Source organism: Polyodon spathula, chromosome 20, assembly GCF_017654505.1.
Source record: "Polyodon spathula isolate WHYD16114869_AA chromosome 20, ASM1765450v1, whole genome shotgun sequence".
NCBI lineage: Eukaryota > Metazoa > Chordata > Actinopteri > Acipenseriformes > Polyodontidae > Polyodon > Polyodon spathula.
The window spans coordinates 12,330,226-12,391,173 of record NC_054553.1 but is presented as its reverse complement, the minus strand read 5'-3'; the positions used below and the strand labels follow the sequence as shown (position 1 = coordinate 12,391,173).

Here is a 60,948-nt window from a genome sequence, read left to right as displayed (position 1 = left end):
ACAAGAAGGGGCTAGATTTGAAGAAGCAGTGTTTATCTAAAGGGGACCAGGGATGAAAATGCAAATGATTTATATTTTAAACATTCCTCGGAAATATGGGGATTCCAATTTTTACTTGCTAAAAAATTAGTCTATGTATTGAAATGATAAAAATATTGTGTGTTATTGTTATGAAGTGGATTCAGTCATGTTTGGGACAGCTCCTTTACATGTTTAATTGCAGGGGTTTGTAATATTTTTGTCCAAGACTTTTACAGAAAAGTATAATAATCAAAAACAAAAGCAGCAACGGGTACATTAGCACATTTTATTGCAAGTAGCTCTATGGAAAGCAAAAAAAGTCAGATTTTTAAATAAACACTATACAGAGCTCCAAAGCCAGTCTCCCAAAAGAAAACAACAATGCCAACAAGGGCGCAATTATCATGAAACATTGCAGCAATATGTACAGTGGAAGACACAGCCAGATACACAGCTTACGTTTCATCTCTTTAACACTGACCCTTGTGGCAGAAATAGCAAATCTAATGAACAGCTATCATCCGTGTACACTTCCATCTGTACAGTGTAAATAACAATGTGTCCATTTATCAAACAAAATCTACTGTACAAGAAACATAAAGTCTTCCATTCATCATTCGTTATTTATACTATACAGCAGCAAATAAAATAATAAAAAAAAAACAACATCCGAAGAATTATAAACCTGCAAAATTGTTTTTTTTTTTTTTTGTAACATGTGTTTTTTTATTATTGTACTCTTAAATATCCAATCGGCAGAATACTGAAACAAAAAGTAGTTTTGCTCTGTAAACGAGACACAGATTAATAAAAAAAATGATTGCATATTTTTATGCCGTACCTGTAAGCCTTTGTAGTAGTAATAGTAGTAGTTTGAGGTTATTTTTCATCTAAATCAGTGCTTTATCCCACAAAATGGCAGCTTTTTTAAAAGTTTAGTTCACAAATCGACACCATAATTTAATGCAAAAAAATTCAATATATAACAAAAAAGGAAACCCCTTCACCCGATATGTGCAAGACTAATGAAGACTTTTTAAAACACAATTTGGTGTTATTAAAGTACCATAACAGAACCCACCAAAATAAAAAGCCTTTGCAACGACTAGGTTGACACATACAGATCCATCTATTGCAATGTATTATTTTACACAAAGGCTGGGCAAGGGCTGAACAAATTATATTAAACCTCGAGAGCAGCTGCTTCATTTTAAATCAATACCCTTTCCCTTTCTTTCCATATCTTCCAGTCATGTATAATAACCATTGTTTGATTTCCATTAGATCACCTACAGCTACAAAGCTAAAGTGAGAAGTTATACTAGACTTTCACTCTTCAGTAATTCAGTCCACTTAGTACTAGGCTTTGAAAATGTATAGGTCAAAGTGTGCATTTTCAGTACCACGAATTGTAAATGATTTAAAGTTGGTCTTCAAACCATTTATTGTGCGTACCATTAACCATACTCTATTGGATTTGGTGTTCAGCTGCTCGCAAACTTGTGTACCGCTGGCATGTTCACCCTCTGTCAGCCTTGACCCACATTATTTCACATCTGATTATTTCTTGATGTCAGGTTGTGGGCATACCCAAGGTAAAGCTTGTTAGTCCCTCTGTAGTCCTATCAGAAAAAAGCTAGTTCATCAAACACCATCATAGATACACTGCATTTGGGACAAGTGTCATAATCCACAAATTACAACACTACCCCGTTTTGAAATCACCCATATTGCAAAACACAATACTGTTGCCACTTGAAAAGAGCATGGCAGTTCAGATATGATGCTGTCCTCTTATACAAAACACAAGTTGATTTTGCATAGCAGTTATCACAAAATTGTTTACGCCCGCTGTGTAAATCTTTTGCTACCTATCTTGTTTGCCTTGTGTCCTTCGTTGTCGTGTTTGTAGTCTCTGTCTTGCATTAAGTGGTGCCTGGTACTTAAGAGGCAGATGTGTTCCTGTGTGTTGTTCAGTTCTCTTTACCTCTAAGGTCTTGAAAAAGTATAGAAGCCACAGTTCAGTCACCAAGAATGCGCCTGAGTGTTTGTTTTTCTGAAATGCTGGATTGGGAAGATTTATGGTGAAATAGTACTGTAGGTTATTTTATTTATTTATTGTGGGAGGTAGGTGGATAACTATTGTAGTACTCATTGTGTAGACTTTTATTTAAAAAAAAAAAAAAAACTAATTCACAGCAAAACACATCTTATTGAAATACCAAGCCAGCATTTGAGGTACCTTAACTTGCATATACCTTCCATAAATTCATAGCTGATTGTGTGCAGCCAGAATTAGTCACCCTGCAGCAATTCTCATTGTTTTGTTTTGGTTTCAAAACAGCAGTGATCCCAATCATTTTCCAGCTCAACCTGCCCCCGTCTGTGTGAGCTGTGCATGTGGGAATGTACTCCTTATAAATATGACTTTTTTTGTTGTTTCTTTTTTTTAATGATCACAAGCGCATTAACGAGAAATGACAGATTTTGCACAGGAAACCTGTCAGTTCTTTTTCTAAGAAAGAATGTGTTGGCTAGAAATCCCTGCCTCTGCCTTTTAACCGCAGTCCAAATAAAAATATGAATACCATCCACGCTGTCCTGTGGGAGCGCAGCACACATTGCTCTGTGAGTCATGCCTGCCCCTAGGGAGCGGGACTGAGACCCCCTTCCACCACACAGCTGTACAGCTGCAGCGCCACTGTTCTGGGAGTTCCAACTCACCCACACTACAAAAACAAACAGGATCTTTATGTATGAAAACAAACTTAGGAAATATCTGCCAGAGCCAGAGTTCTATCGATTTTTAAGTGATTACATTTCTAACTCTGCCTATTATTTCTTTCCATTGTGACACTTGATACTTGTTCTAATATTCTGAAGAACACAGAGAGTTGTGCAGTTATAATGCTGAAACATATATGAAGGGTTTGTTTTCTTTAACCTGGTTTCTGATCTTTTACTTCTGAATGTGTAACATATTTATAATGTTATGAATGACATTAAGCATGCACCTGAAAAAAAAAAAAAAAAACTATAGCCTTCCCTTATTCTAAATAACTCTAAACAAGGATTCACTCATCTTTGTTTTGTAATAAAGGGTAAACCCTGCTCATTTTGTTGAATGGTTTGAGCTACATTTTAAAATATACATCTTTTTCCTCTTAACAGTACTATAGTTGCTTTGTATTTTGGTAAATAAAAGTGGCTAATCCAAACTAACTTTCTAATATAGCTTGTGCAGTGTTTTGCACTAAAAAGCATGGTAAAAAATTTTGCTGTTGAGAGAACCATCAGAAAAAGTGTATGCAAGGTAACGTTTTAAAGTTTTACACAATGTTTGCTGTAGGATGCCGATTTTGCATATGCTTTCTAATATTTTTGCCAGCAGCCTGTATAAGTAGTGACATCATTAGGATGCTAGTAAATGGTGCATTCAACTGGAATTTTACTGAAAACATATTTTCCAGAATCGGTACACACAGCAACACCCCAGTTTAACTGTTGTCTTCTGCTGTTAAAGGTCCATTAACTTTGAGTCTTTCTGATAATTAGGCTATTTATATGACCAAGGCTCCTGTTAGCTACTTTGTAACACGAGGTATGGAAGTTTCCGCAGCAGCAGCTCATTTCTTCACTATACTTTTAATTAGCATTCACATACTTTGTGTAAATGCAGCTTGGTGCGTTGCTTGCCATTGTGGGAGTATGGCCCAACATCTGCCCTTTCGGAGCTCTGTTTTTGGGTAGCTCCTAGCTCAAGGTGGCACACGCTCAAAGCAGGATAGAATAACAGATATTTTGGCTGATGGTGAATTTTACAAGGCCAAGTATAGAACCCCTCTACCCAGCCCCCTTACTGGCTGCTGTCCCTTAGTCCAGAGCTTCAGGAATGTAGGGCATGCTGCACCTGAGCTTGGTAATTGGTTACAGAAGCTCCCAACGTCATCTCAGCCTCAAGCATCCTTGGACTGTAGTAATAGAACGTGCAGGAGCCATGTGTTAGACAGGGACACGGATTTAGGTGCACAGCCCTAGAATGAAAGCTGACGGAACTGTTTTAAACCTTGTCAAATCGACACACACTCAAAGTTAGTGGACTGAATTTTGATTGTGGGCAACAAAACCCACCACATTTGCATGATTAATTTCAAACCTCTTGTCAAATAAGTCAGCACACTTGCTTCAATGAATACTGTGTGTTGTGTTTTGTTTTTTTTTTTTAATATCCAGTTCAGTTTAAATAGTTAAAGTTGGTGATGATTTTGCTTCCAGGGGTATAAAAGAACCACAGAAAAAAAAGTTTTGTCCTCCCATTGCTGGGGAAGTGAGGCAACTTGTCTTGCATTAAACTGCTGCTGCATTTTGATTCTTGGCTTTTCCAGATGCTGTGAATTTCTTCTTCTCATTGATTTCAGTCTGTTGAGAAAGAAAAAACAAATGTAATTTTATTAATGCTAGGAAACGCAGTTTGTGTGTGTGTGTAATACACTTTTTTTTTTTTTTAAATACTCAATCTGCCCCCCAAAAAAACACACCCCTTTTATTGCTTCATTACATAAAACAGAAGAGGCTATGAAACTGAATGCAACATATTGCTGTTTTTTGCAGTGTGCTGTTTTGGAAGCTTCTTCCCTGAACACCAGAATCCAGTTTACTTACTAATGGAAACTAACTCACACTTTATTGGTGTCACAATGCAAAGCTGACCTTTCCCTTATCTTCTGGGTGCAGGCTCACCCCGCCTCCACCGAAGAGTAATCTGCATGCAGGTTACCTTTAGTAAGAAACAAGCACTGCCACAGATACAGTGGAGGAAGGAGAACTGCAGCTGTGTTAAAGTTCTTGGGAAGTAGGTGGGTCCTGCATTGGGAAATATTCAAATCCCTGTTCTGAGAAACTGTGTAGATAAATGCAGCTTGAATTTGCTGATAAAATTGTGAATGTGTATGTTCTTTATTTTTTTCTTGCTTGCTTATGGTCCTAGCTGATTGGAAAGGTGACAGGAGCTATATAGTCTAGATAAATTTACACCAGCACAACACTGATGTTATGAAAAAAACTGTATTTTCTAAGAAATTGTTCAGCACAGCCATTCCAGGTTTTACTTGGAGATTTGGTACTGTACATGTATATCTAATACATTTCGTGAAAACTGAAATGACTGCTCAACAAACACACTGAACTCTTGTAGCTGCTTAATACAGGTGGCCTTTATCATAAACCACAAATAAAAAATGATAGTGTGCTGGCCTGTTTAAGCTGACAGTGTTGGAGTTATGTATTTATATACTGGCCCCTTATGGGTGCCATCTAGAACATGACGACTTCTTTAATGCAATGGCTGTTAACTGTAAATCTGGGCAACTTTCTTTTTAAGTGATCAGTAATCTTAATCCGAGCAACTTTGTGAAAAATGTTCCTGTACAGCAGGTGTACTGGAGCGCTAGGGTTGTTAATCACTACTCTAATACTACTGTAACTGCCCAAAGCGCCTTAAAATTCATAGTGTGCATGGCAATAACAAGGACATTTTAATAGAACAAAATAATGGTATCGAAGGTACAGTAAGGGGCATGTCGTGTACGGTACATGCTCCCCTTCTTGTAAATCTTGCTTCTCTGAATGACCATGGTGGTATCCACTGTCACTCCCATTAGAAGCCCCTTTATTTCCTCAGCACCTGCTCCAACATGACTGCAGTGAATTTCAAACCCATAAAGCTGGATGTGGCTCCCACCCCCTCATGTTGTCAGCTCTACATTAGGCAGTGCAGGCATTGCTGTGGGATACCTGCTTCAGACATGTGCTCAGTAGGTGGGCTGAGCTGTGCGAAGTACTGCAGGGTCAATCACAGGCTGAGGGGTCTGGAAATGAAACCATCGCTTGAGACCAGACTTTACACTCTTACAGCGAGGTGTGTGTTGCAATTTAGAACGTTTAGTCTATGGAATGGTTTATCTACAATAGCAAGCAGTAATCGTATAGTTTCCACTGGCAATAATCTGAAATGGGCCAAACTTTAGGTAGTCTTGGGTTAGTGCTAATCAGGGTCTTTGAAAACAGTCGTTCATGTGACAAGAGAACACAGGCATTCCAAAACAGTAAACATGTTACAGGTCAAAGGTAGTATGTATTTTGGATATGGAATTGTTTTAAAACAGGATTTTATGAGAATGCAATCGAAATTCCAGTCAAAACCACAAATCTGTGTAGAAAAGGCTTAAAACAGATCTAGTCATTCTGAATGCCTTGTTTACAATAGACTTAAATTGAAGGCTAGCTCTACAGTAGTTGAATAAACCAGCTACATGCTGTGTGGAGGAATTTTCCTAAATACATTTCCTCAGAAGAATGTTCCCCTTGCAAGTTTGCTCAGCAATAAGTACTCCTTATTTCTGTTTTTAGTTTTAGATGACAGAGTTGTTCCAGTGTTGGATATGCAGGGCATGACAATAGCCTGATAGATATGGTTACCTCTCCCAGTCCTAAACAATAAAGAATCTGAGCAAGCCACTCTTGTGGGGAGTGCCCTCCAAATTGAGGCTATTGCTTTTCATATCCTCAGGCTGCATTCAGCGCAGATCACAGACTTCTTACAACTTAAATCATATAGGCAAGATGAATGATAATGCTAGCTGGATGCACTGTAAACAGGACCTTTCTCCTCCTGTTGTCAACCTGTTATATTGGTGTGCGGTACAGAACAAAATACTACTGAAATAAACTTTTTAAAACATCGACTGCAAGCAAAGTGAATTTACAATATGGTTTAGTGCCTCTCTAAGGGACTGACTAAAAAGGAACAAAAGTAGCACAGCAATTTTTGTATAAACTGTATTAGAGAAATACATTCCTTTTTTTAATTAAGGCTGTAAATGTAAAGCTAATACAGTAGACATTACATTTTTTGTGAACATTCTCTTCAATTGAAGAACAGCACTTCAGTGGTGTACTACTGCTGGTCAAATAACAAGTCTGATGCCAGCTCTTCATAAATGCACACTTGTATTTGTTCATTAAATAATTTACAATTCTAAACTTTGTTTAAACTTCCAGTATTAATGTAACCTATAGTTGTAAATGTTATAACAATGAATGAATGCTATGGTATTCCACGTATTTTACAGTAGCATTCTCTCAGCTTTATTATTCACTGTAACATACCAAGCACTGGCTAGGCGCATTTATGAAATGAGCTGTCACCATATGGTCACACTATTGCTTAAAGGGTTAAGATGGGTAACACCTCAAATCTCCAGGGATATGAGAATAATCTCCCATGCTGTACTGTAGGGTGCCTACACCAGGGGCTACACAAAATAAATACCCTGGAGGGGGAGAGTGAAGGATGTGGAGGGGCTGGGGCTGGCTACTTTCTGCTACCCCAATCAAAATGAAGCTTTGATTTATCTGCCAACAACTGCTCTAAAAGCAGGATGTGACTGGCTGCACACCATAAACTCAGATTTGGCTTCAGGAGCTTAGCTCATCCCAATCAACGCAAACCGCATTTTCAAATGAAAGCTGGGGCGGTGGGCGGGGGGCATGCTCTGGACCAACAGGTACAGTAGATTGAGCACATTTGTATCACTTTCATGTGCTTATTTCAGTTTTTGTTGGAATCTACTCAAGCCATGCTAAGTGCAGCTTGTGTGTTCCTATAATCTCAGTGAACGCTGCAGTTTAGTTCACTGTCCTTACTTGGCAGTCTCCTCTCTGCCCCTCCTTGCACTGTTTTAATAATCCTTTTCGTTCAATCTGAAATGATTACAGTTGACTTACTCCTCACCCATTTACTGTACTGTTCCCGATGATAACCTCCTTTTAATGACAGTGTATTCCATCACAGGGCATTAGCAAAGTCAAAGTTACAAAATTAAGAAAACTAAACACTGGGGGATAGTTTCACATTAGATCATATGGTACAGCAGTCCATTTTTAAAAGACTTACGGGTGGGACACCTTACTGTATGTTATGAGTCTGATCAGTTAATCATAGGGGATGCAGCGCAGGTCTGATTGTGTAGGTAACAAATCTCAATTTGGTACGGGTGCAAGCCACATTGATTTCTCAAGGCTCTGTCACGGCTCTGCCCTGAGACCCCAGCCCTTATTGTGTTCTTTATAACATAAAAACAAGTTTAGGTACAAAAGACAAAGCAATTCTGTTTTAATGGTTGTCGCATTTGGTTTATAACGTAGGTCCCAGCCATGATTAGATTCCCTTTCTGTGTGTGAGCGTTCCCGCACAACTCTGCAAGCAAATGCACTTCAGCTGTACTGCAAACCCCCTCGGTCGCAGTAGTCCCGACTGCCTCTCGCGTGTAGTACCGTGCAGATCTGCTCCCAACCCTGGGTGTGTTTTGTGATGTGGACCGATGTCCACAGAGGGTTGAGGGGAGATCTTTAACTCTGTTTTTCTAGTGTGTTTGAAGCATCACATTCAACCAAGTATCCACGTGTCACGATCACATTGGAATTGCTGTTTTTCAGTCATGTGATTCAAATTGTAAAGTCTAAAGATGACATCAACATATACCGTGCAGTGCGAAATCGTTGGTTTTAGAATCTCATAACTCTGCAAAGTGATGCCATCACAGCATGACACAGATAGCAGATTGGTGTAATCACATGGAGAAAGCAAAGGACAGCAAAGCGCAGCTCAGAAACTTATTTTAGCACCATGTCAGTGATGTCCTGTACTAATGAACTTGGAACACACAGGCAGTGCTTGTTTTGAATGAAGAGGGTTTACATGGTCTCAAAACATAGTCTTTCAAGGAGTTGCTTATCAAATTATTATACAATGCAGTTTAAAGGGATACAGGCACCCACACGAGTTCTGTGTCATTTTTAATGTCATTTTTGCCTGAACAGGCCTTTTGAATGGAGTGAGTGATGCAGCAGGTAGAGTTCATTCAACAAACACTCAATGACAATTCAGGGTTTGCAGTTGGCTGTAAATAAACAGTCAGTCACATTTATAATAAGCGATTGGTACAGCAGTCCATTTTTAAAATTTTTAATAAATCTAGTTTTATTATTACTTCAATGGATGCTCAGGAAATACATCATAAACTAGGCATTAATTGAACAACAAATCCAGGGCACGTCTTGAATTTTCAGATGATACCAGGTTAAGGCTTGTCTCTCCCTTGAGTAAAAACAATGTTCTCCACTTGATTTTGATTTCTTAAAGCGGGGCATCTTAATACAGTAGCTGCATGCATACTTCAAACTGTAACCCAGTCACATGGAAGGCATTATGGATAACTGAAAATACTAAATGAAACTTTACAAATTCTTGTTATAATGTAAAATGACAAATGTGAAAGCTTGCTCAATTTTATTTTAGTATGTACTTTTGATTTCATTACACTTGGTCAAGAGTTTCAAAATTAAAAAAAGCAAAACACATACAACATTATCCAAGTTTGGAAAGGAGTGGTGGCGTTGTTCTTGAGGCATCCTGTAACACTATTATTTTAAAAGAAGATAAAGACTCTGTTATTCACACAGAACAATCTCAGTCTTGGGATGGAAGAGTACAGCTAAGAAATGCCCTGTTGTGCCTCTGGCCTTGCAAAGCTATTCTGCAATGTGTCTGAATCGCAGCCAAGAAATGCTTTCTCCTCTGTTCTGGGATGAAACTGCACAAGCAGTGTTCTTAATTCCCAGGCTGTGTTTACTAAAGGGAACACTGCAGCATTCTTTAAATCCCAGCACAGGACTGGAACACACAATCTCCTTCTAGGTTAGTAATGCCACAGAAGGAATTGTGTCCTCTACTTAAATTTAAAACAGGAATTGATTATGGGGAGTACGGACTAGTGCAGTAGTTCTATGGAAAGAATTATAATGGTTTTGTAATCAATCAGAAAAGCCAACATCAGAAGCCCTTCATCACTTTTTTTTACTATATTTCTGTACAAGACTGTGTACAGCTTTTAAATTGCATATGCAAAATATAAGTGATGTGGCAAATACACTAACATTTCATCAAAGTGTCTCAGCCACTGAAAAATGATGACTATGCTCAGTTCTGAATCATACTTGCTTTGGGGAGTTACGGAAAGCTAATTTTAATGACATCACCTACTAATGTTTGTCTTTCTTTCCTGATCAAAGACAGATACTGTAGTGTGCATGCACAAGCATGTGATGAGCCTCAGGTACTGTACTATATGTTACAGCAGTGAACAAACTGTGCCAAATGTCCTCTACAAAACATCTGCACTGAAAAGCATTTCCTTGACTGACAGTTTCTTTGGAAATATTTCCACATGAAAAATATTCAGATGAAGGAGTACAGCCAGCAAATATCTTGAACTGAATAATAAGCATTTCAAAAGAATATAATTCAAAGGATGGGGTTTACTATGGTTTATGAAGAATGTAAAACAAAAAAGCACCTACAGTAATCTTATTAAGTTCAGCAAAAGTACAGAACACTTAGCTTGCTGGGCCTGATTGCCATCTAAGAGCTGGCTTTTCATTGCCCATAATCCCCCCCTCCTCACTCATGTCTTTGAACTCTGGTTCCATGCTAATGTATCCCTGCACGTGTCACAGGTTCACGTGGTGAAGTGCAATCTTGTGGGTTAGCTCCTGCATTGCCTCAACCTGCAGGCTTCTTACGGAAGAGAAGACTCACCCTGTCATGCAAGGCTAATCGTCAGACGCCCCATGAAATCTCCTAATTCACTTACTTGCTGTAAAACGGAAGCATCCTGCTCCTCACCTTTCACTGGCCTCACTCTAAACTCCCCCAGCTATTAAAAAGCCCAAGTGTAAAGCTCTTCAACTGCCAACTGCTGTCATCTTTGTTTAAAAGGAGGAAACGTTGATAAAGATGTATAACTAGCGTTTAATATTGTAACACACGTACACACGCCGACAGACCAAGCACAAGCCATAGTGTAGGGTTGCAAAACAGCTGCTCTGCCATGTTAACCCACCCCACTATAGGTGCATTTCTATTCTCAGTAGGTATGCTGGGTAAGTCTTATTCACTTCTCATCAAAAGTTCAGTAATGCAGCAACCACATTTTTCCAGTGTCTCAAACTCGATACACCATGTGCACAGCAGGTGTTCCAAAGTGTGTTTCCATGAATGTGGGCCAGATTGTGAGACAACATAAAAAAGAACCCCAGAATTCACCACTTCAGATTATTTTCGCAGTTTAAAATTGCTCCCCTCCCTCCCTCTTAGGTGGTTAGGTCTTCCTCTTTCTTTTTGTGTAACCCACTTAGAACTTTCACATTTTCTCCATTTCCTTCAGTTAAGGACAGACCTTTTTTGGAAAACAATTTTCAGCTTGCAATAATGTGAGGTCACTGCAGCCTAGTCTATTACAGAACTATGCCTTCAGACAGTTCTAGGCCTGTCTTGTTTTTTTACACTTCTTGTGTCAACATGCCTCCAGCCAAGCTCTTCAACTGACATATAATACAGTAATTCCACAACCAGAACAAAACTCCCGACGATCTCCAAACAAAATCAAATACACAATTCAGAATGCAACGAAATAGGGGCATGGAAAAAGTAATCCACAGGACCAGTTTACAGTTAAATCATAGCAGGCTGAACATACCTCCGCAAGCTTATAGAATGCTTTTAATGAATATAGTAATGCTGTACATCAGAGTGAAAAAGCAAAACCCCTGAAGGCAATGCTAAACCAATAAGGCAGTGCCGGTACAATTTGTTTCAAATAAGTTACGTACTGTATAAGCATGAGTTTGTTCCAAATGATGAGATTCACTTGACACACCCAATTTGCAAAACTTTTGATTTTGTTTAACCTATTGATTCCACAAATGATACACAAAAGATGGTCCATGACGGATCACAGTGACAGAGCAGCGATTGAAAAAACAAACATAGCACTCTGTACGTTTAAACAGTATTCTGTTTACATGACAAGTGTAATCTATGGTAATGCCAACAGTGAATTTGGGAAATGACTTTCCATGAATGAAGCTCTGCATCTCCTTATCAATGTGATTAATTGTAACCAAGCGATTTGCACAGTCATTCTGCCCCGAGTTCCGGTAAAAAAGCTGTACCATTTCAGATTTACTGTTGCGCTACATTAAATATATTTAATAGTATTAAATAATGTAACAGAAGTAGTAATTACATCTGTATTTTGAAGTGTATTGGCAATTCAATAGTAACTGTTCTCCTGTTAGCATTGGACAAACAGCTCTGCACTTGCGCTACAGTTAAAACAGTTTGCTTAGTTTAGCAAACCTGATTGAGCATCCCCCAGTGACCTACTGTCTTGCAAGGTGATCTGTGTTTACGCCGTGCTGTTTGGTTTGTCTAAACCAGAAGGTCCCTCACCTGCTCTTCATAGAGAAACTCCCTTCCTAATTGGCAAAGAACTGGTACTCCTGTAATTGTTACAGTAGCCTGATGCAAACTCTACTCTCGTTGGCAAAGGCTCTTGTTTATACAATTACCTCTTGTGCAGGCTTACTGGAAATACCCTAGCAGGTATAACTGACAGTCAGTGGGAATTAACTGCCATTTCATCCCACCATAAAACACAAAGGCTGTGCTAGATCAAAGGAAATCAATGAAGATTTCCTCTCAAATGCTTGAATATTCCAGGTATCTGCACTGAATAACCAGCATTGGAATACAAACTGTAACTTCACAGTTTACAAGGATAACGATGGGGGAATTAGTTTAAAACGGGGAAGCTAACAGTTTAATAGCACTATTATAAAAAAAATCAGGCCATGCCCTGGGTAAAACTTTACAGCCGCAGAATTTGTTTTATATCAAATACATCCTGTCAACAAGATTAGTAAGTAACTTGGGTCATGCTGTTTTTATTTTGTGCAAATACTGTACAAAATACAGATTCCATCAAGGACAGCAGCAGGAAAACATCTGCAGAAACAGGATTTTGTACAGCGCCAACGCTTAATCTGATTAAACGTAACAAGGCTCTGCACACTACAATCATGTTTTCCGTTCATCCCTCTAGCAACAGCTGTATTTCACTAACTATTTGGGTCAGAAAGTACTGTAAACCAAGTGGCACGTATGCAGGAATTGTGGGAATCCTTTGACCTCCAGCTCAATCACAGAATACCAGGACAATCTTTGTTTGATGTTCGAAGGATAAGAGCAGAACTCAGTAGAGAAGAATTCAGCTTTTGTTGCTGTGCTAGTGAACTTGGCGTCTGTTTATTTTCAAGGAAACCAGTTAAATGGGTGATGCTGTATTGTCTGTGCACGGTAACGGCTGCAGATACCCAGATGCATGATTGTGGGGTATTGAGGTATTGCACCTTTAAGTACTATATTGACGATTTGCAGTATTTAAGTTTAATGGTAATATATGGAAGCTTGTCACTCTGTGTACTGTAGTCAACAGCACAAGGCTAAGGCGGCTTATTGACGTACGTATAGTCCCAGTAGAACTGTTACATCACATGGAATTTGCAGGTTAATCTGGGGCAAAAAAAACAAAAATGCTGTTACATAAACAAATCCTAGCAGCATTATCTCCAACACTAACCACCGTAATTGCCCACTGAGTTTGTAGAACACAACACCCCTCTTACAGTAAGTCAAGGCTGTGTTTTCCCAAAGGCAAATCGACTGGAGAACACCAATTTATAGAGTGCACATTTGTGGTCAACTGTAGATGTCTATAAAATCATTAGAAAAAGTACTATAACAACTGATTTTAGTCTGCAAGAACTTCACGACTTTGTTGGAAATGGTTTGTGCCAGCAGTAGATTTTGTTTGTCTTTGTTTTTTCCATGTAAGAAGTATTGGAAAGTTTGGTGTGTGTTTTTTTTTTTTTTTTTTTTTGGCTGTGTAGGACTTTTATAATTATAAAAACAGCAACCAACTAAGAAGTTTACTTGTGGCACCGAGTCACAGTAACTACTAAATAATCTGCCACCAAAAATGAAATGCAACTCTACAGTTGTAAACCTAACACAGTATTGCTGTACTGTGTCTGTTTCCCAAACTATTTTTCATTTACTGTATCTGGTTAACGCTTAGGTTTCTAATGTTAGAATCAAAATGCATGTGTTGCTGATGGGAGTCACGAGATCTACAGCTGTATCTTCTCTAGTACCTGTGCAAACAAACTGTCCACTTACAATTGTAATCTGTCCATTCCCCTGAGCTGCTCCAACTTGGACAGCTAATCCACAATAATCACGGTGGTCAACAAGCTGTTTTGCAGTGTCGTCACTACAGACAGATATTGGAAATGTGAAATCCACCCAAATTATTAAAAACCTACTGGTATTTGTAAGGTACAATGATTATTTAATATGGGGACAGTATGACGGCAGCAGTTTAATAAGGCGCTAGACCAGGACAGCTAATTTTAATCAATAAGCCATTGAGCAAATTACAGTACACACTTCCACATCACAGGAACAAGTAAACATACACAACTGCCAACTTAAACTAAACAAAACCCTATTGTATAAATAACTAAAGCTTGATAACCAAGCCTGTCAATGATCTATCTGTAACATGAAAATATAGATCACTATGACGAGTGGGCATTATCTGATCGCTGAGAAACCCAGAAATAAGTAACTAGTTAAAAAGGTAGATGAGGAAGGGTTTTAACCATTTTATTTTTTTTAAATAAACAACAAAATAAAAAACATAGAAACTCAAACATCCATACAACCCAAGCAAATGCAAGAGAAATTTGGACAATGATCAGGAAATGACATCTGGTTTTATGGAGGAGGGACATTGACTGGTGCCAAAAAGGAATATATCCTGGGTAAGAGATCGGTTTGTTCTCCTGACCCAAACAAACTAGTGTAAAGTTCACCATATGAGGTAAGAAAGTAAGTTTTACAGATGGAATATCTTTTTCATCATAAAAAGGCAGTTCTCCAGATGTGTAAAAGTTATGACATCCAATAACAATTGCACATACGAGACCATTCTCTACTCTCCAACTGTGACCTAGAGACCCACAGGCAGGCTGACATTTTCTATTTACCCCCACGTATAGACAGTACCACATGATTCTTATTAGTAACATGTACTAGAGAATGCCATTAGCAAGTTTCATTCAATTTAGAGAAGTGATTTTCTGAAAATAGGAAAAATCAAGATAGTATCAAGCTTATGAAGATTTGTTTGTGATAATAAAATATGGTGGGGATGCCTAATGTTAAATTTATGTTGTAACTTCTAGGCCTGTACTGTGAATAAAGTTGTTCAAGAAATATCTGTAATACAGTGCATGGCCCCTAGAACAAAGGGGCAGCACAAAAACTATAAAACTATTTTACAAAGTTTATTTTAGTTCATGCTTTTGATAATTTATAATCTGAGTTTGACATATCATTGCCAAGGATACAACAAACAGCAGATGTACGCCATACAAAACCATCCAGCTCTATCGGTTTGTTTGGGTCAGTGGCTATGAATACCTACAGAGTTGTTTACAGCATCGCATTAAAACTGTCCTCCATACACCCACAGACAATTAATGCAGAGGTCACTTACAGGTCAGTATTACAGTACATTAGAACCAACATGGTTGCATCAAGCTCTCATCACACCAGACACATAGGAAGCGACGCAACAGAAAGACAAAATACTGTGATACCAATGTGACAGGCAAACTGGCTGAGACTCAATGCGAGCATGTCTGGAAACTGCTTTATTGTTTTTCTGCTCACTCGCCCCAGACGCTGTGGAGCTGATCAGTGTGTCTTTCATGTGGAAACGGCAATGGAGGAGGAGGAGGAGGAGGAGGAGGAGGAGGAGGAGGAGGAATTAACTACTGTTGCATTTGGAACTCGCAACGCAATGGTGCCGAAGGACAGTTTAACGTCAGAAAAATTCTCTGCCCCTTTAATAGATTTATCCCAGCTCATCTGCAATTACTAATGCATATTTTGCCAGGATTCCAGACACTCTCTTGAATCATCTGAATACTTGCCTGTTCATGATGATGCCTTTAGGTGAGCCAGACTTCCTTACTCTAGCAAAGCACCTCTCTTTGATAGCTATCTTTTGTATTGCATCCCTGGGGAAAAGTCTGGGGGTCACTAGATATGGCTACCTTTATTTAGCACTGTTGAAGGAATAGGAGGTAAATATCACTTAGTGGTAAAGTACATTCTTCTCATGCGTTATTTCTGCAAACACCTGTTTTCAGTTGGGGACAGTAGGAGCAGTAACAGCATGCTTACATGTACAGTAATTAACAACCTCAGTTCCCAGCAAAAAGTTGCCATTAACTGAAAGTTGCCAATAAGCGAAAAGCCTGTTTAAGTGTATTTTTATGGAACAGCGACATATAGGCCTACTGTAGTTGTACAAATATGGCACTGAAATGTTTGAAGTGTTATTGTTAAATTAAAAACGAGAAACACAAAATACCCAACCATAGAACTCTCTACTTAGAGTATGTAAAACAACGATGTACTACAACTGTCCTTACAATAAGTAAAGCAAACATAAAAAATGTGTTGTACTTAATTCTAAAGAACACACATTTAAAAAAAAAAAATTGTCCAACATTGTCTACTTTACAATGTACCACCTCCCACTGTAAAACCATCTCAATTTTGCGTGCAGTTTTCTAGTCAGTTTCAAAGCCATGATTCTGCCTCAGTCCACCAGAAATACACAGTTAAGTCAGTGTGTTATAAAAGCTGCATGAAGTATGCGCATAAATCATGCAAGTGCGCTCTGTAGCACTGGCAACTAGTAATAAAGCTGTCAATAATTGCTGTGCAGTTGCCAATATCAGAATTCCATTAACATTAAAGTCTATGGGAGGGTACTGGTTCCTGGGAAAATGTTGTCAGTAACCGAAAGCCGTCTTTAAGGGTTGCTAATAACCGGCATCTACTGTACTTGGAAAATTCAAAATAATGGACTTCTTAATAGGAAAATAATGATTCTTGGAAAGCCATTGAAAGGCTACTGGTTGGAAATCAAAAACTGCATTTAAATAGAAACCATTTACCATGCATAGTGTAAATGTAAATAGCGCTACTCTCTGCCCTCCTCGGTCCAATAAAAAGTAAAACTGCATCCATCACTTGATCAGAAGCCTCAAACACACAAAGCATGACATATCCTCGCCTCCCAAGAACTGCAAGGCTTTTGAATCAATCCCCCAAACTCAATTAGTTTCAGTATACTCTTTCTGCCCTTATTTTATTTATTTTTTATTCATCTATTCCTTTTGTATAAATTGTCAACTTTTCATAAAGGCACGGCATTATACATGTTGGTCCACAGGTGTAGTATTAACAGTCTCCCAATGCTCTCTGTGCTGGACAGTGTTCTTTTAGAAAAAATAAATAAATTGTTGTACACCAAGATTTTTGTTTTTCTCTAAAAGTTGACACAAACAGGGATGATGACCTTGTCAGAGGCAGATAATTACAGTAGGCCTTGTGCACAATCTTTGTCAAATAACTGCAGTTTTAATAAACTGAGCTGCCTTGCTTATTGTTTGGTAGTCCTGTGTCAGCCATTTTGCAAGCCTTGATCTTTTTGAAACCCAGGTCCTCAAGTACCAAACCGGCCAAGGAATAGACCAGTTCTATCAATTGTACTGCAGGCTAGCAATGGACAAACACCAGAGCAATCAATGAAGTTGCTGTTTAAAATCTGAGGCTCTAAGTGCAGTCTTGTGTACACTGGAAAACAATTCAAAACACTGGCTGAAACAAACTTACTGTGAACCATTGGAGGTAGTTGAGGGCCAGGGTTAATAACTGGGCAGATAGTAATCCTGTTTCTATATTCCTCCATTCTCCCACATCGATATGCCACAGCAGTTAAAAGTAGAGAGTTATCAATTCCTGGAATCACTGAATAACTCCAGCCTACCAGCATTGTTCTGGGAAGAACACAACAATAACAGACATATCACTGACAAAACCACCTAATGAATTCGAAGTGCGACTATAACTTCTGACTATAACTTCTGCCTGAAAAGCACGAAGCTTCCACATACCCCCAAAGCTTTCAAATAGAGATGTTTCTGAGGAAACAATGGATACCGTATACTGCAGAACAGAGCAGTTCAGGGAAACAGACTGGTTCTGAAACAGATCATTTACATTGCTTTTGTTTAAATATCAGTCAGGACACTTGGCATCAGACGCATCTCTTTCCTAAGAAGGATGTTTATTCCTAAAGCAGATGTTGACTGTGTCACATACTGCAGCACCACCTGAAACAGACCCTAGCCTCGGGACAAAAGCACTTTGAGATGATGAATGGTGCTATATAAATACAATGTATTTATTACAAGCACATCGCTAATGTTTTAAACCCTCTTACACAGTAACACTGTCCCCACAAGTATATCCAATACATGCCATACAGTAATCCACTCATTACAACAGACACTGTTGACTGTCCAGTTTGTTTTTATTCCCAACAAGGTTTTAGGTGGAGGTATTTTACATCTAAGCTGTATAATTTTGCAAACAACTACGGCATAGAGCTGACAGATGCAGCAACCTGAAAACTGAATGGGGGAACCTACTGTACAGTAGGCTAAGTGACAAATTCCTACTACACAAAGACTGTGTTTGTGGCAGAGGGTCTGCTTAGTTTACTTTTGAGTTTATCAAAAGAGAGCTCTACTCACAATGCTCCAAATAAAGTTGCAGACAATCACAACATTATTTAACCCATAAACCCAGGCTTGTTTAAGCCAAGTGAATTCGGTGGGAAGTTGTCTGTGCTTTCACCCCTCCCACGTCTGCGCAATCATAAATTCACAAAACCTTTTTTCATTTTGTCCTGAAAGGAGACACCTGATTATGAATGGTGACCTGCAGAACACACCCTGCAGGGAAGGACTTGTTCTACTTGACCAGGATTTTGATGTGGCAGAGAAAGGACTGGACAGTCAAGGGCGATTAGCACTCAGCGCCTGACTGTTTCTCTCTGTGAAGCTCCCCTGCACTCAACCCATTTCAGACCTCACACTGCTAAACAACCTGGAGGCAGTCATGCCAGTGCTGGCTGACTCTCTCCAAATAGAACAGCTATTCTCAGCGGACCTGTCCCTGTAACGCACTGACAAGCCCACATGCCCAACAGTGCCACCGTCACCCTGCCACGCTGGCAGCTCTGTGCCTCGGTGACATTCGGCTGCTTGAACAGCACAGCGGGAGCTGCTTGTTCCACCGGCACGACGGGAATCTCGTGTTCCAAGCACCACACTGCGATGCTCTGTGTTGAGCCAGTGTTTTCAGGCAGCTTCACTGAGATTCAGTACAGCCGTGCTGCTGACTAAAAGTCCTGTCCACACACATGACAACCCCCTGCTCTGATGTCACACAGCGATTCACTGGTTTACCATCACGGCGTTATTGTTTTGACAGTATCTTTATCATTCCACAGCTGAAGCACCATCCAGTACATACAGGGATGTTACAGATTACTAACTAAATATTAAGTTATTTCCTAATAGAAGTGATGCTGTACATTACTCATTGCTACTATCTGACACTACTTTTGTCAATAATAATAATAATAATAATAATAATAATACCACCACCACCACCACACACAGATAATAGGAACATCACAAAACTTTTTGCTCTTGAGTTTTACTGGCAAGTAGCTTAGTTTTAAATGAATGCTAAATCAGCATTAATTGGATTTCCAACGGAGGTAACCAAAAGTAATCTCCATTACAGATAACTTGTCAAGTAATCCGATTACAAGTAACTTGTTACTTACCAACCCTACAAACATACATCAAGCACACAGCATTGCTCCTTTCTAGGGCATGCTGAACTTTATGTGGAAGACTATTTAACCAACTGACCATACATGTATCACAGAAATAAAAAGTTTTAAAAAGTGTAACTTGTTTCCCCCCCTTCATATTCCTGGTCCGTGTTGCCCTGTAGTTTTCTACATTGCAGCACTTTTAGAAGATGTCCCATAAGAAAGTTCAAAAGCTAATACCTTATAATAAATCCACACTGAAAATATTGCAGAACTGTCAAATGTTCACAACAAAAAAATTATCTCCGTCCTCATTTATAACCTCTCCCACTGTAGCAATTTGGTACGCATACAAGTCAACAAAGCTAAACTCTGCTTAAATCTCCAAACCTAGCCCTGTGGCTACCGACTGACTGTTTCATACTGTATCAACTGCAGATGCTTCTCAGCACCTGAGACACGTAACTTGCAACATTTTCACTTTAAAAAGAAAAAAATAATGCAGCATTGTTTTGGCTGAATCCTACTGGATGGAAAGTCTAAAGGCAGATCTAGCCTATTGTTCTAGCACACACAAAGAGGCTCATTCCAACATAGTGTTGTAATGTTAACAGCACCAGGTCAGACTGACAATGGCATGTAGCCCTGGAACAAATCAAAAGGGATGCAAGGGGTGGGGCACTCCTTAGAACTCATTATACATTCCACTCCGGATAAACAAAGAATCCCATTCCCAAATTTTACGCATACAGTTCAGTATGTGAAATACTACAATATAGTTTACAGTAAAGCAGTATATAAAGAGATAAAGTACAAGTAGACGTAATACATCTCATAGTAAAACCTCGAGTGGCTTAAACTGTTAAGCAATGGGCTCTCAGCCGCATGCACTGCAGCATTAAAAATACAAAGTCTGTATTGCAACCAGTTTATGAATTACTGTATGAGCCATTGAAAAAAGAAGTTTCAGCACAGAATATACAGCTAAATGGAGATAGTGAAAATGTGTGAGGAACAGTTTAAAAAAAAAAAGTAGTTTTGGGGTCACTGTCTACATGTGGCTGACAAATTAAATATTTATGATGGAAGCTGTTTCACCTTTAATGGAACTACGAGCACCACAGTGTAGGGCTGTGTTCAAAGGTTTATTTGCTAGCCAGAAATTCAAAGGTAGTTTTATATGGAGGGAGATCACTGTCAAAAATATTCGTATGCAGAAAAAATAAAACTTACTTGTTATTGCAGGTACAAATCAAAAATACAAAGTACAACTAAAAAAAAAATATGGAGTACAAATCAAAGTCACAAGTACAAATCCAAAATATGACTATGACTCAAGAGAAGCTAGGAGTACAAATCACAAAGTTACGACTAAGACTCCAAAAGATACGAGTTGGACAGAGCTTGAAATCACTGTCAAATACATCATAGAGGTCATAGGCAGGCTAGGCTGTTGATTGGGGGAACAATCAATGAGTATTTAACAGCGCATGTGTCCAGCACCTTGCATTGCTGATAGAAGGGAAGTGGCTGCTGAAACGTGTAAGTGGAATTTTCAAAGTGGGAATATGGCACAAAGTCACCCAACAGATGAACAGTCTCAGTCACGGCAAAGATCTTCTATAAACACAAGATAGTCAAGTCCCCGGTTTTTTCCGTCCCTGCCGATGCAGTGCATCATGGGAATTAAATTCCGGTGGCAACTTTTCTCCTATCTCTAATGTAAAGTCTGCTTCATTTCCTATTCAAAGCTTTCTCTTTTGAAAACAATTGCATTTTTATCAATATTTACCTGGATTTGTTTAAAGACGCCCCTCCTTAACACATACATGTTATTTCTATGTGTTTTCACTTTGTCTGACAAGGGCTCTTTTTGCCGAAGTGCTGTCTGAAATTTACCGGCTCATGAATATTCATGAGCAGACGAGAAAGGGGCTTGGCTTGGTCTTTGGCTGGTTGTCAGGAAGGGATAGGCAGCGATCGAGAGTGAACGAGATTGGTGGAAAATCAACTTCAACTTTTTTGATAGAGGGTTAATTAGTTCTATTTACTAGGTTAAGTAGGTATATTTTATCAATTATCATCATCATTTCAGTCACTACAATTATTAGGCTTAGGTCTACTATTAATTAGGCTTATATTTATGATCCATTGTTTATGCCTTAATTACTTAATTATTTAAAACAATACATTGTATGTCTAAATTAATAACTGTTTCATTTTAAAAAGTTGCAAATTTACACCTTAAAAGAAATCTGCTTGTGTTTAGCTCAGTTCTCAGTTGCACGGTAGCGAATGATGACTGAACGTTTTTTAATACAGTAGTCAAAGTACACAAAAGCATGATTTCACTTAATTATAGCACAAAAGTAGTTATTAATGTATGTACAGATTGTGATGAACCAGGGCGGTCAGAGTCTGGGATGGAGCCTGGTGCATCGCCAAAAAAGGGACAGACAGACACGAGGCATTATCTGATTTCTTTAAGACGTAAATTTGCAACTTTTTAAAAATTGAAACAGTTGTTATTAAATTTACAGACATACAATGTACTGTTTGAAATAATTATGGCATATCATAAATATAAGCCTAATTAATAGTAGACCTAAGCCTACTAATTGTAGTGACTGAAATAATATTAATGATGATGATAATAATAAAAAATATACCCAATTAACCCGCTATTAAAGTTGAAGAATTGAGTTGCCGCCAATCTCGTTCACTCTCGATCGCTGCCTATCCTATCCCTGACAACCAAGCCAAAGATCAAACCACAATCCCGTCTTGTCTGCTGATGAATATTCATGAGCCGGTAATTTTGGACAGCACTTCGGTGAAAGGAGCCCTTGTCAGACCAAGTGAAAACATTGATCGTAAAAATAACATGCATGTGTTAAGGAGGGGTATCTCTAAACAAATCCAGGTAAATCTTGCAAAAAAAAAAAAAAAAAAAAGCAATCATTTTTGACATGTTTGACAGTGATTTCACGCTCTAACTCGTAATTTTGTACTCCTAACTGAGTCCTAGTCTCAACTGGGTTTTGTACCCGTAGCTTTTCTTAAGTTGTACTCATATTTTTAATTTGTACCTGTAATTACAAGTATAAATAATTTTTACGCATACAAATATTTGATAGTGATCTCCCTTCATAGTTTTAACCCTTTGAACGATCGTCAGGTGGCATTCACACACTTTTTTTTTTTTTTGGTTTTTTCTCTGTTAACAGAAACCATTTGACAACATATTGAATACTATAAAACCACACATTAAATGTCACTTGCATGCAAAATTCTATCTTTTGATTTGTATTAAATGCATATTACTTAAACAAAAGTTGCTGTATTAGTTGTGGGGAGTTACTTATAGCGGCTGTAGAGCTTCAGCAAAATGTGTACTTAATACCTAGTGTACAAGACAGTGTAAACTAAGTGCTATGGTAGAATATAATATGTTTGAAACACACAAAATATACGTCAACACTGAGCACCGTCCACTCCACCCTCCTATCGAGGAGGCAAACCTTTAATTTCTTCATTCTTCATCTCGACAGCAAAGCGCTGTACAGAGTAAACTGTAAGGAGAAATGTCTTGAAATCCATCTGCTGTTTGGAATTTTTTTGTGAAAGTTGAACGCAAACTGTGCAAGCGACTGTTGATTAATCATGGAGGCACAACCAATTTCTGGGGCCACTTGACAAGCGTAAGTTCCTATTATTATTATTATTATTAGTAGTAGTAGTTTTAATTTTTTTCCTTTCACAAAAACCATTACCTAAAGCGTTTACAAAGTAATGAGATCAGAATAGCGGACTTCAATAACAGAATAGTAGGGATCTTCAAAACCTCTGCCTCATTCAAACCCGCTGATCATGTGTGCGATCTCCCAGTTAGTCTCCCAAGAGAGCGGCCCCTCGATCTCCACGCCAACCTCCCTTACGACTGCAGTCTTACATCTGTTGTAGGAGCGCGCGTCTCTGTAGTACAGCACTTTGAGGCAGTGCTCGATGAGGGCCCGGGCTTCCTCTTTACTGATCGTGGGTTTGGATTCCAACACCTCCCTCATCAGGGGCTGTGCCAGGTAGGCGCCAAACCCGGTAGCAACAGTAGGAGCCTCATAAGCAACACCTAGCTTGTCAACATAGCCCAAGAAACTCTCTCCGTTGTAGAAGCCCCCGATGACGACCGTGTTCCACAGTGGGTTCATCTTACTCCTGCGGTTGTACATGACTCTGGTCAGCCAGGAGTGGATGGGTTTGGGGCTGTAGCTGTGCCCATCTCCCAGGAGCTCCTCGTCGATAACCATCTGCTCGAGGACCTGTTTGAGGTGCTGGTAGTCAGCGTAGTCTCCAGAGGCTCCCAGGATGGTGCTGCTGTTCACCTTCGTGAGGCGTGAGATGTTCCGAAATCGGGCGAGCGAGCCATATGAGCCCAGCATGTCCAACGCGATGATGACACCGCCATCGAACTTCACGCCCAGGACTGAGGTGCCTGTGATCATGGGGTTCGGCGTGCGTCTCATGGGCCCGCATCCCGGGGCTGTGCTGCTCCTGCTGCCTGGAAGCAAACAATTCGCCGGGTTTCGGTCCGTCCGCCCAGAAACTAAGCTTCACTCCTGTTGTGTCCATTTTAGTAGTAGTAGTAGTAGTAATAAAATGTGACTGTGACCGATAACCTGGTTTGCAGTGGTGACTATTAAATAAAGCTTTGTTTTGCCCAAGTCCGCTGCAGTTGGTGCTGCTGCTGCAATGCAAGCTTACTGTATACAGTATATCGCAAGCAGCATCAATTACATGTACATAAACAACGCATATTTGTATTTAAATTATAACATGATTACTGTTCTATAAAACGTACTTTTAAACTACATGTGAACATCTTAATCCATTTAACCTTCGAAGGTCAAAATGTACCACTCGTTACAGCCCTACCTTATGGTATACAGTACTTGTACAAAAAATGTCTGTTGCCACATCATTTTTTTTCCCCCATTTTTTTTCCTATGTAGGTCTGCTTTTCAATCATGACCATTTTTGGGTCATTTTTTTCTACTTTGCGTTCATTTTTTTAATGCTCGCGACCTCATTAAACAATATAATCTCTTAATATGCACCCCATCTCATAATCCTAAACGTACTGAAGTTGAATGTACTGTAAATCAAATCGCAAAAACGAATTAAATGCCAAAACAGTACAACATTCTGCATGCGTTAAAGTAACGCGCAGTGACTAGCTGGTGGAATCTCATGTACGTCAGGACTGAAACAACAACAACAACAACAACCCAGCCCGTTCTCACTGCGCAAGTGTGACTGATGAAATGAGAAACGTACTTGCCCAGCGCATTTTATCAATCAAGGCTCCCCCCCCCCCCCAACATTACATTGTACAGCATTGTTTATTTATGAAGAGAGACAAGTATAAACTACCAATACACAGACAAATAAAACAAGCCCTATCTTTACAATAAATCAATGTGAAACGGTTTTTCTAAAACCAAATCATGGCGATTGATTTTGTTTCGTCTGTGTGACCTTAGACCATGCATGTTTAAACAAACGCTGGTTGTGGACAAAAGTCTGAAGTACAACTGCCTGTCTTTTTTTTCAGGAGCTGTTGGGATTTTCCAGACAGACCCTGACTCCACAGAAAAGCGAAGACCTTGTTTTGACACAATCTTTCCCTCTCCCCTACATGCATTTCTCACAGCAAATTACAGCTCAAACAGAACAGACAGCAGACATTAGCCAGCTACAGCACATTCAACTTGAACTAAATGCATTTTACATTTAACTGTGCCCAGGTCAACCAGCATTTAAAAGTAAGAAATTAGTTAAATAAGTAGAAGAGGTGGAGGGAAAAAAAAAAGATACCCCACAGCCTATTACCAACAAATGCGTTTAATTCAGTGTTTGTCGATTATCAAATTTTTCCACTACATCTTTTTTAAAATGCTCTCAGAAAACCTAAATAAGGTGCAACTGAAATTGTTGACTACAGCATCAAGTTTTTCTAGGACAGCCGTGAAACCTTTGCCTGGTTGGAGTGTAACAATTCATTAAGGTCACAATATACAGGTTACAATACGGATCACTACACTGTACACATGGTCCTGATAGGATACATTGTATGATGTGCAATAAGATATAAATGACTTAACAGGAAAACGTATTCACACCAACAATAAATCACTTTATTCATGACAAAATAAACACACTGGATTCCATGTAGCTACAGTACATAGCCCTAGTTTTGTAATGTAACACAACACACACCTAAGAGATAAGCTGTGTGCAGAAGGATGTACAGAGCTTGTCTGCTATGTTACTGTGTGTCTGTGTGGAAATGGGTGCAGTAGCCTAATTTTGGAAAATGTTCAGAAACACCTGGGATTTACTCTTGAACCACATAGTGAATCACTGGAAATAGAGCAAACTTATTTTCAACTTGAGACAATTTAGAAGGTTGACGATAGAGGACTGAGCCAATGTAAAACATGCACAATTTGTTACTGATTTAGGCAGCAATTAAAACACTACCGTAGTTACCATACATAACATTTACTGTACACAACAACATTCCAGAGACCAAAATTAGAACCCTTCGTCTTTTTTTTTTTTTTTTAGGCAACAGTAGATTAGCATGTTCAGCCACTCCTAATAGAATGCGGGAGCCTTACCAAGCTGTGGTTTTCACTCTGAGTGCTGATTACATGGATGACTGCAGCTGAAAAGGAAGGTTTGAGTGAGGGCTGGACTCGGAAGAAACATCCTATTTCTGCAATGCTTCAGGAGCGCAGCATTGCAAGCGCACAATAATTTAGGAAGGACAGTGAAGTGTTTCCAGCAACAGATGCTTTGCTGTGTTAGCAGTGGGTGGTAGGAGTAGTCTTTGGGGTTGACAGTTACACGGTGAACTGCAATACTTTGTGTATACTTGCTCTGACTGCAAGCTGCTTTAACTTTCCTGCTTCCTTGCAAGGTGGTGTGTGTGTGTGTGTGTTGGATTCAATCTGCTGAACATGTCTGAAGAGGAGGACGATGGAGAATGGAGATTAAAAACAAACAGAAATGCATCTTTTTATATATTCCCTTCACGACTTAAAACAAAAATAATGGACAAGGATCTCTCAAGTTGACTATTTTTTCTTTTTAACTTGAGTCAGTACATTTCACTGCCTAATTTTTTTATATATCTGAAACTTTAAAAAGACCTTACTGCAAGTTGCCTTGGATAATGGCGTCTGCTAAATAAACAAATATTACTTTAAGGCCAATGCTTCCATATCTGTCCACTACTTGATATTCCTTTTAATTGGAGCAGTGAATCTTTTGGTTCTACATTCATTTTTATACATTGATGCAGGTGACATATTAACAGTACAACGGAGACTGCTGAACACAAGCACCTTCGCTGAGGTTTCTTAGCGTGATTGCAGTTCTATTATACCACACATGAAGTGAAGGTGCCAGGAAGCAGCAGCAACTTACATAGAGTATGCCAAAGCATAAACTACAAGAAGAGGTTTTCAACACAAGTGGGTTGTGATAGTACAGCTACCGCAGTGCTAATAAGAGGAAATAAAAGTAGCTGAAGTTTGAGTGAAATTTTTTAGATCAATGTCGTCGGGCATTGAGAGGGGCGCTGGGGAGCTACGAGCTAAATTCTACAAGTCAATAAACCTCAAACTAATTTAATTAATATTACAGAAAGAAATGGATCTCGAAAGGCTACCAGTTGCATAATAATGCGTGTTACAAAAGTACGGTAATACTTTATTTTCACAGATTTAAAAAAAGGGTTGTTCACTCATTTAAAAAAAAAAAAAAAAGAGAAAATATTTCACACATGGAACCGTAAAGCCTTTAAACATCTAGACCCAACACAATAAAATACCAGTTGTTTGTCTAAACGAAAGTCATCAATGTAGTTAAAATGGGCAAGCTTACAGTAATACTAATAGAGGCCAATTGTATTTTGAATAACCCTACTAACGCATACAACGCTGGTATTCTAGCTGCTGTTTCATAAACAAATGCAAAATACCTCTGCAGAGCAAACTAACTTGCATTGACAACTATGCAGTTCCGACCTCAACCGCCTGTCGTCTGACAATGTTAATTGTGCCTATTCCCAAAAATATGCTGCTGTGGTCTGGTCTTCCCCATTTTAGTTTTTCTGAATTAATCCTTACAAAAAGTAAAATGTTTTTAACCAAATTAACGGAAAAACATCTATCCAGCATGCAATTCCTGATATATTAAATGAAATATCAAACACGTCTAGAGCTGATTAAACTCAATTCGGGAATTCTAGAATACAAAGATGACCGTGCAACAGCTTCACCAAATATCTTTATTGTGTGCTGCCATTGACTGTAGGGAAGAAAAAAGAAAAAAAGGCTACGATTATATAAAAACATTTAAAAAAGAAGAAAATGATGTTATTAAAGCTCCAGAGGGTTGTTTCATTTCTTGTACAACGAGTTATTACGTGAATGTGTGTGCAAAACAAAGTTTTTTTTTTTTTTTTTTTTTAAGTCTGTAAGCTTGTACAGTATGTGCGTTTGGATTTTAAAAACTTAGCAAAACATGCCTTTTTTGCAATCTTTGTTTTGTACGGAAAAAAACGTCCAAGATACAACATTGTTTTACGAACTTTACATACAACGTACATTAAAAAAAATAAGACACGTTGAAATACTGTATAAAAAATAGGGGTTTAATTCTGTGCTTACTGACATCTTTAAAAATCCCCAATTCTATTAACTGAACCCATTTATTTTCTATTTCTTTTAGATAATTGACTGACCCACCAAATAAGTCATTTCTTAATGATACTTGGTAACAAAAAAAAAAAAAAAAAACCAAAAATACTTATTTTAGACACCTTGTTTATATAGTTTAGAATGCGTCACGTGGCAGTCAGAATAAAGTAAAACACTTTGTCCAAAGCAGTCACTCGTTTCTGTCTAAATAGTTTAATAATGACATTAAACAGCATGAACTATTTTTAATCTTAAAAACATGTCAGTGCCAAAAAGCAATGTTGCAAAAGTGTTAAATTAGGCATCCTGTTTCTTTTCCAATATATGTTAGAGAAGAAAAGCTTTGGGGTCCTCACAGTACATCATGTTATGATATAGTCTCTTATTAAGCACTGTCACTAGAAAACAAAATTAATAAATCAAACATCACAAATGCTTCAAATCGAATATAGCGGATTTCAGCGTCATCTTTACAATTGCAGAATTAATTATTATTGGCATGGAGGAGTCTAGTTTGAAATTTTTTATTTATTTATTTTTTACTGTAGAACAAGTTTGAATAACCACGTGTATCTGGAAAGATCACACTTACACAGGCTGTTGGCTGGATTTAACTCCCTACACATTGTTGTCATTAGCACGTTATATATTATTTGTAACAAAATGTGACCCACTAACTTCAGTGACTTAAAGAAAATTAAAAAGAAGTGCTGTCATAAAACGTAACAGAACAATCTTGTTTATTGCAGGATACTATCCATAGATATTATGACAAATGACCGAATTAAGAAAGAATGAAGAAAGGAATATATATATATATATATATATATATATATATATATATATATATATATATATATATATATATATACATATACATATATATATATATATATATATATATATATATATATATATATATATACACATATACACACACATATATATATATATATATATATATATATATATATACACACACACACACACACACACACACGTGTTTATTCTACCAAAACTGACACTGAATATAACCATTAAAAACTACTAATACTATATATTGAAAGTAAGGCCCCGTTCCCCCGTGCCTTGGGCCGTCTGGGCCACCTCAAATTTCCGTTCACAGTTGAGGTTTTTTTAGTTGAGGCCTAAGAGCGTTCACATGTGGCTGAAAAAAGCCTAAATTACGGCAAAGTGCTTGTTATATATATATATATATATAAAAGTTTTATCGTTTTATTAAAAGCTGTATGATGAAGAAATACTTCCCGTTCATCACAGACCCATCACCTTCGTCAAAAGTGTATTCAGTGCATTCCCCATTGCTATTTTCCGGGCTGGAGATTTCCATAAGTCCCATAAAATACAAGATCCGTGGTGGGTGTATCTATGACCTGCTGCTCAGTATTTCCGAGAGTTCTCGGAAAAACTTGCAGGTATTTCTCTGAACTTCACTCAAAACGGTTGTATCTGATAGCCCATTGCACGACAGATATAACACGGACATAAAGGAGATAGCTGCTTCTGCATCCAGCGCTCAACGACGAGATGTTATAGTAATGAAATGGGCATTGCGTATTTTAGGCCACGTCGAAAAGCTGGTCTAAATTTCACCTGCTGTCATGAGATAAAGCAGCCCTTAAAACGCAAGTGTGAACGGGGTCTTAATCAGATAAAAAGAAACCTATGGGGGGAAAAAAGCAGAAATGTATTGTGTACATAATAAAACAAAAATAACCATTATTGTTAAACAACTCTCTACCCGCTCCGCTTTATCAGATGGCCCTCCGTTCTTGTGCTCTGTGTTTATATCCATTTAGCACATATTGATGCCTGAAATGCTGCAGTTCCCTCATGCCCACAGTTAGAAAATCGTCAGAAGGCAGTGTGAGAGTAGGGTGAAATGTGTACGAGAATAGCGTGAAAACAGAGTAAAAGCTGCAGGAAAGCAGCATGGTGGTGGTGTGAGCTATGGTACTATAGGGAATGCATGTAGACAGCGAACACAAGAACAGCTTTTACATTTAAGAAAGCCTAAGCTGGTTCAGAGTAAATCACTGCATGGAGGGGCTTACTGTATGTATTTCCACTGGACACACAAATTAATAAAGTTAGATCTGAAATCTTATACAGGCTAAATGTACATACTGCAATAGCTGATCAATCTGGAGCTGGGGAAATTGCTTACAGACCCTATGTGTATGTTAAGAAGATACTGTATTCTGTGAATTCGGACCATTGGCAGCAGTATCATGAAAATAATCACCAGGAACTACCTCTACATACATATAACAATATACATTAAGTGAGGCATATATGCAGATATCCATGGATTCTTATATGCTCAAAAAGCTAAAGAACGTCATTATCAAGTTATTAGCCAAGTCTCTAGATTAGAGGTGAAGTGAACATACTTACAAATGCCTTCGGCAAATAAGGTAATTCCAAATGACTGCAACATTTTTCTAAGACTACATTTGTACAATAGTACGTATATGGAAATGACATTGAATAAATGTAGCCTCTTTCATTTACTCTAAGGCACATTATATCTGACAATGTGGTTTAAACTATTAACAGCCCTAATTAATAATAAATCATTATAGGGAGTTACAGTTGCTACTCAAATAGTCGCTTCTACAACAAGAGAGCTCAGGGCTACCAGTGTGTGCACAGTGTGGAAATACTGCAGAGTAGGGGTGCTAGATTACATTTATTAAATTAAAACGGTAACTTTTAAAAATATATAAATTTAAAACGTTAAATAAAAACTATTTTGATAAACGCTGTGTAAGGGGGGTAGTATGCGTACCCCTCGATAACTAAATAGCTTCCTATGAATTACTGCATATGTCTACAAATAGGTCTTTTACATCAGGTTGTCTACTCTCCTTAAATGCAACTGATACCTGTTAATCCATTTGTGTTTCTCAATCACAACCGAGAAATGCGTTTATAGTAAAACTGGTTTACTTTTTTTTTTTCTGTGAAACCACTAAACGGGCTTTTAAATCGTAAGTCTTACTTTTTCATTTCAAAGCAGAAGCAACTCATCTTTATTAATTTAAATACAGTTACTCGTCATAACGATTGTAATCGTGTGTCCAGCAAAATGGTTTATTTTTCATTACAGCTTTAATAAAGATTAGTCGCTTATTAACATGTTGCGATCTCGTTTGTAGGTGAAAAATGAAGGATTGGCCTATTTAAAGGCCCACTAAGTTGTTTAACAGAATAAAATAACTAAATTTAGTAATTTATTTGATATAATTAAGCCCTATATAAAAAATGTATAAAAACAGTGAAGCAATATGAAAAATTATAACACAGACGTGTGACAGAGAGTGAATGAATCCGAAATCAACAAATCTCCCTCTCGACCTGTGAGAGCACTGTACAAACAGGAACTGTGTTCCTTGTACTGAATGGTTGGGCAGTTCATTCCAGGGGGCAGTCGGAAGCCGGCCATTTGGGAAGGGGGTGGAATCAAGGAACAAGGATCCATCGCCCTAGTACGGTGAGCGAAGTTTCATTCATGAATTGGAGGAGACGTGATTGAACTAGCCATCGGAGGGGGCGGGGCTTAGGGTACTTTAGGGGGGTATGACGCCGTGATTGATTCCTTTGTTGTGGTTAATGGGAGGAAACGAGGACGGAGAAAACAGTGAGTGAATTGTTTCTGTCAAATCACTGTGTATTATTGTCTATGCCAGACGGCTGTTATACATATCCGGGAGCTGCAGCTTCAAGCCAGTCATAAGACTGGACTTCACTGCGTACTGCAAACCGCATGTTCACACGGCAGTACAATAATGGTCTGTTTTGATTAGACGGCGAGCATTAACGGCATTATTACAGAAATGTGATGTAGTCTAATTATTCAAAACAGTGCTAAAATCCAAATTGCTAATTTATCCTACTTACTGTATTTAAGAGACAAGAACTAATTATGTTCACACCAAACTGACTTTATTCCAAGTACAGTATCACGTTAATTCAAAGAATCAATATTCTGTTTAAAAAAATAATAATAATAATAATAAACTAGAACTGCCAGGCAGTTTAACGGCTCCCAAGCCCCAGTATCAGTACCCATCTACGCGTGTTTAGTTCTCAATGTGCCAAATTTAAAGTTAAGTATCAGCAACTTCAACTGTTCCACAGAAGAAGATTTTGAAAGTTTTTTTTTTTTTTTCAAAAATACGTCAGGCAGCCATCTTGTTTAACGCAAGTTTCTTAAAAGTCAGTTGTATTGTTACAGTGTCAAGGATGATGCTTGTGAAGTTTCGAGTTAGTCAAGTAAACAGTTTGTCAACTGAGGCAGTTTTAAATTTTAGACGTAAACATACACCTGACGGCCATCTTGTTTTATAAAACATAACCATTTTGATGTATTTGTATTCCATTGTTACTGGGACAATAACTACCATATTTGGAGTTTGTTGGTCAAACGATGATCAAATAGCAGCAGTTTACTGTTAGGGGCACGTTTCAATAAGAATTGTGACAGCCATTTTGACATTAAAATTTATCGCAGAAACCTGCTTCGCAAACTTGATGGGGGTTTGGATGCTGATGATATATGTCAAGTTTCAGATCAATCGCATCACCGGTTCCCGAGAAGAAGATTTCATCGAAAAATGTGTCACAGCGCCAATTGCAAGGACACAGCAGTAAAATTTTTTCAACATCTGACAGCCCATGTATCCAGCTTGTTACCTGCCAAGTCAGAACCTGATCAGTTACACAGCTTCGAAGCAGCAGCAGTTTAAAGTTTTGGGAAGAAAAAAAACTTAAAAAAAAAAAAAAAAACTTTAACAATAACAATAGGCTTTCCAGCCTTTGGCTTGGAAGCCTAATAATAATATTGAATCCAGTATCCTCCATAATTGAAATTGGTTGCATGCCATTTGCAACTGTCTCAATAATCAACCGCATTATGTTTTCAGCCCGAATTTGATCACATTTATAACATTTTGCTTGCATGTCTGGGCCCAACCTCCACCACGCTAGATCCAGCTTTGGTAGAAGCAGACTAGTCACGTGACCAAAAGCATGCTGGACATTGGGAGGCAAATATCCAACGACAATGATGCCACGTGACAAAGATAGGAAGTAAAAAAAATAAAAATAAACAAAATAAATGGATAGCCGTTATTTGCAGACACCTACTTCTTTATTTGACATGCACATTTTTGACAAAGTTTAAACGATTAAGAAAAATTAAAAACATTTGACACAACTCATGTTTAAACTATCAACGACTTACACCACTACTGCTGAGACAGCAAGGAAGCAGATAGAATGAGGATTGTAGCTGGGAGAGCTACGCTGGATCTGGGGGTAAGCTGTCTCTCCCGGGGCAAGTGCAACTCAGTCTTCAGGTTTATTTACTCAAGTCATAAAACCGAAGAGGGGTCTTGAGGTGGTTAACATCATAATTGCACAAAACAAGATCGCCCGAGAGAAGAGTTAATCTGTACAGGGAGTCAGACTAAAACAGAACTGTAAAATAAAAAACTTCTGTCTTAACTATTGGATGAGTTTATTCCAATATATTTGTACTGTTTTTGGTAAAATTAAAGGGACATACGTATTTTAACTGAAGACTTCGTTGAAAATATACAGTAGGTTATCTGAACTACTCTGTTCAGAATAGGAAGGGAGTATATGTTGTAGTAGAGCTGAAGTTTCATGTGTTTATTTGTCAGACCCCATTCAATTAACAGTATCCATCAATATTATTAGCACTTGTGTTGTTTAGTACTATTGATTAAGCTCCCCATTCACAAATACACAAATGAAAGGAGCTCTCTGCTTTTCAGCCCCAGTGGGGAGCAAACCTAAAGCGCACATGTTCTATTTCAACACTGGCCCCTGGAGCAGCTGATGACCTTTGGTGCTGTCAGTGGCATCAGTTCATGAGTTCCATTCACGAGTGCCTCTGTTCTGATGCTGTCAGGTCAGGTGACAGGTTTGGATTAATTCAGGTCCCTAAATAAAAGTATATTACTGCAGTCAGCTGAATGGCGACGTGACCTTACAATTCATCACTAGAGTGGGGAAGTCCTTGTACGAGATAAGAGATGACAGTAAAAAAATGAAAGGACTGAGATTTTGGGGTACAAAGGTTCCATCTCTACAGACATGTATAATACAGTGTGTACTCCAGGTGGTATAGAATTCTAGAGCAGGAGGGAAAAAGCCTAGGAGTAGCATTTTAGAGGAAAACAGAAATGTTTATCAAAACCAACTTTACACAGAAGGGAAAAAGGCAGCTTAAAAAAAAAAAAACCTTTCATGCTCATCAAAACTTAAAGCGATAGGGCTATACACTACCTGAACTGTGACCTACCCAGTTAATGGGAGTCATAAGATTTAACATAGCGGGCTGCTTAACACAAAAGGCTACAGGATTATTCCAGCTCACGTGGACCAGGGCTGGTTACTCAACCTCCTTCCTGCATTGATCAGTCACCTTGAAGTTTGCAATGAGTTTGACTTGAGAACTGCACACTTCTACTTTATCTGAAATGTAAATGGGTCAGCAACCCCCATAATTGTTTCTCAGCTCAATTATGACGAATGCAAGCTGTACCCACATTTTTTCTGTAAAGCATTAATAATAAAAAAATATATATTCTGCAAACCTCTAAAATGTGTTCTGGTCCTTCATAAGACTTACTATACAGGCCTGTGTTTTTAGTTTTTTGCCGAGTAATAGTGACAACCACCTTGTCTCAAGTTTACCATTAACCTACTATAACTCATTATCTAACTTTGATGCAAGCTAGCAGTTATTCTGTTCTATATCACTGCAAAAACACAACAGTCATTGTACTGTACCCAGTCAACTTTCTAAACATATTTTTTTCACAAGAAAAGGTGAGGGGAACAAATTATAAGCAGAAGATCTGTGAGCCTTGGGACCTTTGCCCGTTTGCAAAATTAGCAATTGTTGAAGATTGTGCAAATGCTGATGCAGCTGGCAAAGGGTTGTAATAACTGTTGCAATCTGGGTTGACTCCATCTGTTTTTCCACATTCTTTCAAACCCACAGAAAAACAAATAGTGTGACTCAATCATGCACATTTCTGCTGGATAAACAAGTCAGGTGGAGGAATAAAAAGAGCTTCACACCAACCAAATAATTACAACAGAGCTGCAAAAAAAAAAAAAAAGACTTGACGTCCTGCTCCTCCCAATGGGGCTCCAACAAACAAATGAGTCAGGAGGAGACGGGGGGGGGGGGGGGGGGGGGGGGGGGGGGGGGGGGGGGGGAATCATGCACCAATCACCACTTCAAAAGCGAATTGAGGAAGACAGACTGCAATTCCTGAAAAAAAACCCCAAAGAAAGATCACATCTCTTATTTCTTTAGTTATACAAACTCGACCACAAGATGGGCATCAATATTATAGTACGACCACCGTGTCATAACGGCTTTGTGAAACTGCACTGCTGCCTAATGCGATTATGGGCACTGTACCCTATCTGCCAAGACCACATCATCAAAATGGCTAGGATTCCCCCCTCCCTCCACAGCAGCCTTACAAAATCCAGTATGTTTAAAAGCAAATATGTAATGTTCAGAACTACTGTATACCCCAACCAATAAAAACCATTAACATCCTCCACTGTCCTGCCTCTTTCCTTTGAACAGAACAGTCAGATAGCCAAGCTGGCAATGTTTAGCTGCTAAGTGTTTGTATTCCTGGTGTGTGTTTAGGGGAAACACCATAGTAGAAAGCATAAATGTTCTGGGGCAAAATAAAAAAAAAAGTACTACAGCATAAGCTCTACAAATACAGAGGTTGGAGAAAGAAAAACAGGGACCTGCCAACTGCAGCATTCACTTGTGTAAATGAGCCACCCTCACAGGACATAGCCTTTGGTATAGTAGCAAAATAAATATTGATCAAATTTAGTCTGAGAAAGATGGGCAGAACCACATCAAGGAGCAAATCATGCCTACCATGCAATTTCACGGTTCTGGCAAAACTGATGAGCTTCACTTGCTTGTCACCATGATTCATAGATGGCAATGACAGTCTCATTAAGCATGGAATATTTAATAAATCTATAGGTCTATACCTTGAATTTACTTCTGAATGCAAATTAACAAAAAAAAAAAGATATACATATAAACATTTGTACAAATTCATATTGGAGGCCAAATACATTTGTCATCTTTAAAATGTTGAATTTAGGTTTAAAAAAAGTTTAAACATATAAACAGAAAATGATCACCCTAAACAGTTTAGAATTTCACTAAACATTTGCATTGATTTTCACATTTTTAGTATAGTATTGGGATGCACACTGTAAACTATAATAGAAATCAATGTAAAATGGAAATGTGTTACAACATTTAAACGTAAAGCCTGTTTATACAGAAGGTAGAAACGTTTACTCTTGAAATGTACTTAAAGACTGTAATGGTAAAGCTATAATAATACCACAGCCCAACACGAGTAACAATAACATCTGATTATAAAAAACTTAACCACAGCCCAACACAGCAGTGCTGCAGTACAGTAGTGCCAAAGTGCTAAATTTGATTCTCAACTGCAGGATCCTTGAAGCTTTCGAAGGTCATTATTCCATAAAGCTGTTGACAGGGAAAGCTGGTTACATAAGACCACCACAAACCCTTCCCTTGCCCCCCTCCCATCACTGTTTACTGTAGAATTAATTGCAAGATTCATTTCAGAACAAAATTAGTTTAACCATCTGCCATGCAGCAATGTGATTGGTGCAGTCTTAAGATATTAGAATATTCCCATCCCCGAACGAGTGTGTTCTCCAAGTAAAACAAAATACTCCAAAACACACTGGACAATTAACTGGACCATTTTTCAATATCTATCGGAAAATACAAGGGTTTTTTTTTTTGTAGGACCCATCAACAGACATTATTTTGATAAACAAGACAGGGCTGGAATAAGGCTGCCATTGCATAGCAGTTTGATCCATTCCTTGTTTTACTATCAGTTTAATAGGACACACCTGAGCTTGTTCCACACGCACAGTAGCTAATGAAGCTTGTATTAACCTGAAATGGCTGAAAGTGCTAATGAAAAGGAGTCCCCATCATCTACACAACTGGTTTAAGACCTCTTGGAAGGGGGACAGGGCATCTCATTTAGGTTATCCTGTCGGAATCACAGCTTTTAAAATAAACAAAAGGGTGGTCAAAAAGAAAAAAAAAAGCAAGGACTGCCAGTCAGAAGTAGAAGAGATGAAGATCTGAAAGGTCTGCCTTCACATCCACAGAAGAGCCCTTAAAAACCTGCTTCTTGTTCTGCATTCATTTAAAAACAGCCCTATGGGCTAATTAGGGGGGAACAGCTTTAAAAAAAAAAAAAAAATTTAAAATGCTGTGTCACTTGTTTACAGACTTCAAAACAAATTCAAAACATGGCAGAAATGCAGAGCTTCTGCAGAGACAGTAAAACTGGAAGGGAAAACAGAGCTCTCCTCCTGCATCCAGCCCCCCTTCCAATCAACAAACAGATCTGACCAGAGTGACTAGCACAGGCCAACTAACAGCCACTGCTCTTATAACGACACAATATAGAATGGGAGGGGGCACGCACTACACACAGTAAACTGAATGGCTAAATTGGCTCCGATTTCTGAATCTTAATGTCTGTAAAATGTATTTAAAAAAAAAAAAGTTTAGACTATTAACCAGGGATGTAGTTAAGATTTCCATATACTGTAGCAGGGTTTCGAAAAGGTGAGTTTGTTTTTTCTACGATTATGAAAACAGCGATGGATTTTGCCTTGAACTTCTATCTCCACCCCTGTTATCTAAACATACAGCATGCAGTAGTCGTATAAATATAGTGCAGAACAGTTTCAGATTTGAATGCACGGTTACCATTTAACCTGCCCCAGTAATGTCACCCTATTTTCAGAATAGGATTGAAGAACCATTTAAATCTCTACTTCTATTACTCTTACTGCGATTCAGAACATGAACATTACAAGCAGCTCAGTCACAAGCGCAAAACATTTGCCCAGTTTTTCACCAAGCTGTTGAATTCTTAGCAAGCTGGCACACCATTTGGAATACTTTTGAAAATCAGGCAACATAGTTCAGCTGCATTTGTATCATTTTAATATTGAGCTCATTTTACCATACCTTACACAATAGCCACATACAAACAGAAGCCATAGCACATTGTAATGGGTCACAGTACAGTCAACTTCACAACTGCTTTGTTATCCAGGAAGCTTTTTAACTTTAGAATTAAGTGGAAGGACCATTTATAGAGCTGGAATGATAACTACCACTAGTTACAAGATGATATCGCTGCTTCCTAATTGTCATGCAGTTTACATTGTACTTTTAGTATTCATTACCACTGCTCACTGAATGAAAAGCAACACTCATAAACAGTACAGCATTCACTGTCATCTTTGAAACTCACTCAAAAGAAATGTAGGCTTGCAAACAACCAATGTTTTCTACTTTTTGTTCTGTTCTTTGAACTTTTTGTTCTACTAGTACAATTATGAAACAAAAAGTGATCTAATAAACCAAGTTATTTTGACTAGCTAAACTCACAAGTGCTTTTACTGCCCTTTCCGATTCAGTTTAGCGTCTTAAACTTCACACGTGCCCCCACTGCCCATCTTTCCCAGCAAACGCAATTGTAACTACTCATGAAAACAGTTCATCTCCTGGGCTTTGTGCTTCTGGCGTAAAGGAAGACAGAAACATAACCAACCTTTTGGCGCACCCTTCATTCTGTCTGACTTGGAGAAGTTTATGCTGGCGTAGGCTCCATTCTCAGTAGGAGGAGGCGGCGAGGGGGAGGTCAGTGGTGCAGGGGGCTCGCAGCTCCTCAGCTCCTCCCTTAGATCCAGGGCGATGTAGTTGAGACCATTCTGATAGCCAGCCGAGGTGTTCCTGCACATCTTCCCACTGCCGTCCTGGCTGCTGCACTCACCCCCTGCACTGGTGTTGGGTCCCTCCTCCAGTCGAAGCCAGACGCTGTCGAAGGAGGCGGAGCTGTGCCGCTTGCTACCGTCGATCAGGAGGGTGCTGGTGGGGGCGATGCTAGCTGAACTGCTGGGCGAGGAGGAGAAGGTCTCCGAGCTGTGACGCCGCCTGCCCTGGGGGTCAGCACGGATCACCTTGGGTTCAAAGGGGGGCGCTGAAGAAGGAGGAGGGGGGATAGGAAAGCTGCTCTGTCCAGGGTACCGTTCAACAATACAGAGCCGCTTCACAACTGAAGATGGGCTCACCGCCTCAAGGCTGTCTGGCTCCTGTGGGGCACCTGACCGTGGTGGGGTCAGTGCCAGGTTAAAGGTCATTTCTGTATAATCATCAGTCCGTCCTGCTCCGCCAGTGACAGGTGTGTCCCCGAGAGCCACCCGACCATAATCATTGCTGGGCTGACTTCTGGGAGCATCTACAATGGAAGAGGAGGTCGGGGCCATTCTGGTGGCAGAGCGTGGTAGAGATACATCAGCTGCTTTGGGCGACTGGGCATCCAAATCCAGGCTCATGTAGTCATTTAGTAGAGACCGCCTGTGGTCGCTGGTGGAGCCCAGGGAAGGAGGAGACCCCTCTGCGGACAGGCAGTATGGTGTGTGAATGGCCTTCTCTCCAAAATCGATATTAATATACTCTCCTGGGCTGTGGGGCTCAGGTGGCAGGGCTCGTTCGGAAGTCCGGGGTACTGTGTTGCTACTACGGCTGCCCAGGGACAGTCTGGTGGGTCTCACAGCTCTTCGGTTCGGTCCACAGACTAACCCATTCCCATTTTGCAGGCTGAGAGAGGCGGGTGTGTGACTACTGTGCCCCCTGTTGGTAGAGGTGATGCTGCTGCTACCAGTACATCTGTTGCTGTACTCGGGTCCATCATTAACTGGCCTGCAAGGAGAGCACATGGGGACATAATCATTGTGCTTGCCGTTTTCCTGGACAGGAGCCTTGTATGATCTAGGCAAAGAGAAGTAAGAGCTGTAGGACTTAGGGAGATCAGGTGCAGTCCGACCATAAGAGCAGTCGCTGGACAGCTTGCATCGAGTGCTGTTGCTCTGGGACATATCCATATACTCGCCATTGGGCAACCGGTCACTGCTGCCCTTGGAGCCGTTTCGCACAAGTGAGCAACTTGCACTGGGCTGCATCATCATATAGCCCCTAGAGTCCTCATGAGGTGCTGACCTGGGGTGGACGATCTGTTTGGGGGCAGTGTTTTTAGGATGCATAGGCATATAATCTGCTTGGGAGGAGGGGACTACACCAGGCATCATTGGCATGTAGCCATCGTCCTTAGTTGCACCCTGCCGCTGGGTGATGGAAGGTGACGGAAGCTTAGCTTCACAATAATCCTCTGGATAGGGGTAGCTGGATTTAGGGGAGGCAGAGTATGACAGATGGCTGTGGCTGCCCAAGGGGTTGGCATCTGCACCGGGTTCATCCAGTGAGGAGGTGGTCTGTGCCATTTTCTGGTACACTGTGGTGGCACCCGGCTTGGTGAGCGAGTGAGTCCTTTTCCTGAAGCATTTCTCAGCGTCAATGTACTCATCCCTCAAGCCATCGTCCTGGCTACTGTAACAGCAGCTGCTCCTCCCATTAGCGTGCTTATCCATCGACATATACTCACTCAAGCAGTTTTCCTCCCGGATCGGTGGGGTGTTCCCCAGGGAATCGGGGGTGTTGCTTCTAACCCTGAAATATCGGAAATCCCCAGGGCTGGAGCCATACTCGTCGGAAGAATTAAACCCTCCGTCACTTGGAGATCCACATATAGAGGCACTGGAGGGGCGGGTCAGGGTGTCAGAAGCTGATCCGTGGCCACTGCTTGAAGAAACGCTGACAGGGCTGGTGGTAGAGGGAAAGTGAGAAACGGGCAGAGAGGCAGAGCGTGTGTGGTAGGCAGATCCAGGGGGCGCCTTTACGTACCTCCCGCTGCCCTCCTGCTTGCCCAGGTTTATCCTGGCAGTGTTCAGGTGGATTAAGCTCCCAGTGACAGACCTAAAAGGCCTGGCCATGGTGCCCTCCCCTTCACTGGAGGTCCGGAAGCGGTAACCCCCACTTTTGCTTGTAGGGGGTGTGCCAGCCATGCTCTCCGTCCTGGCCCGCCTCTGCAAGCCGGTCTGGCTGGGGGGAAGGTTGCCCAGGTGCCGGCGGGTGGTAATGAAAGCAATGGGGTTGCTGCCGGAGGACTGACTTTTGCTCCTTGGCCTGAACTCAGCGAAAGCTTTGAGGGCTTTCATGGTTTCCAGGATGGTCTCATGCATGTTCTGAGCCACCACAGAATCATCCACCTGCATCCAGATCTCCCCGGGCCCAATGGAGGAAGAGCGACCCACCTCAATGAAGAAGAAGCTCTCAGAATGCCCACACCGCCTGATGTTCATCAGCTGCAAGTTCACACAGGGGGTGTCAGAGTTGAGCTTAACCAAGTGAATGGTCTTGCTGGAGAGACACAGCCTGTACACTCCAGTCAGGTTTTTAGTGTGCCCCAGTCCCTTGGGCTTCACATTCACCTGCCACACTTCTTTAAATACAGTCCCAGGTGTGACGGTGCCATAGCCATCATCCAGCTCATCTGAATCCAGCCCCCCCCTTTTCCCTTCATTCATTAAGTCACTTATTGCCGTGTACCAGCATTCCTGTTCATGCTCATTCTCAGCGACCATAGCAAAACACTCATCTTTAGTATACAGTGCAATTAGGTATTTATTCTTGGCATCGGCCCTCCTGTTTACAGTAAAGCACTGGTACAGAGGAATCACTCTCTTAGGGGGGCAAGAGGCAGACCGAGAGCAATTTCGAAATTTCTTTTCACTATCATAGTACTCCAGCCGGGAAGGACCCACCTGGCTTGGTTCCCGCAGCACAAAGAATCTCTTGTGACCGTGTTTTTGCTTTCTCAAGTAGCCACATTTCCGTACATCATCACTCCCCTCACTGCTAGCAGTTGTAGTAGTCGTAGTACCGGTAATGCTAGTATTTACAGCAGCTTCTTCGTGCACCCGGGATAAAGTAGTTGTGGAGGATTTTCTCAGCAACTCGTCCGTGTTGTTTTCCTCGGCATAGTGTTGGTGTGGTTGTTGTTGTGTTTGTAGTTTGTGGTGGTGGAGGGCGAGAGGCAAGTGTTGCTGAAAATGCACGGTGTTAATATGAATTAAAGATGAAGAGGGTTCACTCACTGGGGACGCTCCGCCGCCGCTTGTTGTTGTTGTTGTTGTTGTTTTCGACCCAATAATACTAGCGCGCTGGTGTGCCTCTACCATCAACATCGCGGCGTTGTTGTCTCGATAATTAATCAAATTTGCCATGAGTATAGAGAAATAAAGGTCACTTTACCTCTGCTTCATCAACGTTGACCATATTGTTCGTCAAACTGCGTGTTCGATGCAGTAATTCCGTTTAAAATGAAATCTGTACCCAACACAGTCAGCCAGCAAACAAATGCTACCAGTTACTACAAAACCGCATTCACTCGATTCTATAGTCAGTCTCTCTCTCTCTCTCTCTCTCTCTCTCTCTCTCTTATACACATCTCCACGGACCGGAGCAAAAACAACACGTGACCTTCGCGTCATGCAGAGCCCGGAGGGGGGAGTGTAATTCCAGCTATAGTATGGGTGGGGTTATGGCAGATTGATGAACAGTGAACCCAATAGTATGAGTCGAAAGGTTGTCGTGAACCCAATCAACGCCTTCACGTCAAAGAGGTAGGGGCGGGGTACATTCTGACAGTGATTAATATTCTCTGAAGCCAATCACAAATCGTATTTTGGTTGACGTATTTGAAAAGCCAACTCCACTTAGACTAATCAGAAGGTGATACAGTGTAATTGATTGTTTTGGTAACCAATCATTGTATTTACTAAGGGGAGGAGGTTAGTGGATTGATGTAAACAAACCCAGACGAAAGAAAGTGCTGATCTGCTCGTATGTGTGTGTGGTGCCGATCAGTTGGTGTAGATACAAATCGCACAAATAAAATTAAGTTTAAAATAATAACTGCATTATTATGTTTGTATTTTATTTTCCAAATAATGCCATGAACAAATAGGCTGCGTTTAAATCATGTGTATATGTTATTACATACGCACCAAATTAGGACTCATTACTATTAACCGAAAAAAGGACGCGTTGGTTTTTAAGGGTTGTGAGTCATTATCGTTTAGAAGTGAAAAAATGTATTGAGACAATGTTTTTGACTCTCCAACCCCACCCCCCACCACCGTGTGTGTTTGTGGGGGAGGGTGTACTTTGACTACTGCATTAACAACACAGTAAAACAAGTAAAACATAAAAACCTAGCAGGACAGAAATAGCAACAACAATATACCATCAATAAGCAAACCTTTACAGTGCTTCAGATCCTTCTTTTATCTTTAATGAGGGAAAAAAATATTTAGCCTTCTATTAAAAAAATGATCTGTACTGTAGAGGAGCATTTCATTTACTTAGGCATACTTCCAGTCATCAGATGCCACATACTGTATAGGATTGCTTGTCACGCATCATTCATGGTCTAGTGCTGCAAACAACATCACTAAATCTGAGGTTATAGACACTTGCAAATGCTTTTCCTCCAACACATGACACACTCTCTGGCCTTGGCAGAAGTATAGAGAAGCATGGAAAGTGTAGAATTGCAGGTATGTATTGTAAAGAAGATTGATAATGGTTTTGGCATATACACTGGCCACTAACAACTGCGGAAGCCTTATTTTGTAAAGTGGGTATCTCAGTATTTATCTATTATAAACTTTGGTGCAATGCATGACTAAAAATCTTCATCATCAATAATAATAAAACATCAAAATGATGTATTGTTATCGTTAAATGGCTAATATATTACCATAGTAGAATCATAGCTTAGTAAATTATAGGAAAGCAAGGCAAAAGGACAGAGAATGGAAATCTTTTATAGGGGGAATTGTTTTCAAAGCCATTGCTTGGTTATTCGAGCGAATGATTTTGGATGATCAGATCCTCATTATTTAAAGTAGACTGCAATCTCACCTCATGACTCAGTGATTTGATCATTAAACACTGCCAATCACAGTCAGTGAACAAAAACAACTATTGATGATTTTGTGATTTATCTGTGAGTAGCAGGCAGGCCAATAGATGTGGCTATTGTACAACATGCCCCTTGGAACTTCCATATAGTAAAACCTTGCTTTAAAGGGGCAAAAAGCAAGGTTTATATATGACTTACTGTAAAATAAGCCAATTTTAACTGCCACAAGCCTGAAAGTCCACAGCCTGTGTTACCGATCCTACCTGAGCCCCACAATCACTTATCATGCAGATCATAGGAAACTATTACCTGTACCACCACAGATGACTTGATTAGATAACCAGGCACTTCCATCATACCTTAGCCTTGTTTAGAAGAAATGGGCTTTACCTAAGTGAAAAGCAATAGCAAGTCAAATAAATGTATTCTATCACTATTGCCAACCAGCTGATATTGTGGGTCCTATTGAGCGAGGGCCAAGACAACATTTCTGAAATTAGTAAAACCCTTTTAACAATATCTGCTCCTCCCTGCAGAGTTGTTTCTTGCTAGTTTCATATCATAAAAATTAAAAATGTTAAATCCCCCCCCCATGTACAGACATCTTTCTTTCCAAAACGACTTAACTTTATTTATTTGGTTTTGTGTGTGTCTGTGTGTGTGTGTGTGTATGTGTGTGTGCGTGTGCGTGTGTGTGTGTGTGTGTGTTTTGCTGCTAGGAAAAGCGTGAGTTGTCATTCTATAAAGCGCAACTGAATAACAAGAGTTTTATTTAGAATCACTGATTACGTGGCTAATTATTTGACACGGCTGACGGGAACGATCTGTTTTGTACTGTTTTATCTTCCTCTTCTAGTGAATCTTAAATCGACAGTAACAAAGAGCTCTTTGTTAGAGTTGTTTTTGCTGTACAACAACAAGGGTGTTTTGAATATTGAAATGTATTCCGGGTAATTAGGTTATATAAACTCGCTTGAGGACACTTGACTTGTATCAGTAAGTGGAATATACAGCTTTGCATTAACTCGAATTTTAGGATTAAGACATAATTTAAAAAAAAAAAAAAAAAAAAAAAGAAAAAAATTATGTAATCAAAGAAACAACAAAATGATATCGCAAGAAATACCAGAATCCATAATAGTAGTACAGTATTTCATTTTAGATATTGAAAGGTCACATTTTTTGTCAGTTTCTCGTTAAGTAGCTATATGGAAAACTACACGCCGTATTTTAACGTTACATTATTCAACAGGATTCATTCAACTTTATGCAGCAAAAATGTGTTAATTCTACCGCAACTCATGCAACTAATTATTTGGCCAAAGCTGTACACATTGCATGCTCATTATTAAAGTGCAATGCTGTTCTGAAAAAAAAAAAAAAAAAAAAAAAAAAAAATCCTTGTCCCAGATATTTGCATCATGCTTTTTTATTTATGAATTAATTACATGATTTATTAATATGACCCATCCTGATTTACTATGCTTAACCCATGCCTGTCCGTGCTTGGTACATGGCAGCGTTTATAAAACCCAGGACCCTTAGGCTCTGCGAAGGTTGCCACGGGGTGGTGTCTTATAAAACAACACAAATACACATTTCACGTAGAATAGAATGCCCTTATTCCACAGCCAAGCCAATTGCCTTGGCATTTTAGAACAGGGTTATACTCCACTGTTGTTTAAATTGTTGAATTTGTGAATAGTTTTCAAAGATTAAAGCCTCAAATTCCTTCAGGGAAATTGGGAGTGGAATTGTGAAGCATTCTGTTCTTCAGAGTCATTGGTTTTTATTTACTTTTCCACGTGAAACACCAGTCATTTTAACAGGGTATGGAAGCACCCGTCATCTGAACACCTAACATGAACCCTCTGTTAAAGTCCTTCACAACTGGGGTTTTGCCTATCAGGAGTGAAACTGCAAGAGATGCAGCTTTTATATAGTACATAATACAATTCAGCAATCCTATTTGCATAACAAAGGAATCAATCATACAAGGGACTATCCATTTACATAATAGTTGTTTCTATTTTGTGTCCAACCACTGAGGTTTAGGGGTTTTACAAATGCTTTTGTATTCAGCACTGTACAAGTTTCTGATGTTTCATGAGGGCAATATGGAGACATCTCTGTGCCCCAGACTTCCCAGGAGTTAGAAGATGTACTCATGGAGGAATAATCACGCATCCCTTTCAAACAATGTAGACACCATGCAATCATCTGGCTGCTCAGTGGCTTTACCCTTTTGACTGACAGTGTTCTGGCAGGGTTTCCAGTTTCTTGTCCAATACTACAATTCAATTGAAAGCATTCACATAGAGTAAAAACAGTGCTAGAGCTAAGAGGCCCCAATATCAGGACAGAGAAAAGCTGGCTTAATCTTACTTAGGACCACCAATGAAGTATATAATGGTCACTTTTTAAGATGGCTTAGCAGGAGATCCACTTGCTCAGATTGAACTAGCCCTGGACTTTCTCAGCTGATTGCTCTTGACGACGAGGCTGCAATGCAATCAGACCAGACAAAAATCAAACCACAAGCCTGCAGGCTACTTCATGGAAGCAGCCTCAGTTTATTCAGGAGCAATTAAGATGCATTCATGTCACCTGGGTGCAGAAATTTATGAATGAAAAAAGAACAGGAGAGCTGTCAGTCTAAAAATTCAAAACAAAACAGCGCTTCCTTTAAAAACATTTAAACGTGCCGCTAATTCAATTTCGTTTGCACCTGCTGTTGTGTTTTTTCAGTGTTTGACATTTTGCCTTATTATTCTCCACAACTGTGTTGATGTCAATAAACTGCTTGCAGTGATGGCTTGTCCAGGCAATGCACCTAGGCCCCCAGCATTGCAGGCAGACCCTCTTCAACTCCTGTGCTGGAAATAATGGTTCTGTTGCGTGGGAAAGAGGCATGCATCCTTGTGTTCGGATTTTTTTATTTTTTAAAGTACATACAGTCTAGCTACAAATTCCACTTAAATTATTTAAAGTACATATGCCCTTCAGGTCCTCACAAATGTGGACATGGAATGATGTGTTAAATATATCAAATGTTGAAAAGCAGATTCAAACAACAGTATTTAACCTATATAATGATTACAGACCACAGTGCTGTACACAGGATACGATGTACTGGAAGTGGGATTAATTCCTAATTGTGGTTGATTTCTTATGTGAATAGTTTTCTGTGCACTCAACTTCATCAGGACACACTCTTCATTTACATTCCAGTTTGTTTACCGGTACATTCCCCAGAAGATTGCCACAGTAATTTTGCATGGTCATGTTGCAGCTTTCCCTTGCTTTTCCTATTGTTATACAGTACAATGCATTTACCATAGATTACAACGGTTTGCCAAGTTTATAAATATGCTTTATTGTACGTCTTTATGCTTTACCATGCTTTATAACGCTTTGCTTTTACCATGTGAACATTTTATAAGGCTTTGCACAGTTGGAGCCACAACATTTACACTATTCATGCAATTTAACAATCCTTAAAGTTTACTGTGGTATCCTACGGTTACAACGAGGTGTAGTAAAGCATAAATAAACCATAAATAATGAAAGTATGTGAAGTCATGGAAAACTACGGCAATGCACAGTATAAAGCATGCTGCATTATTTAACAAATTGCTGTGCAGAATTAACATAAACTTGGATATGGGTTACTATTCTTGCATTAAATGAAAGTAGTTAGGATGAAATAAAGGTAAAATAATAAAAATAATATTAAAAACATAATATCATAGTCGAATGCCCATCCCCTTCATAACCTTGTTATTAGATCTTAGTACTATTTATAACTTCAGAGCCTCAGCAGACATAGCGTCAGGTTAAGAGCAGACAGGTGGTATTGACCCACCGATGTAAAGTTGTCTAATACACTGCTTGTGAAGGTTATAAAAACCTTTCTAGACTCAGGTGAAGCCAGTTTATCTGGCCAGATTTTTCAGGGGCACTTTGTTCTTTCTCCCACTTGCAAGTCCATCAGGTTACTCTGCTGCACTTGTGCCCAGATGGCAATGGCTACTCTCAAGACAATGGTGCACTCATCCATTACATGACAGACTTCAGGCACGTCCCATAGCCTCTCCAATTTGATTTTTGATCTTGATCAAATTGAGCATGTATGGGATGAACTTGGATGACACACTCGTCATCTCTGCACCAATAGCATGAAAGTTTTTTTTTTTCTATTATGAAAAGTCATCACGGCATCTATGAACAGTATGTACAGGATAGTATAGAATAAGAAACAGCAAGTAAATGTTTATTCACACCGTCAATAAGCAGTTCTCCATATAGATGCAAAAATGCAATTGCTACAAACATGTACGGACAGACAGACACTCCTATGTGCACAAAATCTGATACTGAGACTTGCTAAATAACGTTAATACCAAGATTCATGACAACTGGATAGGCAGTTTTCCAGATACATGCAAAGATGTAAGTGTGACATGCAGATGAATGGTTGGACAGACATACAGCCACTCCCACACCCCACCCCCTCCCCTCCATATCCCTGAAATCTGAATAACATGTGCTAAATAATGTTATTACCTAGTTTCATGGCAAATACAGACATATGTATGACTGCCACACTTGACTTTGATCCCATTCGCAGGGAATTTCATCTCCCTCAGGGACAATACAAGCATGACATATACATTTACTGTACATGAGAACGCATAAGGAAAGGGAGCTTGCTGTGCTCAGCTTTGGGGAATTTTTCACAAAGAAATTATCCTATTCACTTTGCTGGCAGACCAACAGTATTCATGAATTGAACTGTAAGGTTCTGCAGTTCATATACTATTGAATAACACATGGATAAGTGGAAATTGGGTTATTGTTTTTGTTCCATATATTTGCACACAGCAGGCTTTACAGATAGACTCTGAATGTTTGCAAACAGTTTGCTTAAACATGCAAGCTCGAAGCTAAAATGTGTTTCGAATGACTAGTTATTCAACAACATGCAGTATTCATTTTCAAGCAAGCAGGAAGCATTATCTCAATAGGTTGGACCAGCGATGAGCAACGGAAATAAAATACTTATGTATGGAATAGCTGAAGTTCACAAAGATGTTAAAATAATTCCATACTCTTTGTCTTTGTACATTGCTAGTCCTTGCAAAAACCGAAGTCACAGTTGCAGAAACCAATTCTTGCAGAGAAAAAGAATAGCAGTTGTTGGTAAATGGGGTACCACTGTTTATGTTGTTCTCCTGCAAGTGGAACAACAGTGTTGTGTGAGGCACTGCTGTACAGATTCTGAGCTGAGAGGTTAAACGCTCGTTCTATAGCCACAGATGCAGAGGAGCCCAGCTCCTTTGCACAGTGGTTAAGACGCTCGCTTGCAGTGTGCAGTGCGCATCCAGCCCACAGCTGGTTTCACTGTTGTCCTGACCTGGATCTCATTGATTAACTGCAGCCGATTGCTGAGGTGAAAGTGGGTAAGAGTGTAAGAGACAGTGTTCTGTGATGCACTGCTGTTACAAATTCTGTCCCCTTGCCGGTGAGATGGGATGAGGTTCAAAGCTCTATAATCACAATGCAAATGAGCCTGGCTCTTCTGCCTAAGAACTAAGATGCTCACTTGCAGTGTGTGAGGTCGCTGGTTCGTTAACAGCCTCCTTCCTGTTTCACATGGAGCAGTCTTTGAATATGGAAGCACCTGCCAAGCGAACACCTACCAGTCATCTGTGAAAATCAGTGGAATCTGTTCTTTTGCTGATTTGCAACAAGGAGTTACAGCTTTTATATGTTACAGAATAAGTGTATGTGTGCGACTCATTGCTTGCATTTCTATTTGTGTTGTCCAACTCGTACTGTGTAGCTCAGTTGTGGTAGCTAAAACAAACATAACAATGTTTATAAAGATAAAAGCCAAAACAACTACTGCTCTTGTTCTGGAGCAGAGAGTCTAGTAAGGTTTTAATAACACCATTTCAATGCTTTCCAGCACTCACTTCACTGAGCCTAACAAGACTCTTCTTGCCTGGAGACACACAGACTAATGGGGCAGGATTGATGGAGTAGCCTGGGGCTTGTCTGAATTCATCCTCCTTATTACCAGCAGCCCAGCGGTGTGAGAGGAGCTTTTTCTTTGCACCATCTGGAAGGTAAATACTGTGCCAATAACCTCCTGTTGTAAACCACTGACCACCGGACAGTGGTGACACCCTGAATACTGTACTTCTGTGAGAAAAAAAGAAACAAAGGCTGTGATCAGCACACTGGCACTGGTATTTCCGTTGTAACCCAGAAAGAAACAGGTGGGAATTGATGTTTTACAAAGCTTTGGTGTTAAACAAACCCCTATACAACCTTGTCTGTGCCCTGTTCCAATCCCACATTTAATAAGTATATTGAAAATGTAATTGTGTTTATTTGTTCACTTTTCTCTTGTCTTGTAATGGCTTCTGCCATCTTTGTCAGTGGTTCAGGGTTTTATTGGTCCCCTGATTATCATTGCTCTCTAGATCTGTCTTGACCTGCTTTCAGGCTTTTGTGGAGGAATGCAATGCACTGACTTCCTCACTGCATTCAAACCATGTGGCAATTGTGTCTTTCAGCTCTGCTGGCCCTTCTACACACATAGAGGGTGAGGATATCATAAAAAGGCACAGGTAAGGTGAAAGAAGAAATGCATTTCAATCCAAAAATTATATGAAAAGATTTACAACAATCATCTACATTTTCATAATGTTTAAAATGGTATCATATGTGTTCTCAGCTTAGATAAGTATTTAAAAAAAATACACGCTTACTAAATGAATGTCCTTTTTCAACAACTGGGTCAATTTCTGAAAAAACTCCTGAAAGCTGAATATCTCCAGTGAAGTGATTTTGCAAAATGACCACTACAGGTGTGGAGTTGTAATTGCTCCCATTTGTATTGTATTTTTGTATTGTAGTTTTCCATGTGCTAACTCACAGTTGCCACAATTTCAGAAGGAGCAGCAATAACAATTGCATGCCCCTATTGGCCATTTCTAAAATGCCGCTTTATAGTTTGACCTTTTGGATTCTCTGCAGAAACAGCTTGTCATTTGAAAGCTGACAGTAAGCCTGGTAAATAATAATCTAAACAGAAACAATCTTTGCATGGTACCACGTGGCATAGCAATGCCTGTTATTTTGTATAACCATGTTCTGAAACTCCAACATAATTTAACTGTGGTGCCATATACCAAGCATGTTCTGTCAGTGGGTATACATGGTAGGTCAGGACTGACTACGTGAAGAGCTAATTTATGAACAAAACTCAGAGTTTGCCAGGGCCCTAAGTTTGTTATATCGTAACAATTAAAACTACACAGTGTTTAAAATAACATCTCCACTCTCCCTTGCCCCATGCCTGCTTTTTCTCTTGCCTAGCCCCACTGTGGTGAAACCAGCTACCGGAGAACTTTAGGACTCCTTCATCTCTCAGTGCCATCCGCTGCCACCTCAAGACCCCCTGTTTAGACTGCACTTGTAGATCTCTTGATCTAACCTTCCTACTATGCACCGTATTCACCTGGCCCACGCACCACATTACTGGATCCTCAGTTGATGCACTATCCTCGCACTATTGCACTACTAATATGTAATTGACAAAACGTGCTGTAATCTTAACTTGTTGCATCCTTGTTACATCCTATCATATTTTAGTAGTATCATTTAGTAGTATTATTTGCACTCACTGTAAACTATACTGTATTGAAAAATTAATATTAATCTTGCTTTGGATCCTTGGATAAAGGCACCTGCCAAATAAATAAATAAATAAATAAATAAATAAATAAATAATAATAATAATAATAATAATAATAATAATAATAATAGACTTATAAGAAAGTTTTCATGCACATTTTTAAAACCTTGGTTCTTATGTTGTTAGCTGCTTTTGTTTTATTGGTATGGTGTGCTGGAAGGCTTTGAAAAACAATAGCTTATTCCTGGAAAGCCCTGGCAGCTGGAGGCATGCCGTTCTGTTTCCAGAAAGATGCCAGCTTGGTGCAGAACCATCTCCCCTCTGCAAGAAATAAAAGACAAGGAAGGATGAAAGATTTATTGAAAGGAGCAACTGGAGTGCTTTTTTTAGTCTTTGTTTTGTTTATCTTGCTGACAGAATTGTTTGTGACTCCTCTAGCCTGGAGTAGACACTCCTGGAGAAGTCATTTGTATCAGTGACAGTGGAAGCATGTAGCCTTAACACAGGCTGAACTCAATGAACTCATGCTGGATAAAACCAAGGACATGAAGCCTGTTTATCAAGAGCTAGGACTTGAGGCTTTTCTTTGTTAGTTTAGTGCAATTGAAAGGTGAGGGACAATGGCACTGTTGTAAAAAGTAATCATATTTTAGTGCGAACTTCAACATGGCTGTAGGATACTGCTGCTTCCTTTATCAAAGTTTACTATAGCAAAGTGTAATAAAGCACAGTGAACACATGGCAAAGCATAGGGAAGCATTGTACAGCCCAGAGCAGAATGGTAAAGCTTGTTTACAACATGCTAAACTATAGTAAATGCACAGTACAGTATAACCATGGGAAAAGCAAGAGTGTAAAATTAACATGCGAAAATACTGTGGTAAAACTTTATAAGGGTTTAAATGAACCATCTTCTGAGTTGCTTCTTAACCCAGACATTCTGCTTTCCTGGAAAAGCGATAACATTTAAGCATACCACTGTACTAGCAGTATTTCACATATTTTGTATGTGTTTTAAGATGATTATCTATTAAAATACATAGTGCTAACAAAATAATTCCAGTAAATCTTTAATAATTAACAGCATTTCGTAGGTCTCATGTTTTCCTGTACAAAAGATGCACTAGTTATGGTAAATGTAACTTTGAATTTCTAACTGTATTTTATCAAAGCTATTGTTCTGCATCAAAGACGTGAACAATGGGTGTATGCTATGTTTTTAACTCATTACCTAAGAGATCGAAGGCAGCACTTGATAGTGCATGATGATGTTTAGCTGTTATAACCAGACGCATTGAGACTTGTCAACCCAGAGCTGTTATCAATCTTAAATTTGTAATTGGCTCTTGTCTTGATAATGTATAAACTTTCCACCTTCCAACGTTCTAGTTCCTTCATCTCATGGTAATACCTTCTCTACTGAAGACCATTACAAGATGCTCTAGTTAGTTCCCCACAAGGAGTCTTTGGCATCATCTGTGTGGGACTGAAGGTAAGAGACTAAATTGATAATTACTCACATGTGTGAGTTTCCCTGTAGACAAGAGTGCTGTGGTGGGCTAGTTGGTATTGCTGTTGCTAATGAGATGCAATGTGTCTGATGATTTCATTAAAGGGAAGCTGTACAGGTGTTGAAAGTGAGACCTAAGCAATGTAACACAACAGGCTGTGTGTCGTTGTGGGATATTGCCATGTCTCAGGTACGGTGCCTTAAAAAAAAACACAGACATGAAATTATAGATGGCTCAGAATCTTTCAGCCAATCAAAGCGCACGTTTCACTGTCCGTATTCTACAACACCTCATCAAGACATCAACTGTGCCACTTTCAGTTTTGCAACAAACCAAAAAAAATGTGCAGGGAACTAACTATAAACATCTTGCCACATAAACTAATGGTATCACAATGGTATCAATCCATAACCATTGCAGTACAGTTCCAAATCAATTTGCTCATTCTTCTGTAATCTGCTGAATGTTACTGCTAGGGGTTCTTTAGGGGAATGCACTGGGATTAGAATGGGATCCCAATGGGATTTCTGTCTCCTCATCAGATGACTGTGAAAGAGTGGCAGCAGCCCTGATGTCTCTGGGCAAAGATTTCCAGCGGGGTTGGCTAACAGGGAGCAACTCTAGTGCTTGCAGATAATGGGGCAGTAAGAAAGCCTGCCTCTGACAGTTTGCTTTGACTCCTGGGGGCATAGAGTCAGCAATTCAAAAAGTTCAAACACAACTTTTCGACCTTGCATTAAAAAGCCCGTGCTTTACCACTGCACATTTAAAGCCAGCATTAAGCTTGTTGAAAATTTTAGCTCTCTTATTTGGCATGTTGTATAACATTTCTGACCTTGCGCACTTGTCTACAGCAACCTGGCATGACTACAATAGAAATCAAGTGAACAGCTTTTGAAGAGTGATTTAATTCAGTTTAAAGATGTCGAGGAAAAGCCTGATATTTTTAATCTTCTTTTTCATATCTCAATGCATGAGATGACTTTGGTTAAAATGTTTTAATAATATTATTTCCTAAACCTTTTCTCAGTTTATTTTGAGTCCTGTCATTGGGTCACATGTGTTAATCTCATGAACTCCTAATCTGTGTGCTTGCCAGCTCTCACATTGCTTCTTTTTCTTGGGGTCTATTCTTCCTATAATTGCTGTAATAGCCCTGTTATAAGTCAGTTTCAGTCACAACAGGCAAGACAGCAAATCTCACAAATGCTGATAAAGGGTTGACATGAGGTGCTTGACTGGCAGGTGCTTCCATATCCAAGCCTGTACAAATAACAAAAATCCTGGGGACGAGATAAAAAAATAAAAGAAGTGATCATTGAGAAATGGCCACATATCTTAATATTTAAACACCCTGCATGATAATTGTATCAAACCAGTGTGACTTTCAAACACAATAATAGCTTGCTGTTAAGTCTAGGGATCAACAAAATGGAGTTCCCTTACTAAAGAAAGTACATTTCTTGGAACAAATAGATACTGTAGGATTTTATTATTTTTAAAATGTATTAGTTTAGCCAATTCATTAAAGCTTGTTGAAATGTTTAACCATTGTAGTTTTATTTCAGTTTTTATGTCAGACGGTTTATTTGAAAAATGGTGATTTGTAATTTGCAATTTACGGAGTTTAAAGATAACTTAATTTTGATATATTGGGACTGCAGTTGGTGGCCTTACCCTTATTAAAGTTTACCATAGTAAATTAGCACTGTAATTTTGCAGTTTTCTCATGCGTTTTGCATGGTTTTACTTTGCATTAACTATAGTTTACCATGGTTTGCCATGTTTTTTGTTATGCTTTACAGTGCTTTACAATGCTTACCTATGGTTTACCATGATTTCACTGTGCATTATTACACTATCACATGCAAAATATTTTAAAGAGCAATCCGTCCCTTATGTATGATCTAGGGGTCTGAGTGGGAAAACAGGCAATGCAAAACCCCAGTCACTTAGCATTCAGCTGTTTCAATACTTGTTGGAGGAATCTGTGTGTGTGTGTGTGTGTGTGTGTGTGTGTGTGTGTGTGTGTGTGGTGACACAGATGGTGTTTGAATATATACTTCTGGCTGTCAGTGAAAGATTGCAGTTTACTGCACACTTGGAAGCGAGGCAGGGATGTTTTGGGTGAGCGCCTCAGCCCTTCCTCCACAGCTTGATGGGGATCAGGTACATTTCAGCTGAAGCCAGGCAGAGAGCATAAGGTTAATTCGATAACATTTTCCGAGGGCTCTAGTCTAATCCCAGAAGAGCCTAATCTTTGAATACAGCTCTAAACTGACCTTGATTTGCGCTGGCTAAGGATGGGGAGAATCACATGGGATGTCATTTTAACACCTGCTGAGAAGTGCTGGTGATTTGAACTGGGTGCTGGGTTACTGGATTCCCAGTTTGTGGCTTGGGTTTATATCTGCAGTATCCCACAATCATGCTTTTACAGTTCATCATAGAGTATTTTCCCATGAATGTACTATACTTGTTTTGTTATTATTTACTAGAAATCACGGTTGAATGTTTAGTCTACTGCAAAAATGTAGTTAACAGTAACATCCTGACAACGACAAACAAAAAAGAAGAACGCTTTATTTGAATTGGGCACAATGTAGAATTCATAATACCTTTATAAAACCTACCCCTTATAAAAGTTTCCCATTGTAAAAGCATAGCAAAGTGTAATAAAGCATAAAGAAAGCATGGTAAAGCAAAGGTAAGCCCTGTGAAGCCCAGAGAGGTATGATAAAGCAAGTAAAAAACATTGCAAACCATGGCAAATGCATAACCATGAGCACAACATGAGGAAACTGCAAAATTACAGTGCAAAAACTTTTATAAGGGACATCACTAACTATGCACAACATACTTTATGTTCACTTTGAAAAGCGACATCACTTGCATAAAAATATTCTCAAATCGAGTGCTTTTCTTTACTGTATTCCTACTATGGTGTACTGCAGGTTTTATAACACTATTAACATTCCTTACAAGGGCAAAGCATTCCTGAAGACTAATAGAGATGCTTGATAAGGATCATTGTGGCTCAAGTGGACCAAATTCTGGGGCGGTGCTTCCTCCATATGTGGTTGGTGATATATAAACCACATGTCATGGAAAAAAAGAGTTTGAGGGTAGGTGTGCGTGCAAAAGAAGAGCAGTGGAACTGACACGGTGAACATGAAGTGGTAACATTTTGATGATCACTTTCTCCCTCCTCCTCCTGAACTTTAATAAACTCTTCATTTATAAAAAGACATGTTTTGTATAATTGGCTCACGAAACGTGCCTAGAAGTCTAAGCATGGAATGAACGTCCTTGTAGTTAGCAGGCATAATTTTAGTAATATGCAGAAACTCACTACTAAGAATAGAACTCTACTGACAACCAACCAAATCCCAGACGAAACCCTTCCTTCATGATGTTTTTGCAAGTTTGCATGCATGAATCAGTCCAGACAGTGACACACAGGTCTTGAGAAGCTACTCTTATTTTCTTAAAAAGAGAACAATCTGCACTTGTCATTTGGTTCCTTCTTTTAATAATCTGGGATTTGCGTTACTTCTATTGCAAAGCATTGGATTATATGCTGCTGCACATTGCCCTACAGCACAGGAAGTGAGTAGACACCAGAAGGCAGCAGTATAACATTTAGCTTCTTCAGAAATAATAAAATCAACTTTTATTTCTATTCGAGTATTTCTAAATGTATCGCTATTAAAGTTTTTAATAGTCATTTTGCTTGTATTGAACAATTTCTATATTTAAAGTATCAAAACATTTTCCTCACAAACAATTGGGTCAAATTGCTCATGATAAAAAAAAAGCAATTTATTTGAAAGCTCTGGTTAACATCATTTTCTTAACTGTGTAACAGTTAATTGGACCCCCCTGACCCCAGATGGCAGAGCCTGTAAAGTTGTGACAATACATTCAATATATTCTGGTAAACAAAACAACAAAACAATAAGGCATTACATGTGAGATTGTTGGTTTACTAATGAGAACTAAAAGAAGTAAAGCCTGGGTTATTACATACTCTCTTATTTAAAAACCCACACTCATTAATCTCATGTTATAAGCAGGTCTGAGCTTGTCCAGCCTCCCTGGGGTCTTAAATTTATTTCAAACTGGGGAGGGGGCTGCAAGTATATGGGGGCTTTGACAAGAGGGCATCAGGCACTGTGAAAACTGCACAAATATACCTTACATTGAAGACATTGAAAAAGCCTCCCAGACAAAGCGTCTGTCCAATTGTGTTAAGTATGTTTTAGTATTTCTAAATCACTGTATTATAAAACACATTTTAATACTGTCCTACAAGCCAGTTTCTTTTGAACTGACGCCAGCTTTAATCAGGCCACAGTTGTTTCAAGCATTGTGCACTGCCAGCATGAGGGTAATTTGGGTGTTTATTAGGATTAGATTTAGAAATTTGGTATTTTAGAATTTCAAAATACAAACTTTTAGTCTGATTTTGTTTCGGAGATGCAAATGCATTTCTAAACCAAGATTAAACACTGCAATTGTTTTTGTTTGTTTTTCAAATTGAGATCAGGATCCAAAATCATGTGACAGTTTAACATTTCAACTCTTTGTCTATAAACATGTAGAGCAGGGAAGCTGGCAGAGTTGAAATGTTAACCAGCATACCATATTCCGACATCCTCAGAATTTACTGCTGCCTGCCTGGCCGTGCAGTGCACGAGAATGGCAGATTGAATTTACTGCTTGTCTGACAGCTCTGGGTATTGGGTTCTTTGTAGCTATTTAGAAAAACAATCAAAGCAGCAATCACTAATCATCGTTGGGGCAAATGGCTCATTATAAGGTCCTCGGGGCCCAATTTAATCCGAACACCCCCCCCCCCCCCCCCCAGTCTACATCAGATTGTAAAGCACCGTACACTGAGGAATTCCTAAATTAATTATGCAAGGCTGGAACACTGCTGATCCAATATCGTGGCTGCCCCGGCGCTCTAAATTAACTGCTTGTTTGTCTGAGTTCCTGGCAGGTGGACTGTAGGGAGTTCTATTGCACATGCTGCAAATTACAGACAAGCAGTCTGTTATCGTGTCTCGTGCAGATTTAAATGCCATTAGTGCAGGTGTTTGGCTTTGTCTGGTCTTCTAAAGCCAGGGCACTGGACGAATAGGACAGGGGGAGATAAAGAATAATAAAACATGATCCGTTTTTCTGGGAAGGCAGAGTTGTACTGGACTGGAGGCTATGATTTCAGGGACTTGCAATGCCCACACAATTGTATTTCTTATCAAGAGAATTATTAGTTAATCTGTGGAGACCTCAAGAGCTGTCTCTAGTTTAATGCCAGCTGATCATCCCGCGATTGAAACTCACAGTTTGTTTTTTTACAAGCCCCATTAGACAAACTGCTTCTTCATGTAAAAGCTCTTTATAAAGACAGGCAGTCTGTAAAGATGCCTCAATTCCAATTTCAAAGGCTGCTTGACATCTTTATTACCATTGATGGGAATTAGATGTGTCTTGTTTTCAGATGTCATCTTGCCCTTAACCTGCTACAATACAAATCTTTGCAAACACTATTTATCACTTCTTAGCTGAAATAACCAGCTGCTGAAATCATTGGAAGACAAGGTGACATATAGCACACAGATTTAAGTAAATAGATTGCATGCACAGATCTAGCATTAAGTAACTTTATTGTGTTCAATGCAGCTGTTTTTTTTTTTTTTTACTGGATCGGTTTTGGATGCAATCATTCAAATCCAATGGCAGATTGACCGGGCAAATTGTATTGTTCATCTAATTTTGCTTTAAACATCCTTTTTTTCCATACACTTAAACAGAAATCTCCATGAACATTCAGAGAGCGCTGCGTTGGCAGCTGTAACGTAAACATTTCTTAAATAACTACAGCAGACCATAAACGTTCATGGTGTATCCTCTGTATGACTTGTGGAATCTCTTTGCCATTGCCTTTCATTGGGATTCCATACCTTGTTAACCTGTTGTAAAATGACATGGTTTAGTTTTATTAAAGTCATTAAAGGGTCCATTCTGACAGCAACCTGTCGTCAAGCTGAATAACTGATTCAACTGCAACCACACACACACACACACACACACACACACACACACACACACACACACACATATATATATATATATATATATATATATATATATATATATATATATATATACACACATATATACACACAGTGCCGAGAAAAAGTTTGTGACCCCAATGATAATTATGAAAATTCCATAGTTTTACCACAATAGCCTTCTTGAATCTTAAATATCCAATAGGGTTTATATTAACCAATTCCATGTCTTTTAAAACAAAATGATTTATGAATTAGACAATCAATGAGTAATTAAGATTCAGTAAGTGAACCCCTGGCTTTATCAGCTCAGTTAAGGGAATAGGTAGAATCAGGTGTTTAAATAATTAGGTAGATCTTCAGGGGTGAGTTTGGGAGGCCCCATCCTATATAAAGATCAGAAACTTTGTGAGTTTGGTCTTCACGATACAGGTGTGTGGAAACAAGTCATGCCATAATCAAAAGAAATCTCTGAGGACCTCAGAAAAACAGTTATTGATGCTCATCAGTCTAGAAAGGGTTACAAAACCATTTGGGGCTCCACTAATCCACTAGTCTACAAATGGAGAAAGTAACCACAGTCACTCTTCCCAGGAGCAGTCATCCTACCAAAATCTCTCAAAGAACAAACTGAAAAATCATTAAGGAAGTCACAAAGAATCCCAGAGGCCACTCTGCAGACCACTCTTGCCTTGTCTAATGTGAGTGTTCTTGACTCAACTATCAGAAAAAGACTGAACAAGAATGGTGTTCATGGAAGGATAGCCAGGAGGAAACCACTGCTCTCTAAAAAGAACATTGCTGCCCATCTGAAGTTCACCAAAGAGCACATAGATGATCCACAAGACTTCTGGAACAATGTTCTCTACAGACTAGTCAAAGGTAGAACTTTTTGGCCTCAATGAGAAAGGTTATATTTGGCGAAAACCAAACACTGCGTTCGAACAGAAAAAAGCTCATCACAGCCGTCAAGCATGGTGGTGGGTATGTGATGTTTTGGGGATGCTTTGCTGCCTCAGGACCTGGACGGCTTGCCATTATTGACACAACCATGAATTCTGCATTGTATCAAAAGATTCCAGAGGAGAATGTTAGGCCATCCGTCCTTGAGCTG

The 60,948-nt window shown here is 39.3% G+C and overlaps 1 protein-coding gene and 1 pseudogene across 1 annotated transcript; both read right to left on the bottom strand.

The window, feature by feature from the left end:
• Nucleotides 1-293: 293 nt before the first annotated feature.
• Nucleotides 294-43,027, bottom strand: LOC121295578 (insulin receptor substrate 2-B-like). Its single transcript, XM_041220394.1, has 2 exons — nucleotides 39,262-43,027; nucleotides 294-4,440 (listed from the first exon to the last, which is right to left on the bottom strand). The coding sequence occupies exons 1-2, from the start codon at nucleotides 42,830-42,832 to the stop codon at nucleotides 4,436-4,438; spliced, it is 3,576 nt and encodes a 1,191-aa protein (XP_041076328.1). The 5' UTR covers nucleotides 42,833-43,027; the 3' UTR covers nucleotides 294-4,435.
• LOC121295579 lies at nucleotides 23,512-24,398 on the bottom strand (annotated as a pseudogene).
• Nucleotides 43,028-60,948: the final 17,921 nt, after the last annotated feature.

Coding starts and splice junctions, on each gene's coding strand:
- LOC121295578 (XM_041220394.1), bottom strand. CDS start 42,832: ATGGCAAATTTGATTAATTATCGAGACAACAACGCCGCGATGTTGATG.